At 44.9% G+C, this 71785-nt stretch overlaps 2 protein-coding genes across 2 annotated transcripts; one reads left to right on the forward strand and one right to left on the reverse strand.

Annotated features, from left to right (window-relative positions):
• Nucleotides 1–19246: 19246 nt before the first annotated feature.
• Nucleotides 19247–30335, forward strand: LOC139360723 (putative protein SSX6). Its single transcript, XM_071088594.1, has 8 exons — nucleotides 19247–19372; nucleotides 21307–21395; nucleotides 21834–21948; nucleotides 22629–22724; nucleotides 24572–24621; nucleotides 26623–26758; nucleotides 29141–29245; nucleotides 29722–30335. The coding sequence occupies exons 2-7, from the start codon at nucleotides 21327–21329 to the stop codon at nucleotides 29239–29241; spliced, it is 567 nt and encodes a 188-aa protein (XP_070944695.1). The 5' UTR covers nucleotides 19247–19372; nucleotides 21307–21326; the 3' UTR covers nucleotides 29242–29245; nucleotides 29722–30335.
• A 9103-nt stretch (nucleotides 30336–39438) lies between these two features.
• On the reverse strand, nucleotides 39439–47967 carry LOC139360736 (putative protein SSX6). The gene is made up of 7 exons (XM_071088616.1): nucleotides 47883–47967; nucleotides 47330–47444; nucleotides 46575–46670; nucleotides 44678–44727; nucleotides 42541–42676; nucleotides 40055–40159; nucleotides 39439–39578 (listed from the first exon to the last, which is right to left on the reverse strand). The coding sequence occupies exons 1-6, from the start codon at nucleotides 47949–47951 to the stop codon at nucleotides 40059–40061; spliced, it is 567 nt and encodes a 188-aa protein (XP_070944717.1). The 5' UTR covers nucleotides 47952–47967; the 3' UTR covers nucleotides 39439–39578; nucleotides 40055–40058.
• Nucleotides 47968–71785: the final 23818 nt, after the last annotated feature.

A 71785-nucleotide genomic window follows, 5' to 3' on the forward strand; every position in this document is an offset into this window, starting at 1 on the left:
CGAACGACAAATCAGCCTGAGGAGATGATATTTCCACACTGTAGACAGCTTTTCCCAAGACGTCAGAATGAGTCTTCATATCATGAGACTCTTACCCCCTTAATATCTACATTTTTCACTTGACAGAACCTGACCCCCAAATCCTTTCCTTCACCTAGTGGTCCCTTTTATAGAGTTGGCACTTGGCTTTAATTCAACCCAGTCCTAAAATGCTACTCAAAGACTACAAGAGGCCTCATTCCATTCCTCCATAGTCTTTTGACTTGTTTAGCTGTTGGCCCTTAGGCTTGCGATCTTGGTTCAAAACCATTGTACAAACTAAATTTATTGTACTATTGCTAATTATAGCTGGGTGCAGTGGCTCATTCCTGTAATCCTAGCACTTTGGGATGCCAAGGTGGGCAGATCACTTGAGGTCAGGAGTTCGAGACCAGCCTGGTCAACATGGTGAAACCCCGTCTCTATTAAAAGGACAAAATAATTAGCTGTGTGCTGTGGCCTGTGCCTGCGGTCCCAGCTACTCCAAGGCAGGAAAATTGCTTGAACCCAGGAGATGGAGGTTGCAGTGAGCCGAGATCGTGCCATTGCACGCCAGCCTGGGCGACAGAGAGACACGCTGTCTCAAAACAAAAACAAAACAAAACAAAATCCCAGGATCAACAGAAAGGAATGTCAGAGTTAAGATAAAGGACTGTGGAGACCCAAGTTCTTATTTGCAGAGGAAGCCTTCAGATACTAGGCTACAGAGAAAATAGGTTGTAACATGTTTCTTTTTTTCTTTTTTCTTTTTTTTTCATCAGAAGGAGTGTCACTCTGTTGCTCAGGCTGGAGTACAGTGGCGTGATCTCAGCTCACTGCAACCTCCGCCTCCCGGGTTCAAGTGATTCGCCTGTCTCAGCCTCCTGAGTAACTGGGATTACAGGTGCCCACCACCGCATCTGGCTAATTTTTGTATTTTTAGTAGAGACGAGGTGTCAACATATTGGTCAGGCTGGTCTCGAACTCTTGACTTCAGGTGATCCACCTGCCTTGGCCTCCCAAAGTGCTAGGATTACAGTTGTGAGCCACCGTGCCCAGCTGTAATATGTTTCTTATCAGACTTCAAGTCTGTGTTGATGTTGATGCCAGAGAGGCATGTCTGACCCCCACTTCCTGTCATGGCCTGAAACCGTCTCTTAGGTTAAATTTTAAAAGAGCCCTGGCTTAGGAGGAAGTACATTCAGATGGTTGGGGGCAGGGGGCTTGGGATTTTATTTTTGATTTACAAGTCCTATAAAACAAAAGTGCATAAATTTTAAACAACAAGTCTCGTGCTTGATGTATGGACCACATAAAAAGTTCACCAAACTGTCCAATGCCATAATCAGAGACATTTGAACGACAAATCAGGGTGAGGAGATGATATTTCCACAATGTAGACAGCTTTTGCGAAGACATCAGAATAAGTTTTCATATCATAATGAGACTCTTACCCCCTGAATGTCTACATTTTTCACTTGACAGAACCTGACCCCCAAATCCTTTGATTCACCTAGTGGTCCCTTTTATAGAGTTGGCACTCTGCTTTAATTCAACCCAGTCCTAAAATGCTACTGAAAGACTACAAGAGGCCTCATTCACTTCCCCCACAGTCTTTTGATTTGTTTAGCTGGTGGCCTCTAGGCTTGGGATCTTGGTTCAAAACCATTGTACAAACCAAATTTATTATACTATTGCTAATTATAGCTGGGTGCAGTGGCTCATGTCAGGAATCCAAGCATTTTGGGGTGCCAAGGAGGGCGGATCACTTGAGGACAGGAGTTCAAGACAAGCCTGGCCAACATGGTGAAACCCCGTCTCTACTAAAAAGACAAAAATTAGCCGGTTGTGGTGTTGGGCGCCTGTAGTCCCAGCTACTCGGGGGTCTGAGACAGGAAAATCACTTGAACCAGGGAGGTGGAGGTTGCAGTGAGCAACCTTGCTCACTGCACTGGCTGGATCACACCACTGCACTCCAGCCTGGGCAACAGAGCGAGACTCCATCTTAGAAAACAAAAACAAAAACAAAAACTTAATAAATACAGTTAAGAACCTTTCTTAAAATGCGAAATCTCTGTTTTTATAGACTGATTATTTAAAAGGTAAAGAAAAACAGATCAACATGTTAAGAAAACCCATTTCAAACCTAGAGGAGCAGACTCGCCCTGCTTCAGTGCACCCTTGACACTAATGTTCAATTTTTAGAAAAACTGATAAACAATTTCTTTTCAATCCCAACCAATCTCATCATGTATAAGACTCCCTTCCCAAGGCTCATCCTTCATAAACCCTCAGCAACTTGCCTAGACATTGCATCATTTTTTTACCTTCAGTCTTAGCCGTATAAATTTTCATTTTCATATTGGACTCCATTCCAAGTACCATCCAAGCCCGACCCTGTTTAACTTCTGAGATTAGACAAGATTTGGCGCATTCTGGGTGGTATGGCCATAGACTATTTTTTATATTAAAACAATCAATCATTTTATTTTAGGATAAAAATGTATTATCACTCAGACCACGCAAAATTTTGTCAGATAAAAATTATTTTTTGTACATTTGATATATAGAATTACATATACTAAGAACTTTTAATTTTTAGTAACCTTAATTTTTGGTAAAAACCTAGGAAGTAGTTTGGAATTGTTATATATTAACATCTCATGAATATATATTTTATAATCTTTAAAAATATTTTTATAGAACAATTTTCAATGTGGAACAGGGCATTTTATTAACAGATCCAAATACCCTTTGTCTTTTGTAAAACTTGAAGGCCAAGAACAAACTTGTATTTATGTTCAGTGATTTGTATCCCTTGTTTTCTTAGTTGGAAATCATCCCAGCATTTAGTGAGTACCTATTACTTAATCTAACATAACTTTAATATCTCATCTTCATATGGTAAGAGCAAGAGAAAAAAAAAGATTTCAAACTACATGAAAAGTTCACTTATAACATGTATCTCACATTTATCTCATTTATTCATTTTAACCATTATACCTAGATTACTTATGAAAACTGCCATATTAAACAAAGTCAGTTGGCCAGGTGCGGTGGCTCACGTCTATAATCCCAGCACTTTGGGAGGCCGAGGCGGGCAGATCACTTGAGCTCAGGAGTTCAAGACCAGCCTGGCTAACTGGGTGAAACCACATCTCTACTAAAAAATACAAAAGTTCTCTGTTTGTCTGTTACTGGTGTACAAGAATGCTTGTGATTTTTGCACATTAATTTTGTATCCTGAGACTTTGCTGAAGTTTCTTATCAGCTTAAGGAGATTTTGGGCTGAGACAATGGGATTTTCTAAATATACAATCATGTCATCTGCAAACAGGGACAATTTGACTTCTTCTTTTCCTAACTGAATACCCTTTATTTCTTTCTCTTGCCTGATTGCCCTAGCCAGAACTTCCAACACTATGTTGAATAGGAGTGGTGAGAGAGGGCATCCCTGTCTTGTGCCAGTTTTCAAAGGGAATTTTTCCAGTTTTTGCCCATTCAGTATGATATTGGCTGTGGGTTTGTCATAAATAGCTCTTATTATTTTGAGATACGTTCCATCAATACGGAATTTATTGAGCGTTTTTAGCATGCAGGGCTGTTGGCAGATACTCAAGCACTAGATTCACTCTTCCAGTGTTTCAAACTCTCTTCCAAGCTCGTCATGGAGATTCAGGGTTGTTTGGGAATGAGAAGGCTATTTGATTTTGATAAAATACAGTGAAACAGTGATCTTTGTTACATAATGTGTTCATCATCCTCTTCATAAGATACTTATCCAATACCGACATTCTGTTAATGAAACAAACTCTGGAAGTTTTTGCGGATCTGCGATTTAAAGTTTTTTTTTAAGTTTTCACTTGTAACGTTTTCTTAACTGTCCTTTGGTTCATTAACAGTGCTTAGCAAGAACAACATGCCCTTTGAAAAAGAAATATTTCAAACACACAGAAAAGTATGTGGAATACTATTGAGTCCAGTTGGATCTCAACATTATCCCACTGCTATGTTAGATCTGATTTATTTTTTCAGAATATTAGAAATTCTATAAACACACCAGGAGTGGTAACTCACGCTTGTAAACTCAACTCTTTGGGAGGTTAAGGCAGGTGGATCACCTCAGGTCAGGAAATTTGAGACCAGTCTGGCTAACATGGTGAAACCCATCTCTACCAAAAATACCAAAATTAGCTGGGTGTAGGGGCAGGTGTCTGGGTGTAGGGGCAGGTGTTCGGGAGGCAGGTGCAGGAGAATTGCTTGAACCCAGGAGGTGAAGGTTGCAGTGAGCTGAGATTATGCTATTGTACTCCAGCCTGGGCAACAAGCGCGAAACTCCATCACAAAAAGAGAGAGAGAAAAAATAAACAAATAAACAAAAAACACTATCAGCAAGTCATGTCTGAAGCTGTCTGTGCAGTACTCATCAGTCCCTGCCCTCCCTCCTTCTCCACTTACAGCCATTCTTCTCAATTTGATGGCATTTTATTTGCATTCATGTTTTTATACATTCACCATTTACTTATTATCCATAAAAATATACATTCTTCTTTTGCATGTTTTAAAATTTTATATGAATGGCCTCTGTAATTTAAAGATTGCTTGACAAGTGTCTATCCATTTGAAAAAATAAAGATTAAATCCTTACTTTGAACCACATAAAATAATAAATTCTAAAACTTCAGTGACTTAAATGTGAAAACGTGAAGTCATAAAGAACCAGATGAAAATTTAGGAAAATGTTACAGTGTAAGACATCTTGAGTTGGCATAGGCACTTCCTGACATTACACCAAGGCTGTGAACAATGAATCTGACAAATTTAAAGGTGAAAATTAAAGTATCATCTAATTCAACAGACACCATAAACAGCTGTTTAAAAAGGCAACTTTTGGGGAAAATGGTGAAGCATCTGTAATAAATTAAAAGTAACCATCTCTAACATACAACAAAACTTTTGCATATCAATAAGAGAAACTGGAACAACTCAATGAAAAAATGTGTTCAAGCATGGCACTACTTCACCGTACAGCAGAAAAGGATTACAAAATACAAAGTATGAAATGAAAATAATAAAGGAAATGGAGAATAGATTCCAGAAGTTTCAACATTCATCCAATAGAAGATCCAGACATACAGAATAGAAAGACTGGGCTGGGCTCAGTGGCTGACGCCTATAATCCCAGCACTTTGGGAGGCCAAGGCAGACACATCACCTGAGGTCCGGAGTTTGAGACCATCCTGGGCAATATGGCAAAACCCCGTCTCTACTAAAAATACAAAAATTAGCCCGGTGTGGTGGTGGGCACCTGAAATCCCAGCCATTGGTGAGCCTGAGGTAGGAGAATCACTTACACCCGGGAGGCAGAGGTTGCAGTAAGCTGAGGTTGTGCCACTGCACTCCACCATTGGTGACAGAGCAAAACTCCGTCTCAAAAAAGAAAAAAAAAAAAAAAAAAAAGAATAGAAAGACTGTAGAGAAGGCGGTACTTGAAGAAATAATGTTCTAGAATTTTCTCAACTGAACAAACACATGGATCTTCAAACTGAAAAGATTCACCTAGTTCTGAACCTGATTAACACACATGTGTGCATGCGCACACACACACACACGCCCTAGGAGTAAAATTTCTAGGATAAACATAAAATCCTGAAAGTCCCCAGAGATAAAGAGAGAAGAGAGAATGCAATGGAGAAGTTTTTCAAGGAGCTGATTAAAAATAACTTTGGACCAGGCGCAGTGGCTTACGCCTATAGTCCCAGCATTTTGGTAGGCCAAGATGGGAGGATACCTTGAGCTCAGGAGTTTGAGACCAGCCTGGCCAACAAGGCAAAATCCATCTCTACAAAAAATACAGCAAGTAGCCAGGTGTGGTGCCACGTGCCTGTAGTCCCAGCTACTTGGGAGGCTGAGGCAGGAGAATCGCTTGAGTCCAGGAGGTAGAGATTGCTGTGAGCCCAGATGGTGCCACTGCATTCCAGCCTGGGTGACAGAGCTAGACACTGTCTCAAAAAAGCAAAACAAAACAAAAACAAACAAAAAAAGTTGAACTTAGATATCTATATACAGCCAGGATAATCCAGAATGAGGGAAAAATTATTTCAGAAAATTCATGACACATGTATCCTTCAGAAATCACTATTGGTATATAGTGCTATGAGAAGAGAAAAGTAAATTTAAGAGGAAGGAGGTGATTTCAATCAGCAATGGTGAAAAGAAAAACAGTAAAATGTATTAAACAGTGTAAACTTTTGATTGTAAACTTAAAAAAATTATAGTTTTGAAATAAAATTGCAGGTATTATATAAACATAGAAGATGGGAGGAGGGACAGGAAAGAAAAGAGAAGTTCTTTTGCTGTTCAAGGAATGGATACAGATACTAATGAATGATAGAACGGTAGAACAGTTAAAGGCACTAGCATTTCGTTTTCTTTTATTTTAGACAGGGCCTCACTCTGATGCCCAGGCTAGAGTTCCATAGCACAGTCATGGCTCACTGTAGCCCCAGTTTCCTCAGCTCAAGTGCCTCAGCCTCCCATGGAGCTGGGACTACAGGTGTGCACCACCATGCCTGGGTAATTAAAAAATATATTTTTTAGTAGAGAGAGGGTCTTGCTCTGTTGCCCAGGCTGATCTTGAACTCTTGTCCTCAAGCAATCCTCCCACCTCTGCCTCTCAAAGTGGTGGGATTACAGCCATGAGCTGCTGTGTACAGTTAACACTAGCATTTTACAGTACAAACTATGGAACCAGATAGCTTGCATTCAGTTTCTGGCTTCTCAACTTATTAAGCTGTGTGACCTTGTGTAAGTCATATAATCTTTCTGTGTCTCAGGCTACTCAAGAGTAAACTGGGGATAACCACATTATCTAACTCATTTGATTGCTATGATTTGATGGGTAAATACATGTAAAGCACTTAGAATAGCACCTGTCATGTAGTTAAGTGGTATATATATTTTAGTTGTTTTTAGTAATGACCTCAAATTACTTTTAAAATGTAAAGGCATATCTGGTTCCAGAAGAGGATGGTGAACCAGGAATAGTTGCTGGTTTCCTTCCCAAACCCAACCCTACAGATGCCACAGAAGAGGTGGGAAGTGGTTGGAGTTCAGGACAGTTCCCAGTAACAAAACCCTTGATGGTTTGCTCCCCACTGAAGGATGAGATGGCTTAGAGTGGGAAAAGGTCAGAGGCCACTCATGAAGGATCAGCCCAGGTGGAGCTTTCTAAGTTGCATTCTTTTTTCTCCTTGTTTTCTGGAAGGCTTATTACCTGTTCTGTGAACATATAGAGCAGACACTTGGCAGGGCTGGCCCAGTGCTAGCCCAAAGTGGCGTGATAACATTAAGGAATAGGGGGCTTGGAAAGTTCCTAGAAAAAGCGCAGACTCATCAAAGCTGGCCAGTAACTGAGCATTCCTTTCCTACCTCTCCCTCTGCCCTCTGAGCTGGGTAATTACAACCAATATCACCCATTTTGTCTCTGAAAATAAAAAAAAAAGATCATAAGGACGACTTTACTCAGTGGCAGGACTACTGTGATAGGCACAGGGACCACTGCAATGGGGAATCGACTTCAACTCCACCAAGGACAAGTGGGGATTTGTAGTCAAGGCAGGCTACAGTGCAGTGGCTCCTTCTCTGCTCACTGCAACCTCCGGCTCCCGGGTTCAAGTGATTCTCCTGCCTGAACCTCCCAAGTAGCTGAGACTACAGGCATGTGTCACCATGCCCGACTAATTTTTTGTATTTTAAGTATGGTCAGGGTTTCACTGTGTTAGCCAGGATGGTGTTGATCTACTGATCTTGTGATCCACCCTCCTCAGCCCCGTAAAGTGCTAGGATTACAGGCATGAGCCATCGCACCCGGCCAACATGTTTCTTATCAGACTTCAAATCTATGTTGATGTTGATGCCAGAGAGGTATGTATAATAAGGCATGCTTGACCCACACTTCCTGTAATGGCCTGAAACAGTCTCTCAGGTTAAATTTTAAAAGAGCCCTGGCTTTGGAGGAAGTCCATTCAGATAGTTGGGGGCAGAGGGCTTAGGATTTTATTTTTGATTTACAAGACCTATATAATAAAACTGCAGAAATTCTAAAGAACAAGTCTTGTGCCTGATGTATGGACCACACAAAAAGTTCACCAAACTGTCCAATGCCATAACCAGAGACATTCGAATGACAAATCAGGATGAGAAGTTGATGTTTCCACACTGTAGACAGCTTTTTCCAAGACGTCAGAATAAGTCTTCATATCATAATGAGACTCTTATTCCCTGAATGTCTACATGTTTCACTTGACAGAACCTGACCCCCAAATCCTTTAATTCACTTAGTGCTCCCTTTTATAGAGTTGGCACTCTGCTTTAATTCAACCCAGTCCCAAAATACTACTCAAAGACTACAAGAGATCTCATTCAACTGCCCCATAGTCTTGTGATTTGTTTAGCTGGTGGCCCCTAGGCTTGGGATCTTGGTTCAAAATCATTGTACAAAGTAAATTTATTGTACAATTGCTAATTATAGCTGGGTGCAGTGGCTTATGCCTGTAATCCCAACACTTTGGGATGCCAAGGCAGGCAGATCACTTGAGGCCAGGAGTTTTACACAAGCCTGGCTAACATGGTGAAACCCTGTCTCTACTAAAAACACAAAAATTAGCCGGGTGTGGTGGTGGGTCCCTGTAATCCCAGCTACTCGGGAGGCTGAGGCACAAGAATCACTTGAACCTGGGAGGTGGAGGTTGTAGTGAGCAACCTTGCTTACTACGGTGGCTGGATCGCACCACTGCACTCCAGCCTGGGTGACAGAGCGAGACTCCGTCTCAGAAAACGAAAAGAAAAACAAAAACCTAATAAATGCAGTTAGGAAACTATCTTAAAACACAAAATCCCCAAATTTTTAGACTGATTATTTAAACGATAAAGAAAAACAGATCAACATGTTAAGGAAACTTATTTCAAACCAAGAGGAGCAGACTCGCCCTGCTTCAGTGCACCCTTGACACTAATGTTCGATTTTTAGAAAAACTGATAAACAATTTATTCTCAATCCCAACCAGTCTGATCATATGTAAGACTCCCTTCCCAAGGCTCATCCTTCATAAACTCTCAACAACTTGCCTAGACATTCCATCAATTTTTACCCCCAGTCTTAGTCCCATAATTTTTCATTTTTATATTGGACTCCAATCCAAGTACTAGTAAAATGTTAGAGGAAAGGGATAAACGGAGGAAAGGACTCTTAAGCAAAAAGGATCCAGGGAAATTCTCAGCCTATCAAGATTTCAAAAGACACTAAAATTAGGAGAGGCACTGTCAGGAAGGTATGCTCTATCAGGAAGGTATGCTCTAGAGAGAAAGTCAAGAATGGGGACATGTTTGCTAGTGCTGAAGAGATTAGGCACGTGACTCAAGGAGCTTTTCCACTATGCTCAGCCATAGCTGGTAATAGAAATGATATTATCTGGGAAAGATCCACAAAGGACCTGCTGGTCTAAAGGTGTGAATCACTATGACATACATTCTGAGAGGAGGGCTATGGGACCAGAGGGGAGAGCTTCAAGCTACAGAGGATTATTCTGAGTCCTTGAAACAAAATGGAATTTGTTCCGCTAGATTTCAAAATGGTTGGAAGCAGCGACTCCTTCCTTTCTTCCATTTTCTCCCATTTCAAATGGAAACATCTGTAACTATTATCCTACGCCTGTTCCGCCACTGTATTTTTGGAACAGATAACTTGTTTTCTAGTGTCACGAATTCACAGCAGGAGAATTTTGCCCCAGGATGTTTCATAACCAGAGTCTCATCCATATCTGTTTTAGATGAGGAGACTTGGTACTTCTGAGTTGATCTTATTTGGATAAGATGTCGGACTTCAGCGAATGTTGCACGGTTTGAGACATTTGAGGATATGGGGATGGGGTGCATGTATTTTGCATGTGGGAGAGATGTGAATCCTCGGGGGCCAGAGGGCAAACTGTGGTAGACTGAACAATGTCCCTCCAAAAGATAGCCACATAGTAACCCCTGGAACCTGTGAGCGTTAACTTACAACAAAAAAAAGTGATTATGTTGGCCAGGTGTAGTGGCTCACACCTGTAATCCCAGTACTTTGGGAGGCCAAAGCGGGTGGATCACGAGGTCAGGAGTTCAAGACCAGCCTGGCTAAGATGGTGAAACCCCATCTCTACTAAAAATACAAAAATTAACTGGGCATGGTGGTGGACATCTGTAATCCCAGCTACTCAGGAGGCTGAGGCAGAGAATTGCTTGAACTCGGGAGGCAGAGGTTGCAGTGAGCCGAGATCATACCACTGCACTCCAGCCTGGGTAACAGAGTGAGACTCTGTCTCAAAAAAAAAAAAAAAAAAAAAAAGTAATTATGTTAAAGATCCTGAGATGGGGGAGATTCTCCTGGATTATCTGGGTGGGCCCTAAATGTAATAATGAGTGTCCTTATCAGATTGAGGCAGGGAGATCTGACACAGACAGAAGAGAAGAAGGCAGTATGACTGCCATGGTTTGAATTTCCCCATCAAAACTTGTGTTGAAATTTAATTGCCACTGTAACAATATTAAGAGGTGAGGCTGTCAGGAAGTGATTAATGCCATTGTCATAAGAGTGGATTAGTTATCACAAGACTGGGTTTATTATAAAAGGGAGCTTAGTCACATTTTCTCTGTCTGTCTCCTGCACTTGCTTTTGCCTTTCATCCTTCCACCATTACTTACACTGGGTAATTTACAAAGGAAAGAGATTTAATTGACTCACAGTTCCACAAGGCTGGGGAGGCCTCAGGAAACAATCATGGCCAAAGGTGAAGAGAAAGCAAAGACTTTCTTCACATGGTGGCAGGAGACAGAAGTGCAAGCAGGGGAAATGCCAGATGCTTATAAAACCATCAGATCTCCTGAGAACTCACTGTCACAAGAACAGCATGGGAAAAACCGCTCCCATGGGGATTTTTAATCCGTGGAGATTACGATTCGAGATGAGATTTGGGTGGGGACACAGAGCCAAACCATATCAAGCCACAAGCCAAGAAATGCTGGCAATCACCGGAAGCTGGAAGAGGCAAGGAACAGATTCTCTCCTAGAGCCTCTAGAAGAGTACAGCCCTGCTGACAACTTGATTTCAACTCAGTGAAACTGATTTCAGATTTCTGGCCTCCAGACTTGTGAGAGAATAAATTTATGTCGTTTATGCCACAAAGTTTGTGGTAATTTGTTACAGCAGCCAGAGGGAATTTGGGGTGATTGTAAGGAGTGATGTAAATTATGTTAAAGAACCTTTGCAGTTGTAAGATGCATTTATTCATTCAACAAACAGTTGAGGCAATATAGAAGAGCAATTTAAAGCCCAGACTTTGAGGCTGGACGTGGGGTGGTTCACTCCTGTAATCCCAGTGTTTTGGGAAGCCAAGGCAGGAGGATTGCTTGAGGCCAGGAGTTACTTCCAGTTCAGTGGGGGCAACATAGCAAGACCCCATCTCTAAAAAAATTGTTTTAATTAAAAATAAATACATACATTTAAAATTGTATACATGGGGGGCGGAGCAAGATGGCCGAATAGGAGCAGCTCCAGTCTCCAACTCCCAGCGCGAGCGACACAGAAGACTGGTGATTTCTGCATTTTCAACTGAGGTACTGGGTTCATCTCAGTGGGGAGTGCCGGACGATCGGTGCTGGTCAGCTGCTGCAGCCCGACCAGCGAGAGCTGAAGCAGGGCGAGGCATTGCCTCACCTGGGAAGTGCAAGGGGGAAGGGAGTCCCTTTTCCTAGCCAGGGGAACTGAGACACACAACACCTGGAAAATCGGGTAACTCCCACCCCAATACTGCGCTTTAAGCAAACAGGCACACCAGGAGATCATATCCCACACCTGGCCGGGAGGGTCCCACACCCATGGAGCCTCCCTCATTGCTAGCGCAGCAGTCTGTGATCTACCCGCAAGGCAGCAGCGAGGCTGGGGGAGGGGCGCCCACCATTGCTGAGGCTTAAGTAGGTAAACAAAGCTGCTGGGAAGCTCGAACTGGGTGGAGCTCACAGCAGCTCAAGGAAACCTGCCTGTCTCTGTAGACTCCACCTCTGGGGACAGGGCACAGTAAACTAAACAAACGCAGCAGACACCTCTGCAGACGCAAACGACTCTGTCTGACAGCTTTGAAGAGAGCAGTGGATCTCCCAACACGGAGGTTGAGATCTGAGAAGGGACAGACTCCCTGCTCAAGTGGGTCCCTGACCCCTGAGTAGCCTAAATGGGAGACATCCCCCGCTAGGGGCAGTCTGACACCCCACACCTCACAGAGAGGAGTACACCCCTGAGAGGAAGCTTCCAAAGCAAGAATCAGACAGGTACACTCGCTGTTCAGAAATATTCTATCTTCTGCAGCCTCTGCTGCTGATACCCAGGCAAACAGGGTCTGGAGTGGACCTCAAGCAATCTCCAACAGACCTACAGCTGAGGGTCCTGACTGTTAGAAGGAAAACTATCAAACAGGAAGGACACCTACACCAAAACCCCATCAGTACATCACCATCATCAAAGACCAGAGGCAGATAAAACCACAAAGATGGGGAAAAAGCAGGGCAGAAAAGCTGGAAATTCAAAAAATAAGAGCGCATCTCCCCCGGCAAAGGAGCGCAGCTCATCGCCAGCAACGGATCAAAGCTGGACGGAGAATGACTTTGACGAGATGAGAGAAGAAGGCTTCAGTCCATCAAATTTCTCAGAGCTAAAGGAGGAATTACGTACCCAGCGCAAAGAAACTAAAAATCTTGAAAAAAAAGTGGAAGAAATGATGGCTAGAGTAATTAATGCAGAGAAGGTCCTAAACGAAATGAAAGAGATGAAAACCATGACACGAGAAATACATTACAAATGCACAAGCTTCAGTAACCGACTCGATCAACTGGAAGAAAGAGTATCAGCGATTGAGGATCAAATGAATGAAATGAAGCGAGAAGAGAAACCAAAAGAAAAAAGAAGAAAAAGAAATGAACAAAGCCTGCAAGAAGTATGGGATTATGTAAAAAGACCAAATCTACGTCTGATTGGGGTGCCTGAAAGTGAGGGGGAAAATGGAACCAAGTTGGAAAACACTCTTCAGGATATCATCCAGGAGAACTTCCCCAACCTAGTAGGGCAGGCCAACATTCAAATCCAGGAAATACAGAGAACGCCACAAAGATACTCCTCGAGAAGAGCAACTCCAAGACACATAATTGCCAGATTCACCAAAGTTGAAATGAAGGAAAAAATCTTAAGGGCAGCCAGAGAGAAAGGTCGGGTTACCCACAAAGGGAAGCCCATCAGACTAACAGCAGATCTCTCGGCAGAAACTCTACAAGCCAGAAGAGAGTGGGGGCCAATATTCAACATTCTTAAAGAAAAGAATTTTAAACCCAGAATTTCATATCCAGCCAAACTAAGTTTCATAAGTGAAGGAGAAATAAAATCCTTTACAGATAAGCAAATGCTTAGAGATTTTGTCACCACTAGGCCTGCCTTACAAGAGACGCTGAAGGAAGCACTAAACATGGAAAGGAACAACCGGTACCAGCCATTGCAAAAACATGCCAAAATGTAAAGACCATTGAGGCTAGGAAGAAACTGCATCAACTAACGAGCAAAATAACCAGTTAATATCATAATGGCAGGATCAAGTTCACACATAACAATCTTAACCTTAAATGTAAATGGACTAAATGCTCCAATTAAAAGACACAGACTGGCAAACTGGATAAAGAGTCAAGACCCATCAGTCTGCTGTATTCAGGAGACCCATCTCACACGCAGAGACATACATAGGCTCAAAATAAAGGGATGGAGGAAGATTTACCAAGCAAATGGAGAACAAAAAAAAGCAGGGGTTGCAATCCTAGTCTCTGATAAAACAGACTTTAAACCATCAAAGATCAAAAGAGACAAAGAAGGCCATTACATAATGGTAAAGGGATCAATTCAACAGGAAGAGCTAACTATCCTAAATATATATGCACCCAATACAGGAGCACCCAGATTCATAAAGCAAGTCCTTAGAGACTTACAAAGAGACTTAGACTCCCATACAATAATAATGGGAGACTTCAACACTCCACTGTCAACATTAGACAGATCAACGAGACAGAAAGTTAACAAGGATATCCAGGAATTGAACTCATCTCTGCAGCAAGCAGACCTAATAGACATCTATAGAACTCTCCACCCCAAATCAACAGAATATACATTCTTCTCAGCACCACATCGTACTTACTCCAAAATTGACCACGTAATTGGAAGTAAAGCACTCCTCAGCAAATGTACAAGAACAGAAATTATAACAAACTGTCTCTCAGACCACAGTGCAATCAAACTAGAACTCAGGACTAAGAAACTCAATCAAAACCGCTCAACTACATGGAAACTGAACAACCTGCTCCTGAATGACTACTGGGTACATAACGAAATGAAGGCAGAAATAAAGATGTTCTTTGAAACCAATGAGAACAAAGATACAACATACCAGAATCTCTGGGACACATTTAAAGCAGTGTGTAGAGGGAAATTTATAGCACTAAATGCCCACAAGAGAAAGCAGGAAAGATCTAAAATTGACACTCTGACATCGCAATTAAAAGAACTAGAGAAGCAAGAGCAAACACATTCGAAAGCTAGCAGAAGGCAAGAAATAACTAAGATCAGAGCAGAACTGAAGGAGATAGAGACACAAAAAACCCTCCAAAAAATCAATCAATCCAGGAGTTGGTTTTTTGAAAAGATCAACAAAATTGACAGACCACTAGCCAGACTAATAAAGAAGAAAAGAGAGAAGAATCAAATCGATGCAATTAAAAATGATAAAGGGGATATCACCACCGACCCCACAGAAATACAAACTACCATCAGAGAATACTATAAACACCTCTACGCAAATAAACTGGAAAATCTAGAAGAAATGGATAATTTCCTGGACACTTACACTCTTCCAAGACTAAACCAGGAAGAAGTTGAATCCCTGAATAGACCAATAGCAGGCTCTGAAATTGAGGCAACAATTAATAGCCTACCAACCAAAAAAAGTCCAGGACCAGATGGATTCACAGCTGAATTCTACCAGAGGTACAAGGAGGAGTTGGTACCATTCCTTCTGAAACTATTCCAATCAATAGAAAAAGAGGGAATCCTCCCTAACTCATTTTATGAGGCCAATATCATCCTGATACCAAAGCCTGGCAGAGACACAACAAAAAAAGAGAATTTTAGACCAATATCCCTGATGAACATCGATGCAAAAATCCTCAATAAAATACTGGCAAACCGGATTCAGCAACACATCAAAAAGCTTATCCACCATGATCAAGTGGGCTTCATCCCTGGGATGCAAGGCTGGTTCAACATTCGCAAATCAATAAACATAATCCAGCATATAAACAGAACCAAAGACAAGAACCACATGATTATCTCAATTGATGCAGAAAAGGCTTTTGACAAAATTCAACAGCCCTTCATGCTAAAAACACTCAATAAATTCGGTATTGATGGAACGTACCTCAAAATAATAACAGCTATTTATGACAAACCCACAGCCAATATCATATTGAATGGGCAAAAACTGGAAAAATTCCCTTTGAAAATTGGCACAAGACAGGGATGCCCTCTCTCACCACTCCTATTCAACATAGTGTTGGAAGTTCTGGCTAGGGCAATCAGGCAACAGAAAGAAATCAAGGGTATTCAGTTAGGAAAAGAAGAAGTCAAATTGTCCCTGTTTGCAGATGACATGATTGTATATTTAGAAAACCCCATTGTCTCAGCCCAAAATCTCCTTAAGCTGATAAGCAACTTCAGCAAAGTCTCAGGATACAAAATTAATGTGCAAAAATCACAAGCATTCTTATACACCAGTAACAGACAAACAGAGAGCCAAATCAGGAATGAACTTCCATTCACAATTGCTTCAAAGAGAATAAAATACCTAGGAATCCAACTTACAAGGGATGTAAAGGACCTCTTCAAGGAGAACTACAAACCACTGCTCAGTGAAATAAAAGAGGACACAAACAAATGGAAGAACATACCATGCTCATGGATAGGAAGAATCAATATCGTGAAAATGGCCATACTGCCCAAGGTAATTTATAGATTCAATGCCATCCCCATCAAGCTACCAATGAGTTTCTTCACAGAATTGGAAAAAACTGCTTTAAAGTTCATATGGAACCAAAAAAGAGCCCGCATCTCCAAGACAATCCTAAGTCAAAAGAACAAAGCTGGAGGCATCACGCTACCTGACTTCAAACTATACTACAAGGCTACAGTAACCAAAACAGCATGGTACTGGTACCAAAACAGAGATATAGACCAATGGAACAGAACAGAGTCCTCAGAAATAATACCACACATCTACAGCCATTTGATCTTTGACAAACCTGAGAGAAACAAGAAATGGGGAAAGGATTCCCTATTTAATAAATGGTGCTGGGAAAATTGGCTAGCCATAAGTAGAAAGCTGAAACTGGATCCTTTCCTTACTCCTTATACGAAAATTAATTCAAGATGGATTAGAGACTTAAATGTTAGACCTAATACCATAAAAATCCTAGAGGAAAACCTAGGTAGTACCATTCAGGACATAGGCATGGGCAAAGATTTCATGTCTAAAACACCAAAAGCAATGGCAGCAAAAGCCAAAATTGACAAATGGGATCTCATTAAACTAAAGAGCTTCTGCACAGCAAAAGACACTACCATCAGAGTGAACAGGCAACCTACAGAATGGGAGAAAATTTTTGCAATCTACTCATCTGACAAAGGGCTAATATCCAGAACCTACAAAGAACTCAAACAAATTTACAAGAAAAAAACAAACAACCCCATCAAAAAGTGGGCAAAGGATATGAACAGACATTTCTCAAAAGAAGACATTCATACAGCCAACAGACACATGAAAAAATGCTCATCATCACTGGCCATCAGAGAAATGCAAATCAAAACCACAATGAGATACCATCTCACACCAGTTAGAAAGGCAATCATTAAAAAGTCAGGAAACAACAGGTGCTGGAGAGGATGTGGAGGAATAGGAACACTTTTACACTGTTGGTGGGATTGTAAACTAGTTCAACCATTATGGAAAACAGTATGGCGATTCCTCAAGGATCTAGAACTAGATGTACCATATGACCCAGCCATCCCATTACTGGGTATATACCCAAAGGATTATAAATTATGGTGCTATAAAGACACATGCACACGTATGTTTATTGCAGCACTATTCACAATAGCAAAGACTTGGAATCAACCCAAATGTCCATCAGTGACAGATTGGATTAAGAAAATGGCACATATACACCATGGAATACTATGCAGCCATAAAAAAGGATGAGTTTGTGTCCTTTGTAGGGACTTGCATGCAGCTGGAATCCATCATTCTTAGCAAACTATCACAAGAACAGAAAACCAAACACCGCATGTTCTCACTCATAGGTGGGAACTGAACAATGAGATCACTCGGACTCAGGAAGGGGAACATCACACACCGGGGCCTATCATGGGGAGGGGGGAGGGGGGAGGGATTGCATTGGGAGTTATACCTGATGTAAATGACGAGTTGATGGGTGCAGCACAGCAACATGGCACAAGTATACATATGTAACAAACCTGCACGTTATGCACATGTACCCTACAACTTAAAGTATAATAATAATAAATAAATTTAAAAAAAAATAAAATAAAATAAAATTGTATACATTTTAATGTATACATTAAAAATACATACATCCAAAGCACAGACTTTGGACTCAATTCACCTTGGGGGTGAATCCCAGCTCTGTCACCCACTGACTATGTGACCTTGAGCAGACTGCTTAATTCTCTGAGCCTCAGTCTCAACATCTGCACACTGGGGATGATAATAGTATTTAACTCAAGAGAAGGTTGTGAAAATTAATGGGAAGATGCACATAAAGGGCTTTGTGCTGGGCTCAAGGGCCATTGCCCTGTCCCTGCCTTAATAGAGCTCGCTGTCATTTTGGGAGGATCTTAGAGAGATCAGGGCTGTAGATGGAAAGCCCAGAGAGGAACGGGGACATGTTGGAGGTACCAGAGATGGGGGTAGGGGAAACTTCTTAGAGAAATTGACTTATGAACTCCCTGAAGAACACAGTGGGCCCTAATTACATACTCTTTTTACTACTATTATTGCAAATATTATTAATATCAATAGGTAAAACATATTTCTCATTCTTTGGTCTTCTAGAAAAAAATATATAGAAGTGTTTTTTTAGTTTAAATTTATTTTTAAAAACTTTTTTTTATAGAGGTGGGGGTCTCACTACGTAGCCCAGATTGTTCTGGAACTCCTGGCCTCAAGTGATCCTACTACCTCCTGCCTCAGCCCCTCAAAGTGTTGGGATTACAGGCGTGAGCCACTGGGACTGGTTCATTGAAATTTTTCTTTTTTCTTTCTTTCTCTCTCTCTCTCTCTCTCTCTCTCTCTCTCTCTCTCTCTCTGTCTTCTTTTTTTTTAGACAAGATCTTGCTCTGTGGCCCAGGTAGGCAACAGTGGCCGGACCATGGCTCACTGCAACCTCGTACTCCTGGGCTTAAGCAATCCTCCTACCTCAGCCTCCTGAGTAACTGGGACTACAGGCACACGACCTCGCTAATTTTATTTATTATTTTTTATTGTAGAGATAAAAGACAGGGTATCTCTCTGTTGCCCAGGCTGGGGTGCACCGCGTGATCGTGCCTCACTGCAACCTCTGCCTCCCGGGTTCAAGAATCCACTAGCTGTGGCCTCCCAAAGTGCTGGGATTACAAGAGTGAGCCACCGTGCCCGGCCCAAATTTCTTACGTTAGTAAAGAGTTCCTAGGAAAAATCCCATACATGAAAAAGTTAGAAACTGACAGGAAGGATTTGAGATGGCGACCTGCTTCGTATACACTGCTTATTAAAACTGGATAACAAATGCACCACGGGGGGTGGTGGGGGGGATAGGAAAAATGGCAAGACAAAACCAGCCCATGCGTACTCTGATTTTGAAAGAATTTAAAGAGAAAATCAGAGCATGGTACTCTGAACTTGGAGTAGCCAATCCCAGGGGACGCTTTAGGCGGGAAAATCAGAGTCTCTGCCCTCGCTTTGAGAAGGTTCTGTCCCTGGAGCCTGGACTGAGAGACCCCACGTCAGCTTGGCTTGTCCCGCCTACTGTTCTGACTTCTAATTGGCCAGATGGAGTTCACTGACTGCCCTGATTGGTCCATCATCCTGGGGCAGTGACATCACAGAATATTTTCTCCTCCTCCAGCCACACTTTGTCGCCAACTGCTGCCGACCTCGCCACCACTGCTTTGTCTCTGAGGTAGGTTCTCTTGAAGGGACACCCTAGATGGGCCAATGGGGGCAGATAGAAAAGGAGGAAGCCTCCGTAGGGGCCTCAAGTGCTTGGGCTTCCCAAAATCTTGAGGACTGAAAGACAACTAATGCCTTTCAGGGCGATCATCATGGAGGAGCCTCCCGCCTCGGCCTCGCGCCTACAGGCCTGTGCCATCCCACCCCTGGAAATATTTTTTCATTTTTGTATTTTAGTAGAGACGGGGATTCGTTATGTCGGCCAGGCTGGCCTGGACTGCCTGGGCTCAAGTAATCCTCCCACCTCGGCCTCGGGACTACAGGCACGCACCACCCCGCCCTCACTAGTATTTTTTACTTTTTAATTTTTTTTTTAGTAGAGACAGTTTCGCCATGTTGGCCAGGCTGGCCTCAACCGCCTGGGCTCAAGCAATCCTCGTGTCTCTGCCTCGGGACTACAGGCACGCACCACCCCGCCCCCACTAATATTTTTTATTTTTCATTTTTTAGTTCAGGCGGCTTTGCTGTGTTGGCCAGGCTGGCCTAGACCGCCTGGGCTTAAGCAATCCTTCTGCCTTGGCCGCGGGACTACAGAAGGGCACCAGCCTGCCCACGCTTTTTTTTTTTTTTTTTTTTTTTCAGTAGAAACCGGGTTTCACTATGTTGGCCAGGCTGGCCTCAACCTCCTGGGCTCAAGCGATCCTCCCACTTTGGCCTCAGGACTCCAGGTGTGTGCCATTCCACCCCTGCTAGTTTGTTGTTGTTGTTGTTGTTGTTTTTAGTAGAGACAGGGCTTCACTATGTTGGCCGGGCTGGTCTTGACCTCCTGGGCTCAAGCGATCCTCCCACCTCGGCCTTGGAACTACAGGCAGGAGCCACCTCACCCATGCTATTATTTTGTTGTTATTGTTGTTAGTAGAAATGGGGTTTTGCTATGTTGGCCAGGCTGGCCTCGACCTCCTGGGCTCCAGAGATCCTCTTGCCTCAGCCTCGGGACTACAGGCATGCACCACCCTGCCCCCACTAATATTTTTATGTAATTTTTTTTTTTTTTAAAGTAGAGGGTTTCGCTAGGTTGGCTAGGCTGGTATCAACCTCGTGGACTCAAGCCATCCGCCCCCCTTGGCCTGCCAAAGGGCTGAGATGTTACAGGCCTGCGCCACCACCCCCAGCTAATTTTCTGTGTGTTTTTCTTTTTTGTTTGTTTGTTTTTGTAGAGATGGGGGTTTTGCTGTGTTTCCCAGGCTGGTCTTGACCTCCTGGGCTCAAGTGATCTGCACACCTCGGCCTCCCAAAATGCTGGGATTACAGGCGTGAGCCACCGAGCCTGGCCGATTGCTGCAAATTGAAATGCCCCCCATTCTCTCTAAGTGATGGAGGGCTCTTGTAGTCTCCGAGATTCTAGCTCTCTTCCTTCTAATAATTTACCAATAACCCAGTAATAGCCTCTAAATCCTTTCATATTAGCGATGCTCATTTCTCTTCAACAGAACAGAACCCCCCATCCCTCTGCCTGATCAGATCCATCACCAGAGAGACCATGTTACCTCCGGGACTCACTTCCTTCCCTTTATTTATTGAGTGGGGGTGTCAGAACGCACCCACTGGATAAAATTACACAGTCACGTCCCTGCCTCCCCGACAAGGGTCTGTACATCTTTCAGGGTAAGCCTGGCCCCAGGGAAACTACTAACAACATTAGCCAATCCCCTCCCAAAGACTCAAGGCTGCTATGCCCATAGAACCTGTCATCCCCAATCAATACTTCTCCCAGAGACCCCTGGCTCCCTGTTTTCATCTGACTTCTCCCCATGTCTTTACTCACGGACAGATAAGCCCCGGATGCAGAAATGCAACACCTGATTCCAGGTGACTGAGTGTGGCCGGCCTTCACTGATTTCTCCCTCCACAGGACTGGAAAGACTCAGGCTGTTTCTCTTGCAGGTCAGACTGCTCCCGGTGCCATGAATCGAGACAACGCCTTTGCAAAGAGACCCAGGGATGATGCTAAAACATCAGAGAAGAGAAGCAAGGTGAGGTGACCTGGAGGGGACAGAACAGTGGTCCAGGGGACAGAGTAGGGTGACCAGGTTTCTGAAGAGGGGAGGACAGAGGTACTGGGGACAAGGAGCAGGGTCTCGGGGGAGATCTGGACCCTTGGGAGCCTCCCACCCTCGCTCTGTCATCACCTAGCATCCCTGGAGACAAGTCTGTGGCCGTGCACTACATTTGGTGACTCTCACTCCATTCTGCAAGGTGGGAAGAGAGCCAGTCAGCAGTATTAAAGCCCTACTGTGTGGCAGGGGAGAAGCTGGGGAAGGTCCCCATGTTGTCTCAGTTAGCCATGGCATCAACCAGGACGGATTATCATCCCCACTTCCCAGATCCAGCACACAGGAAGCGGCTCCAGTTGAATGGCAGACATGCCTAGCTGAGTCACAGCCAGAATTTCTTTCTTTCTTTTTTCCTAGGCCTTCGATGATATTGCCAAATACTTCTCTAAGAAAGAGTGGGAAAAGATGAAATACTCGGAGAAAATCAGCTGTGTGCATATGAAGAGAAAGTATGAGGCCATGACTAAACTAGGTAACAGAAAGTTCTAGGAACAGACAAGTCTGGGGACACATGAGCATCCCTTTTCCTGCCTAGGCTACTTCTTAGGCTGCAGAAAGTACCCCACATTTTCCTTTTGTGCAGGGAAAAATCACAAGGCAGCTTCTGGGTGTTCTGCTCTTCCGTATCCTATCAGGGCTGAGGGCAGGGGCTGGCCACAGTGGAGCTCGTACCTAGATCCTGCACGTTTCTCTCCCGTAGGCGTCTGTGAGCCCAACTGTCTCTGTGGCATCACAGCACATCTCCCACCCTACCTTCCTCCTTTCGGCTTCTCTCTCTCTCTCTCTCTCTCTCTCTCTCTCTCTCTCTCTCTCTCTCTCTCTTTATCTGTCTCTCTCTGAATCAGTCACCTGGGCTAGAGTGCAGTAGCGCAATCATAGCTCAATGCAGCCTCGAACTCCTGGGCTCAAGCAATCCTCCTGCCCAGCTTATGGAGTAACTGAGGCTACAGGCACATGCCACCATGCCCAACTAATTTTATTTTATATTTTGTAGATATGGGAGTCTCTCTATGTTACCCAGGCTCTTCTTGAACTCCTGGCCTCAAGCAATCCTCCCGCCTCAGCCTCCCAAAGCACTGGTACGACAGACATGAGCCACCGTGCCGGATCTAAGTTTGTCCCTTAAGGAATAAACATTTTGCTTCTTTCTAGGTTTCAATGTCACCCTCCCACCTTTCATGCGTAATAAACAGGCCACAGACTTCCAGGGGAATGATTCTGATAATGACCGTAACTGCGGGAATCAGGGTGAGTAGATGGGAAGGGGCTAGAAAGGGTCTCCTCAAGCCCAGTTGCTCTTCAGCTCAGCTACGTGGGAAAGATCCTCAGACATTTGTTCCCTCATACACAGCAGGGCTGAGTGAAAACAAAATTGCATACAGAAAGTTAACTACAGAGGACATTCATAAAATTCTAAAACATGCAAAACAATAATATGTATTTTTATGGATAATAAGTAAATGGTAAATGTATACAAGCATGAATGTGAATAAAAAGCCATCAAATTGAGGGGACTGGCTGTAAATGGAGAAGGAGGGGGCAGGGATTGGTGAGTGCTGCACAGACAGCTTCAGCCGTGACTTGTTGATAGTGTGTTTTGTTTTGTTTTTGTTTTTGTTTTGAACTGGAGATTTGCTCTTGTTGCCCAGGCTGGAGTGCAGCGGCACAGTCTCAGCCCACTACAACCTCTGCCTCCTGGGTTCAAGCGATTCTCCTGCCTCAGCCTCCTGAGTAGATGGGATTACAGGCGCCCGCCACCATGCCCAACTAATTTTTGTATTTTTAGTAGAGACAGGGTTTCACCATGTTGGCCAGGCTGGTCTCAAACTCCTGACCTCAGGTGATCCACCCGCCTCAGCCTCCCAAAGTGCTGGGATCACAGGTGTGAGCTACTGCACCCAGCCCGTTTACAGTGTTTCTAATATTCTGAATAAATAAATCAGTCCTAACATAGTCATGGGGTAATGTTGAGATGCGACTGAACTCAATATTATTCCCCATACTTTTCTGTGTGTTTGAAATATTTCTTTTTTAAAGGACTTGTTGTTCTTGCTAAACACTGTTAATGAATCAAAGGACAGTTAAGAAAATATTAAAAGTGAAAAACAAAAAGAAAATGTTAAAAGTGTAGATCCGCCAAAAACTTCCAGAGTTTGTTTCATTAACAGCATATAGATACTGGATAAATATCTTAAGAGAGAGGGTGATGAACACATGACATAATAAAGATCGCTGTTTCTCTGTATTTTATTAAAACCAAATAGTCTTCTCATTCCCAAACAACCCCAATTCTCCGTGATGAGCTTGGAAGTGAGTTTGAAAGAGTGATCCCTCATCCAACACAGAGAGCTTTCCCACTTGTCAGTGAGCGGAGACAACAGTATGTGAAAAAAAAGACAGGTTCTTGCGTAGAGAGCTTTGTGCATTTCAGGAATATAAAGGGGACATATGTGTTTACTTGCTCTTCTGCTCTGACAATGCAATCATAAGACAAGGTCAGAATGTCCAAACTGTCTCCAATAGACCTATTACTTCCCAACAAACAGGCCAGATTCTACAGTCTCCCACAATCACTACAAGAGGTCTGAAAATCCAGTGCTTGAGTATCTGCCAAGCTTTTGACTTTAAAGGAGTGTCTTTATACTGAAAATATTTCAGAGCCACTGGACTAAATCATCCACGGTTCATCACACATTTAACAGCTTAATTGACGTACTTATGGTATGTACACTTCACCCATTTGAAGTGTACAGTGATTTTTAGTTGTTGCACATCTTGAGTGGATACAGTTCAGTTTCCCAACAAATCATTTTAATTATCTGGGAGAAAGTGAAAGATATGTAATGGAATAAGATGAGACTGTGATGGGGTTTAACCCCCATTTGATAAACTATGAGATGGAAAATTCTGAACTGATGCCACAGATAAGTGAACCAACCATTACTAAACGTAATTCAGAAGCAAATCTCAAATAACTCCTCAACAATGAGTGGACTCATAACCCTCCGCTGCAGAATGCCCTGATGCAACAGAAGTCTCTCTAGAGTTTGGAAATCTTTCCCAACAAATTAAAATTCTGATGTATTCTCTTTCAGTTGAACGTCCTCAGACGACTTTCGGCAGGTTCCAGAGAATCTTCCCAAAGGTGAGTATCTCTCAAATCTAAAGGACCAGAGAACCTTTGTCTCTCCACGGATGTGAATACAGGTAAGAGTGGGGGAATATCAAAAATGCCCTCATTGCCTCCTTCTCCCCATGTCTATCACAACACCTGATGTTAGCATCGACGGCTTGATAATACTAAGAGTTGTCATCCTTAAATCTTCTTTTGTTTTCATAGTGATGCCAGATACTATTTTAAGCAGTTCACATGGATTAATTTATTTAATCCTTAAAAAGATCTCTATGACACTGTTTCTATTATTATCTCCAAATAATAATGAGTCACACACTTCAGTTGTCATCCATATAAAAGCCATGTGACTTGGCGCAAATCTTCTAAGTTCTCTGAGCTCCAGATTCCTGGTCCATGCAATGGAAGTAAAGAATCACAGTCCATGTTTTAGATCATGGTTATCAGCAGCATAATAATAAAATGAGGCTATCCGGTACAGAGATGTTAAAGAATTTTCCTGAGGCGCAGTGGCAGGGGTAGTCTAATCCAGAACTCCAAGCCATTTAAAGCTCATTCACGTTTGCATTTGTTTATGAAGTTCAGATGTTGCTCACTAGGGCTTTACCCCATAGGGCCTGCTGGTGCTTCTGTTGAGACACCCACTCTCGCAACAGGAAGGACCAGCTGGCCTCTGCTCTGTTACCGGGCCGTTTGCATGGCTTAGGAATCGCTTTGACTGTTGACCCCTCCCTACTGTGAGCTCCTTGAGGGCCTTGTCTGCACCTGGGGCATCTGGGAAGCCCCAGTCCCAGCCCAGGGGATCCCTCGGAGGCCCCTGAATGAGTGACCCCACAAGTGCAGATTCAACTCTGGTTTAGAGGGTAAAGGGATCTGGGAGTTGGGTTGCCAGTGTGGAGACCGAATTCAAAGAAGTATCCAGAAAGATATTGTTATTATTATTACATTTAAACAGTGTTTACAAGCTCAGAGAGGACTTTCCCTTAGCCTATTTTACATGTATTGTTCATGTAAAATATTGTTCATGTAAAATCGTGTATTGTTCATGGCATTGTAATGCCAGTCGTGAGCCTTACTTTGGGAGGCCGAGGCAGGCAGATCACAAGGTCAAGAAATTGAGACCATCCTGGCCGACATGGTGAAACCTTATCTCTACTAAAAACACAAAACTTAGCGGGGCGTGGTAATGCCTGCCTATAGTCCCAGCTACTCGGGAGGCTGAGGCAGGGGAATCACTTGAACCGGGGGAGGGGGAGATTGCAGTGAGCAGAAATCACGCCACTGCACTCTAGCCAGGCGACGGAGCAAGTCTCCGTTTCAAAAACCAGAACAAAAACAAAATCAAAACAAAACAAAAACACAAAAATAAAAGAGTAGCTTAATATTGTTGGTCAGTGACACATCCCAATGCAAGCAGAATTGGTATGGGTACCACCTCACTGAATTCCACATTCAATGTTGGTGCCTCGGTAGGGTGGTATGCCATATCTGGTACTGCTTTCTTTGATGTCTGGATTAATTTCAGCAAACCATTTCTTTCCCTCTCTCTTCCCAGTATTCATCGCCCCACATCATCTTTCCCAGCAGCGTTTTGTCCCCTCTCTATGTCTTTACATTTACTCTCCCAGCAGCAGTCTACAAGCTTATATTGGGATCCCTTGTATTTTATAGAAGCTCTTCCTTTTGTAGACCTTGTGAATTCTTAGAATGCTATTCTACAAAACTTCTGTACACCACACTCTCAATTACATGGAGATTTCTGCTGTTTGCACAAATGTCAGTCTTGAAAGAGTGTGAAGATAAGCATTCTAGCCCTGGAATTCCACCCCATTCATTTAGGCCATTCCTTTCCCTTCTAACCTCCCAGGTTTCTCCTTATTTAGGTAAGTGTGACTCTCCCAGCGTTGTTGAGAACATTGATTAAGGTAATGCGTGTGAAGACGCTTTGTAAGCTCTAAAGTACTATAGAAATGTCACTGATACTGTTTCATCTGTGACCTTCACATTATAAAGATCATGCTCAAGAAGCCAGCAGAGGAAGGCAACAATTCGAAGGGAGTGCCAGAAGCATCTGGCCCACAGAACGATGGGAAACAGCCGTGCCCCCCGGGAAAACCAAGTACCTCTGAGAAGATTAACAAGACCTCTGGTAAGAGGAAACAATTCGGGAACAACCCCTCTGGCTTCCCTGGCTATGTTCAGGTGTGGGGACTGGGTGTGTGGCATGGATCCCAGACAAGCCTGGGTCCAGGCTGGGCTGATGAGCTCGCCCAGCTCCAGATGAGATGTTAGACATGACTTCCAGAGACACAGACTGGAGTTGACGTCCGTATAAAAAACCACGTGACTTGGGGCAAGTCTTCCAAATTTTCTCAGCTCCAGATTCCTAGTCCATAAGATGGAAATAAAGAATCATAGTTAATAGATTGTTTGGAGGTATTAAATTAAATATAGAAAGCCTGATGACATGAAAGGTGCTCAAGCAATTCTGTCTGTGATAACCTGGGATCATAGCTTATTCAGCTCAATGCCTGATACCCAGTACAGGTGTACTTCAGAGATGTTGCAGGTTCGGTTCCAGACCACTACACTAAAGTGAGTCACACACGTTGTTTTTTGTTTGTTTGGCAGTGCATAAAAACATTATGTTTACACCACAGTGTAGTCTACTAAGTGTGCAATAGCGTTATGTCTAAAAATGTACATACCTTAATTTTAAAATAATTCATTGTTAAAGATGCTAACAATCTTCTGAGCCTTCAGTGAGTCACACTCTTTTTGCTGGTGGAGGGTCTTGCCTCGGTGTTGATGGCTGCTGGCTGATCAAGGTGGTGGTTGCTGAAGGGTGGAGTGGCTGTGGCAGTTTCTTAAAAGAAGACGACAATGAAATTTGCCACATCGATTAGCTCTCCCTTTCGTGAAGCACATCTCTGTAGTATGTGATGCTATTGGATAGCATTTTACCCACAGTAGAACTTCTTTCAAAGTTGGAGTCAATCCTCTCTAGCTATGAAAGTTTTAGATGGCGTCACCTTCCAATAGAAGGCTATTTTATCTATATTGAAAATCTGTTGTTTAGTGTAGCCACCTTCAACAGTGATCTTAGCTAGATCTTCTGGATAAGTTGCTGCAGCCTCTCCATCAGGGTTTGCTGCTACACCTTGCACTTTTATGTTATGGAGACGGCTTCTTTCCTTAAACCTCACAAACCAACCTCTGCTAGTTTCACACGTTTCCTCTGTAGCTTCTTCACCTCTCTCAGCTTTCATGGACTGGAAGAGAGTTTGGGTCTTGCTCTGAATTAGACTCTGGCTTAAGGGAGTGTTGTGGCTGGTTTCATCTTCTATCCTGACCACTCAAACTTTCTCTATTTCAGCAGTAACGCAGTTTTGCTTTCTTATTCTTGTGTTCACTGGAGTATTAGTATTATTATTTTCTTCAAGAACTTTTCCTTTGCAGTGTATACTATTATTTCCTTCAAGAACTTTTCCTTTGCATTCACGGCTTGGCTGTTTGGTGCAAGAGGCGGAGCTTTCAGCCTGTCTTGGCTTTCAGCATGCCTTCCTCACTCAGCTTAGTCATTTCTAGCTTCTGATTTAAAGTGAGAGACATGCGACTCTTCCTTTCATTTGAACACTTAGCGGCCATTGTAGGGTTGTTCACTGTCCTAATTTCAGTATTGCTATGTCTCAGGAAATAGGGAGGCCCAAGAAAAGGAAGAGAGGCAGGGAAGAGCTCATCCGTGGAGCAGTCAGACCACACACAACATTGATCGGTTACGTTCGTCATCTTCTGTGGGCACAGTTCCTAGTACCCCCAAAGCATTTACACACAACAGGATGACTATAGTCAATAATAACTTAATCGTACGTTTAAAAATAACTAAAAGAGTGTAATTGGATTGTTTGTAACACAGGAATAAATGGTTGAGGGGATGAGTACCCTATTTTCCATCATGTGATTATTACGCATTGCATGCACATATCAAAACATCTCACGTACCGCGTAAGTATATACACCTACTGTGTACCCAAAAAATAAAGAACAAAAATTATTTTAAAAGACTAAAAGACAATTGCAATGATAACATCAAAGCTCACTGATCACAAATCACCTTAACAGATATAATAGTAATGGAAAAGTGTAAAATTGGTGAAAATTTCTAAAAAAAGAAAATGCTGTATCTGCGAAGCACTATGAAAATGAGGTGCCATTAAACAAGGTATGCCTGTCTGCCCTTAACAAATACGTGCAGAATGAAAGGAGGTATGGGTCAGCGTTCCCGTAAGTGAAGATGTTGGGAATCTAAACCTCACAACGGAAGGAGCCAGAAGCTAAAACTTTAATTGGCATTTGGCCTGTATTGGTGTGGGTCTAAGGTCTCAGCCTCTCTAGCCAGAGAATGTGAAAAACTGGGTAAAGAAGGCCCATGGGCACTTGGGAGCAGGGAGGCATCTCCTGTTTTTGAGAAAACAGAGCCAACACTCTTCAACCTACCCAACCCTCATCTTCCAACTCTTCTCCATCATAGGACCCAAAAGGGGGAAACATGCCTGGACCCACAGACTGCGTGAGAGAAAGCAGCTGGTGATTTATGAAGAGATCAGCGACCCTGAGGAAGACGACGAGTAACTCCGTAAGTGAACCTTCGGCTCATCCCCCACATCCCTGCAGATGTGCTATTCTGTTACGGTACCGGTATCCCATCTTGTCACTTGTTCCCCAAATCATTCCCTTCTCATAATTTTCTAGGGTACAGCATTGAGGCTGAATGATGAGATTTCCCATGCTTCCATGCAGGGAGCTTTCTACTCCCTGCCCTGTATATCCAGGGATCCTCCCTACCCAGGATGCTGTGGGCTCCCAAACCCCAGGTCAGCCCTGAGATGTGGGCCACACCTTCCTCTAGCCTAGGAATGGATAAACCAGGTGAGGAAGTCACTGTGGCATGAGCGGATGGTTCTCTTCGAGGAACCGTGGAAGGTGTGTGCAGGTCCCGAGGTAGGGCAGAATCAGAGTGTGAAGGGTCTAAAGGTCAGGAGGAGTTGAGACTGAGTTGTCACACGGTGGGAACTCACTGCCACTTACTTTCCTTCTCTCTTCTTGCCTCAGCCTCAGGGATGTGACACATGCCCATGATGAGAAGCAGAACGTGGTGACCTTTCACGAACATGGGCATGGCTGCGGACCCCTCGTCATCAGGTGCATAGCAAGCGAAAGCGAGTGTTCACAACAGTGCAAAGTTGAGCGTCATTTTTCTTAGTGTGCCAAGAGTTCGATGTTAGCGTTTCCGTTGTATTGTCTTACAGTGTGCCATTCTGTTAGATATTATCCTTTTCATTGATGAGCAAGACATGCTTAACGCGTATTTCGGTTTGTATATCCATGCATCTACTTAAAAAACAAGTATAGTCAGATATTCTCTGCATAGAACAGCACTACCCTCCTCTCTCCCCAGATGTGACTACTGAGGGCAGTTCTGAGTGCTTAATTTCAGTTTCCTCTGCATTTACACATACACCACACACACCTGCACGCACGCGCGCGCACACACACACACACACACAGTCACACCAAGTACCACTATAAGCATCTCCCATCTGCTTTTCCCCAGTGCCATGCGTCCTGGTCAAGCCCCCCTCACTCCGTTTCCTGTTCAGCATGTACTCCCCTCATCCAATTCCCGTGTATCAGTTACTGACAGTTAATAAACCTTTGCAAACGTTCCCCAATTGTTTGCTCCTCTCATTATTGTGCACACAGGTCTGTGCACATGTGTGAATATTTCTTTAGGAAAGATTCTTAGAAGTGGAATTGCTGTAGCAAAGGAGTCATTTATTCAACAAAACACCAATGAGTGCATCCTCGTGCTGAGCGCTGTTCTAGGTGCTGGAGAGACATCAGGGAAGAAGGCAGGCAGATGTTCCTGACCACCATTCTAGAGGAGGATGTTTCCAGTTGGTTGGTTGGTTGGTTGGTTGGTTGGTTGGTTGGTTGGTTTCTAGAGACGGGGTCTTGCTCTGTCCAGGCTGGAGTGCAGTGGCGTGATCATAGCTCAATGCAGCCTTGAACTCCTGGGCTCAAGCGATCCTCCCACCTTCGTCTCCTAAAGTACTAGGATTACAGGCTTGAGCCGCCATGCCTGGCCTCCAGTTTTTATTTTGATAGAGACCATACACTTCAGTCCTGGAGCAGGATTCTGCAGCAGGTGGTTGGGCATCTTGGCCTTCGCTCTCTGAACAATTTTCAAGTTAAAGATCTGGGACCATCCATTTGGGAGTATGTGGGAGGAGACACAGATGAAATTGTCATCTGGGGAACGTGGAGGAATGAGGAAGATGCGTGCACTGTAGACCCTGTGATGGAAGGGAATAGAAGAGTCCACTTAGTCTCCATGCAGGGGAGCAACGGTGGGAAAGTCCCCTGGACAGAAGCATGAGACTGCCCATCAAGGGTCTCACCAACCAAGGGCCTGGGGGCTGGGGTGGGGACGATGATTTGGGAATGCGTCAGTTCTTTCTCACAGGTACCACTGCACGGTGCAGAGGGGAAACAGTTGTGGGGAAGGGAAGGGCAGAGGGGAGTCTATTTTAGAACAAATCGCTGTGTGTGATTGGAGACATTAAGGCTGCATTCACACACAACGGACTTGAAACACCAGCCCCAGGTGGAGGCAGGATCAGAGCTGTTTTGACTGTCCACAACCCATCACCTTGGCCTCCTGGTTCTCCCCAGCCTTGGAAGGAGGACACTATCATCATTATGCCTATATGATAGATGAGAGACGGAGTCCCAGACAGATGGTAGGCATCTTGTCACAGGTCCTACAGCTGGCAGGTGCAGGAGGGGCTGAGTTTGGAGCTCACCGACGTCAGAAACATTAAGGAGGACAGGTGTGTGTGATGGAAGGAGGGAGAATTGAACAAGCCCTTAGAGAGGGAGAGTGCAGGGAGGGAGAGGCAATCGTGGTCATAGTGGGGACAGTGGGAGACAGAGATATGCAGTGTGGGCAGAAGAGGGTCAGGCAAAGAAGCAGGGGATGCCCAAGGCCAAGTGTGAGCTGTCACAACCACCAGAGGGAGAGGGTGCCAGGAAGGAGGTTGTGGGGCTCCAGGAGCAGCAGAGGTTCCCCAGATCTGTGATCACGCCCTGCCTGGCACTGCAGGAAGAGGTGGCTGCCACCCAGGTCAGTGTGGACATACCTTTACCTGTGTCTCAGAGGAAACAAATTCTATTTTATCCCAATATAGTTCTGTGTTACACAAATGTAACATTCGGCTACTAAATATCGAGAGCCTTATCCTCCATGCAAATAGAGGAGAGGATACCCTGAAAGAGATACTGAAGGATTTGATTTTTCTTTCTCCCTGGGAAGATGGGATCCATAAGTTGGGTCCCCCAGCCCACAAGACAGGTGCAAGGAAGGGTGGCTGGAAGATTGTGAGTCATGACAGGGAACATTTTTCCTCAGGTTCCTTGGGTATATAAAGCTCCCGACTATCTGTCTATCATGGACAGATAAAGAGTGAATGTGGTCCCCTCTCCACAAATGTGTTTCTCTCCTTCATTATTACTGTGAAGGGCTGAAGGTCCATCAAGTTCTGATACATTACTTTGGTTTGTCTGTCTGTCTGTTTTTGAGATGGAGTCTCATTCTGTCACCCAGGCTGGAATGCAGTGGCGAGATCTCGGCTCACTGCAACCTCTGCCTACCAGGTTCAAGCGATTCTGCTGCCTCAGCCTCCCGAGTAGCTGGGATTACAGGCGCCTGCCACCATGCCCAGCTAATTTTTGTATTTTTAGTAGAGACGGGGTTTCACTGTGTTAGCCAGGATGGTCTCGATATCCTGACCTCGTGATCCACTGGCCTTGGCCTCCCAAAGTGCTGGGATTACAAGCGTTAGCCACCTCGCCAGCCTTCACTGTCTTTAATGAATGATTAGCAGTTTCATCTTACAGGCGAAAGTGGCTACTGCCAGCTAATCTGAGTGTGGTGTTGCAGGGGAACCTGGCTGATTCAGATGTTTCAACTGAAATTTTAAGTTAACCTACCTGATGATTATGCTAAGACCCCTTCCCGTTCTGTGTGGTGTTTTTTTGTTTGTTTGTTTTTGTTGTTGTTGTTGTTGTTTTGTTTTTTTGATTCTGGATTTGGAGTTTTTAAGGGGCTTTGTTACAAAGAGCATCTCCTCGCCAGGCACAGTGACTGACACTGTAATCCCAGCACTTTGGGAGACAGAGGCAAGCAGATCACTTGAGGTCAGGAGTTTGAGACCAGTCTGGCCAACATGGTGAAACCCCTATCTCTAGTAAAAATACAAAAATTAGCCGGCCATCGTGGCGGGTGCCTGTGAATCCCAGTTACTGTGTGGTCTGAGGCAAGAGAATCACTTGAACCTGGGAGACAGAGAGTTCAGGGAGCCAAGATCATGCCACTGCACTCAGCCTGGGTGACAGAGTAAGTCTGTCTCAAAAGACAAACAGCATCTCTTGCCTGCAGTGATTTGAGCTGTGGTCTTGTCTCCTTGGGTTTCTCCATCAGTCTGATCCCATCTACTCTATCTCCCAGGAATGTCTCAATATATCTGGTGGACCACTGACACGTTTTCTTATTTTCCTCTACTGTTAAGAATTGACCCTTGAAAACATTTTCTTCCCAGTTGGATGGAATGTTGAGTGGGGCACGGGATCTACCTGCTGTCTTGCTCCAAATCATCTGGTTTTAGATATTTTATGTACTTTTGTCACTACATATGTGTAATTTTTCTCAATTTGGTTTTCTAAATGGTTATTATTGGCATGTAAAACCCTATCTATTATTGAATGTATATAATATTTTGTTACCTGTCTGGGTGCAGCTTCCCCTGAATTTTGGCGCAAGACCCAGTCTGTTTTATTCTCCAAAAGAAAGCTGACAGGCTGGGTGTGGTGGCTCACAGCTCTAATTCCAGCACTTTGGGAGGCCAAGGGGTGTGAATCACCTGAGGTCAGGAGTTCGAGATCAGCCTGGCCAAGATGATGAAACCCCATCTCTAGTAATAACACACACACACACACACACACACACACACACACACACACAAAATTAGCCGGGCATTGGTAGTGCATGCCTGTAGTCCCAGCTACTAGGGCAGCTGAGGCGGCAGGATCATTTGAACTCAGGAGGCAGAGATTGCAGTGATCCGAGGTGGCACCACTGCATTCCAGCCTGGTGGATAGAGACTCTATCTCTAAATAAAAAGAAAAAGAAAAAAAGAAAATTCACTTCACAGGTAATAGAGAGTAATAAAAGAATAATTTATGGACGATTTCATAGGGGATACTGATGGAAAGAAAGGACGTATACATTTTCCAGAGCTGAGCAGTTCACTGCAAAAATCACCAGAACTGCCTTTTTCTCCAAAAATATTAGCCATAAGCTATTCTACTACTGGTTCTTTTAGTCCTTCCCTCTATTCCAAATCCTCAAATTGTCCTTTTCCTTATTGGAATAATTTTCCTCTGCCCAGATCTGGGTCCTCCACAACACTTAACACTGTCTTCGAGTGTGTGAATTCCCGTTACTTTAGCTCAGGTTCCCAAGGAAACAGGCTTTGGGCCATACAGGACACCTCTAGACAGACTATACTGAGAAACCATGCTTGGAACGGTGCATGGGGAGAGGAGAGGGAATTTACGTACCTGGGTCTCACTCCTGGTTCTTTTTCTTATTGGTCAAAATTTACCCCACCGGCACAAACTCTTCCACACTTCCAGATTGCATCACCTGCCCCTTTGGCAGCTGTCTGGGAAGCCAGATCCCACACTTTGAAGTGTTTCATACAATCCAAAAGTGGTAGCAGAGGCCAGGCTTGGTGGCTCACACCTCTAATCCTAGCACTTTGGGAGGCCAAGGCGGGAGGATCATGAGGTCAGGAGTTCAATACTAGCCTGGCGAGCATGGTGAAACCCTGTCTCTACTAAAAATAAAAAATTGGCCCAGCATGGTGGCACGAGCCTGCAATCTCAGCTACTTGGGAGGCTGAGGCAGGAGAATTGCTTGACTCTGGGAGGCAGAGCTTTCAGCGAGCTGAGATCACACCACTGCATTTCAGCCTGGGCGACAGAGCAAGACTCTGTCTCAAAAACAAAACAAAACAAAACAAAACAATCAAAAAGGTGGTAGCAGAAACCAGAAAGTCCAGGTATGTAGGTAATTGGCCTGGTTGTACAGCAGCAGCCAAGTGTGAAAACTAAATACTCCCAGGCAAGTCCAAAGTTCACCAAGTAATTGGAGTACCCATCTCTGTCAGTTAATTGCCTTTATCTGAAGGAAAAATAAAACTCATATCTCTATGACAAGCAGGTGCTTACAGCTTGGAGCAAGGCACCTAGGCTAAAGTCGGCTGGTGACAGGGAGACCGGGACATCATCTTCCTTGATTTCCTTGATGTTCTTATTTCAAAGAGACGGCTCCAAGGCCCTGAAGAAAGACATTTCTAGGGACCAGGCATGGTGGCTCACATCTGTAATCCCAACACTTTGGGAGGCTGAGGCTGGAGGATCACTTGAGGCCTGGAGTTCAAGTTCAAGACATTCCTGGGTTATAGGGTGGATAGAGGCTTACAGATCAAAGCAAGAATTTACAAATACAAATTTTCTCAAGAAAATGCTCTAAGGAAAGTGAAATGGGGAAAGGTCTCTTCTTGCCCTTTTGGCAACAGGAAAATCTCAATTTTATGTTTAGTTACCCTTACAATTTCCCCCATTGTTATTCTTTTATAGTAACACTGCAATTTTCTAATTATCTTCACTGCTGTTTTTATCTTTCTCTGCATAATTTACAGCCACCTAGATATTCAACAAGTCCATAGTAATATGCAAAGCAAATCAATGATCAGGATTATAATAGAATGATTTTTTTTTTTTTTTCGTGACAGAGTTTCCTTCTCGTTGCCCAGGCTGGAGTGCAATGGCACGATGTCGGCTCACTGCAACCTCTGTCTCCTGAGTTCAAGCAATTCTCCTGCTTCAGCCTCCCGAGTAGCTGGGATTACAGGCATGTGCCACCAGGCCCAGCTAATTTTGTATTTTTTGTAGAGATGGGGTTTCACCATGTTAGCCAGGCTGAACTTGAACTCCTCACCCCAGGTGATCCACCCACCTCGGCCTCCCAAACTGTTAGAATTACAGACGCAAGTCACCAGGGTCGGCCTAGAATGAGTTTTAAAATTCAGTATAATACTCACCTTGTCCGGGGGCGGGGCGACCTTTCAACACATCATACTGGTTAATTGTGTCAAAGTCAAAATAAATTATAGAGACAAATCCCTAAATCAAATGCTGTATTCGGGAATCACAAAATTGCAATTCAGGGCATACACACGGACTAGGGTGGTCTTCAGTATGTACAACAAACAAAGAGAAGTTGGAAGTTTTATTAGAAAGAAAAATGTTACATATTGTTTTTGGAATGAGGCTCATTGGCCCTGGAGAAGCTGGTTCATTCGCACAATCAGCTTTCACATTCCCTCTTTTGATCAACATCTTTCTTTGAAAACCTCACTGATCAGCCATCTTAAAGTGAGGCTTCATTGTCACTCCATGCCAGGATGGACCTGGGCCGGTTATCTTTGTCCCATGTCAAGGGAAAGGTAAGAGATTCTGTATCAGGGACATGGGCCACATTTGAGACACAAAGAGGTCAGAAGGGGAAAAAAATCAGGCATGTTTGTCTGGAGTTCAGCATCAAGTTCCATCTTGTTAGTTCCATCTGTATTAGCAATCATCTTGAAGCACTAGGCCAACATTACCCTGTTGGGAGAACTGGCTTAACAAATATTAGGCAACAAGAAGGGAGCTCAAAGATCATAATACAAAAATAATTAGCAATTGTTTTGTTTTATTTCATTTTATTTTACTTTATTTTTATGTTTATTAATGTATTGCAATGGATTCTTGCTATGTTGTCCAGGATGAAGTGCAGCGGCAGGATCCCAGCTCACTGCAACCAACATCTCCCAGATTCAAGCGGTTCTCCTACCTCAGTTTCCAGGGTAGCTGGCAATACAGGTGCTCACCACTACACTCGGCTAATTTTTGTATTTTCAGTAGAGACGTGGTTTCACCATGTTGGCCAGGCTGGTCTCAAACTCATGACTTTAAGTGACCTAGGCATCCCAATGTGCTCCGATTACAGGCATGAGCCATCCCGCCCAGCACTTTGGGAGGCCGAGGCCAGTGGATCACGAGGTCAGGATATCGAGACCATCCTGGCTAACACAGTGAAACCCCGTCTCTACTAAAAATACAAAAATTAGCTGGGCATGGTGGCAGGCGCCTGTAATCCCAGCTACTCGGGAGGCTGAGGCAGCAGAATCGCTTGAACCTGGTAGGCAGAGGTTGCAGTGAGCCGAGATCTCGCCACTGCATTCCAGCCTGGGTGACAGAATGAGACTCCATCTCAAAAACAGACAGACAGACAAACCAAAGTAATGTATCAGAACTTGATGGACCTTCAGCCCTTCACAGTAATAATGAAGGAGAGAAACACATTTGTGGAGAGGGGACCACATTCACTCTTTATCTGTCCATGATAGACAGATAGTCGGGAGCTTTATATACCCAAGGAACCTGAGGAAAAATGTTCCCTGTCATGACTCACAATCTTCCAGCCACCCTTCCTTGCACCTGTCTTGTGGGCTGGGGGACCCAACTTATGGATCCCATCTTCCCAGGGAGAAAGAAAAATCAAATCCTTCAGTATCTCTTTCAGGGTATCCTCTCCTCTATTTGCATGGAGGATAAGGCTCTCGATATTTAGTAGCCGAATGTTACATTTGTGTAACACAGAACTATATTGGGATAAAATAGAATTTGTTTCCTCTGAGACACAGGTAAAGGTATGTCCACACTGACCTGGGTGGCAGCCACCTCTTCCTGCAGTGCCAGGCAGGGCGTGATCACAGATCTGGGGAACCTCTGCTGCTCCTGGAGCCCCACAACCTCCTTCCTGGCACCCTCTCCCTCTGGTGGTTGTGACAGCTCACACTTGGCCTTGGGCATCCCCTGCTTCTTTGCCTGACCCTCTTCTGCCCACACTGCATATCTCTGTCTCCCACTGTCCCCACTATGACCACGATTGCCTCTCCCTCCCTGCACTCTCCCTCTCTAAGGGCTTGTTCAATTCTCCCTCCTTCCATCACACACACCTGTCCTCCTTAATGTTTCTGACGTCGGTGAGCTCCAAACTCAGCCCCTCCTGCACCTGCCAGCTGTAGGACCTGTGACAAGATGCCTACCATCTGTCTGGGACTCCGTCTCTCATCTATCATATAGGCATAATGATGATAGTGTCCTCCTTCCAAGGCTGGGGAGAACCAGGAGGCCAAGGTGATGGGTTGTGGACAGTCAAAACAGCTCTGATCCTGCCTCCACCTGGGGCTGGTGTTTCAAGTCCGTTGTGTGTGAATGCAGCCTTAATGTCTCCAATCACACACAGCGATTTGTTCTAAAATAGACTCCCCTCTGCCCTTCCCTTCCCCACAACTGTTTCCCCTCTGCACCGTGCAGTGGTACCTGTGAGAAAGAACTGACGCATTCCCAAATCATCGTCCCCACCCCAGCCCCCAGGCCCTTGGTTGGTGAGACCCTTGATGGGCAGTCTCATGCTTCTGTCCAGGGGACTTTCCCACCGTTGCTCCCCTGCATGGAGACTAAGTGGACTCTTCTATTCCCTTCCATCACAGGGTCTACAGTGCACGCATCTTCCTCATTCCTCCACGTTCCCCAGATGACAATTTCATCTGTGTCTCCTCCCACATACTCCCAAATGGATGGTCCCAGATCTTTAACTTGAAAATTGTTCAGAGAGCGAAGGCCAAGATGCCCAACCACCTGCTGCAGAATCCTGCTCCAGGACTGAAGTGTATGGTCTCTATCAAAATAAAAACTGGAGGCCAGGCATGGCGGCTCAAGCCTGTAATCCTAGTACTTTAGGAGACGAAGGTGGGAGGATCGCTTGAGCCCAGGAGTTCAAGGCTGCATTGAGCTATGATCACGCCACTGCACTCCAGCCTGGACAGAGCAAGACCCCGTCTCTAGAAACCAACCAACCAACCAACCAACCAACCAACCAACCAACCAACTGGAAACATCCTCCTCTAGAATGGTGGTCAGGAACATCTGCCTGCCTTCTTCCCTGATGTCTCTCCAGCACCTAGAACAGCGCTCAGCACGAGGATGCACTCATTGGTGTTTTGTTGAATAAATGACTCCTTTGCTACAGCAATTCCACTTCTAAGAATCTTTCCTAAAGAAATATTCACACATGTGCACAGACCTGTGTGCACAATAATGAGAGGAGCAAACAATTGGGGAACGTTTGCAAAGGTTTATTAACTGTCAGTAACTGATACACGGGAATTGGATGAGGGGAGTACATGCTGAACAGGAAACGGAGTGAGGGGGGCTTGACCAGGACGCATGGCACTGGGGAAAAGCAGATGGGAGATGCTTATAGTGGTACTTGGTGTGACTGTGTGTGTGTGTGTGTGTGTGCGCGTGCGTGCAGGTGTGTGTGGTGTATGTGTAAATGCAGAGGAAACTGAAATTAAGCACTCAGAACTGCCCTCAGTAGTCACATCTGGGGAGAGAGGAGGGTAATGCTGTTCTATGCAGAGAATATCTGACTATACTTGTTTTTTAAGTAGATGCATGGATATACAAACCGAAATACGCGTTAAGCATGTCTTGCTCATCAATGAAAAGGATAATATCTAACAGAATGGCACACTGTAAGACAATACAACGGAAACGCTAACATCGAACTCTTGGCACACTAAGAAAAATGACGCTCAACTTTGCACTGTTGTGAACACTCGCTTTCGCTTGCTATGCACCTGATGACGAGGGGTCCGCAGCCATGCCCATGTTCGTGAAAGGTCACCACGTTCTGCTTCTCATCATGGGCATGTGTCACATCCCTGAGGCTGAGGCAAGAAGAGAGAAGGAAAGTAAGTGGCAGTGAGTTCCCACCGTGTGACAACTCAGTCTCAACTCCTCCTGACCTTTAGACCCTTCACACTCTGATTCTGCCCTACCTCGGGACCTGCACACACCTTCCACGGTTCCTCGAAGAGAACCATCCGCTCATGCCACAGTGACTTCCTCACCTGGTTTATCCATTCCTAGGCTAGAGGAAGGTGTGGCCCACATCTCAGGGCTGACCTGGGGTTTGGGAGCCCACAGCATCCTGGGTAGGGAGGATCCCTGGATATACAGGGCAGGGAGTAGAAAGCTCCCTGCATGGAAGCATGGGAAATCTCATCATTCAGCCTCAATGCTGTACCCTAGAAAATTATGAGAAGGGAATGATTTGGGGAACAAGTGACAAGATGGGATACCGGTACCGTAACAGAATAGCACATCTGCAGGGATGTGGGGGATGAGCCGAAGGTTCACTTACGGAGTTACTCGTCGTCTTCCTCAGGGTCGCTGATCTCTTCATAAATCACCAGCTGCTTTCTCTCACGCAGTCTGTGGGTCCAGGCATGTTTCCCCCTTTTGGGTCCTATGATGGAGAAGAGTTGGAAGATGAGGGTTGGGTAGGTTGAAGAGTGTTGGCTCTGTTTTCTCAAAAACAGGAGATGCCTCCCTGCTCCCAAGTGCCCATGGGCCTTCTTTACCCAGTTTTTCACATTCTCTGGCTAGAGAGGCTGAGACCTTAGACCCACACCAATACAGGCCAAATGCCAATTAAAGTTTTAGCTTCTGGCTCCTTCCGTTGTGAGGTTTAGATTCCCAACATCTTCACTTACGGGAACGCTGACCCATACCTCCTTTCATTCTGCACGTATTTGTTAAGGGCAGACAGGCATACCTTGTTTAATGGCACCTCATTTTCATAGTGCTTCGCAGATACAGCATTTTCTTTTTTTAGAAATTTTCACCAATTTTACACTTTTCCATTACTATTATATCTGTTAAGGTGATTTGTGATCAGTGAGCTTTGATGTTATCATTGCAATTGTCTTTTAGTCTTTTAAAATAATTTTTGTTCTTTATTTTTTGGGTACACAGTAGGTGTATATACTTACGCGGTACGTGAGATGTTTTGATATGCGCATGCAATGCGTAAAATCACATGATGGAAAATAGGGTACTCATCCCCTCAACCATTTATTCCTGTGTTACAAACAATCCAATTACACTCTTTTAGTTATTTTTAAACGTACGATTAAGTTATTATTGACTATAGTCATCCTGTTGTGTGTAAATGCTTTGGGGGTACTAGGAACTGCGCCCACAGAAGATGACGAACGTAACCGATCAATGTTGTGTGTGGTCTGACTGCTCCACGGATGAGCTCTTCCCTGCCTCTCTTCCTTTTCTTGGGCCTCCCTATTTCCTGAGACATAGCAATACTGAAATTAGGACAGTGAACAACCCTACAATGGCCGCTAAGTGTTCAAATGAAAGGAAGAGTCGCATGTCTCTCACTTTAAATCAGAAGCTAGAAATGACTAAGCTGAGTGGGGAAGGCATGCTGAAAGCCAAGACAGGCTGAAAGCTCCGCCTCTTGCACCAAACAGCCAAGCCGTGAATGCAAAGGAAAAGTTCTTGAAGGAAATAATAGTATACACTGCAAAGGAAAAGTTCTTGAAGAAAATAATAATACTAATACTCCAGTGAACACAAGAATAAGAAAGCAAAACTGCGTTACTGCTGAAATAGAGAAAGTTTGAGTGGTCAGGATAGAAGATGAAACCAGCCACAACACTCCCTTAAGCCAGAGTCTAATTCAGAGCAAGACCCAAACTCTCTTCCAGTCCATGAAAGCTGAGAGAGGTGAAGAAGCTACAGAGGAAACGTGTGAAACTAGCAGAGGTTGGTTTGTGAGGTTTAAGGAAAGAAGCCGTCTCCATAACATAAAAGTGCAAGGTGTAGCAGCAAACCCTGATGGAGAGGCTGCAGCAACTTACCCAGAAGATCTAGCTAAGATCACTGTTGAAGGTGGCTACACTAAACAACAGATTTTCAATATAGATAAAATAGCCTTCTATTGGAAGGTGACGCCATCTAAAACTTTCATAGCTAGAGAGGATTGACTCCAACTTTGAAAGAAGTTCTACTGTGGGTAAAATGCTATCCAATAGCATCACATACTACAGAGATGTGCTTCACGAAAGGGAGAGCTAATCGATGTGGCAAATTTCATTGTCGTCTTCTTTTAAGAAACTGCCACAGCCACTCCACCCTTCAGCAACCACCACCTTGATCAGCCAGCAGCCATCAACACCGAGGCAAGACCCTCCACCAGCAAAAAGAGTGTGACTCACTGAAGGCTCAGAAGATTGTTAGCATCTTTAACAATGAATTATTTTAAAATTAAGGTATGTACATTTTTAGACATAACGCTATTGCACACTTAGTAGACTACACTGTGGTGTAAACATAATGTTTTTATGCACTGCCAAACAAACAAAAAACAACGTGTGTGACTCACTTTAGTGTAGTGGTCTGGAACCGAACCTGCAACATCTCTGAAGTACACCTGTACTGGGTATCAGGCATTGAGCTGAATAAGCTATGATCCCAGGTTATCACAGACAGAATTGCTTGAGCACCTTTCATGTCATCAGGCTTTCTATATTTAATTTAATACCTCCAAACAATCTATTAACTATGATTCTTTATTTCCATCTTATGGACTAGGAATCTGGAGCTGAGAAAATTTGGAAGACTTGCCCCAAGTCACGTGGTTTTTTATACGGACGTCAACTCCAGTCTGTGTCTCTGGAAGTCATGTCTAACATCTCATCTGGAGCTGGGCGAGCTCATCAGCCCAGCCTGGACCCAGGCTTGTCTGGGATCCATGCCACACACCCAGTCCCCACACCTGAACATAGCCAGGGAAGCCAGAGGGGTTGTTCCCGAATTGTTTCCTCTTACCAGAGGTCTTGTTAATCTTCTCAGAGGTACTTGGTTTTCCCGGGGGGCACGGCTGTTTCCCATCGTTCTGTGGGCCAGATGCTTCTGGCACTCCCTTCGAATTGTTGCCTTCCTCTGCTGGCTTCTTGAGCATGATCTTTATAATGTGAAGGTCACAGATGAAACAGTATCAGTGACATTTCTATAGTACTTTAGAGCTTACAAAGCGTCTTCACACGCATTACCTTAATCAATGTTCTCAACAACGCTGGGAGAGTCACACTTACCTAAATAAGGAGAAACCTGGGAGGTTAGAAGGGAAAGGAATGGCCTAAATGAATGGGGTGGAATTCCAGGGCTAGAATGCTTATCTTCACACTCTTTCAAGACTGACATTTGTGCAAACAGCAGAAATCTCCATGTAATTGAGAGTGTGGTGTACAGAAGTTTTGTAGAATAGCATTCTAAGAATTCACAAGGTCTACAAAAGGAAGAGCTTCTATAAAATACAAGGGATCCCAATATAAGCTTGTAGACTGCTGCTGGGAGAGTAAATGTAAAGACATAGAGAGGGGACAAAACGCTGCTGGGAAAGATGATGTGGGGCGATGAATACTGGGAAGAGAGAGGGAAAGAAATGGTTTGCTGAAATTAATCCAGACATCAAAGAAAGCAGTACCAGATATGGCATACCACCCTACCGAGGCACCAACATTGAATGTGGAATTCAGTGAGGTGGTACCCATACCAATTCTGCTTGCATTGGGATGTGTCACTGACCAACAATATTAAGCTACTCTTTTATTTTTGTGTTTTTGTTTTGTTTTGATTTTGTTTTTGTTCTGGTTTTTGAAACGGAGACTTGCTCCGTCGCCTGGCTAGAGTGCAGTGGCGTGATTTCTGCTCACTGCAATCTCCCCCTCCCCCGGTTCAAGTGATTCCCCTGCCTCAGCCTCCCGAGTAGCTGGGACTATAGGCAGGCATTACCACGCCCCGCTAAGTTTTGTGTTTTTAGTAGAGATAAGGTTTCACCATGTCGGCCAGGATGGTCTCAATTTCTTGACCTTGTGATCTGCCTGCCTCGGCCTCCCAAAGTAAGGCTCACGACTGGCATTACAATGCCATGAACAATACACGATTTTACATGAACAATATTTTACATGAACAATACATGTAAAATAGGCTAAGGGAAAGTCCTCTCTGAGCTTGTAAACACTGTTTAAATGTAATAATAATAACAATATCTTTCTGGATACTTCTTTGAATTCGGTCTCCACACTGGCAACCCAACTCCCAGATCCCTTTACCCTCTAAACCAGAGTTGAATCTGCACTTGTGGGGTCACTCATTCAGGGGCCTCCGAGGGATCCCCTGGGCTGGGACTGGGGCTTCCCAGATGCCCCAGGTGCAGACAAGGCCCTCAAGGAACTCACAGTAGGGAGGGGTCAACAGTCAAAGCGATTCCTAAGCCATGCAAACGGCCCGGTAACAGAGCAGAGGCCAGCTGGTCCTTCCTGTTGCGAGAGTGGGTGTCTCAACAGAAGCACCAGCAGGCCCTATGGGGTAAAGCCCTAGTGAGCAACATCTGAACTTCATAAACAAATGCAAACGTGAATGAGCTTTAAATGGCTTGGAGTTCTGGATTAGACTACCCCTGCCACTGTGCCTCAGGAAAATTCTTTAACATCTCTGTACCGGATAGCCTCATTTTATTATTATGCTGCTGATAACCATGATCTAAAACATGGACTGTGATTCTTTACTTCCATTGCATGGACCAGGAATCTGGAGCTCAGAGAACTTAGAAGATTTGCGCCAAGTCACATGGCTTTTATATGGATGACAACTGAAGTGTGTGACTCATTATTATTTGGAGATAATAACAGAAACAACGTCATAGAGGTCTTCTTATGGATTAAATTAATTCATCCATGTGAACTGCTTAAAGTAGTATCTGGCATCACTATGAAAACAAAAGAAGTATTAAGGATGACAACTCTTAGTATTATCAAGCCGTCGATGCTAACATCAGGTGTTGTGATAGACATGGGGAGAAGGAGGCAATGAGGGCATTTTTGATATTCCCCCACTCTTACCTGTATTCACATCCGTGGAGAGACAAAGGTTCTCTGGTCCTTTAGATTTGAGAGATACTCACCTTTGGGAAGATTCTCTGGAACCTGCCGAAAGTCGTCTGAGGACGTTCAACTGAAAGAGAATACATCAGAATTTTAATTTGTTGGGAAAGATTTCCAAACTCTAGAGAGACTTCTGTTGCATCAGGGCATTCTGCAGCGGAGGGTTATGAGTCCACTCATTGTTGAGGAGTTATTTGAGATTTGCTTCTGAATTACGTTTAGTAATGGTTGGTTCACTTATCTGTGGCATCAGTTCAGAATTTTCCATCTCATAGTTTATCAAATGGGGGTTAAACCCCATCACAGTCTCATCTTATTCCATTACATATCTTTCACTTTCTCCCAGATAATTAAAATGATTTGTTGGGAAACTGAACTGTATCCACTCAAGATGTGCAACAACTAAAAATCACTGTACACTTCAAATGGGTGAAGTGTACATACCATAAGTACGTCAATTAAGCTGTTAAATGTGTGATGAACTGTGGATGATTTAGTCCAGTGGCTCTGAAATATTTTCAGTATAAAGACACTCCTTTAAAGTCAAAAGCTTGGCAGATACTCAAGCACTGGATTTTCAGACCTCTTGTAGTGATTGTGGGAGACTGTAGAATCTGGCCTGTTTGTTGGGAAGTAATAGGTCTATTGGAGACAGTTTGGACATTCTGACCTTGTCTTATGATTGCATTGTCAGAGCAGAAGAGCAAGTAAACACATATGTCCCCTTTATATTCCTGAAATGCACAAAGCTCTCTACGCAAGAACCTGTCTTTTTTTTCACATACTGTTGTCTCCGCTCACTGACAAGTGGGAAAGCTCTCTGTGTTGGATGAGGGATCACTCTTTCAAACTCACTTCCAAGCTCATCACGGAGAATTGGGGTTGTTTGGGAATGAGAAGACTATTTGGTTTTAATAAAATACAGAGAAACAGCGATCTTTATTATGTCATGTGTTCATCACCCTCTCTCTTAAGATATTTATCCAGTATCTATATGCTGTTAATGAAACAAACTCTGGAAGTTTTTGGCGGATCTACACTTTTAACATTTTCTTTTTGTTTTTCACTTTTAATATTTTCTTAACTGTCCTTTGATTCATTAACAGTGTTTAGCAAGAACAACAAGTCCTTTAAAAAAGAAATATTTCAAACACACAGAAAAGTATGGGGAATAATATTGAGTTCAGTCGCATCTCAACATTACCCCATGACTATGTTAGGACTGATTTATTTATTCAGAATATTAGAAACACTGTAAACGGGCTGGGTGCAGTAGCTCACACCTGTGATCCCAGCACTTTGGGAGGCTGAGGCGGGTGGATCACCTGAGGTCAGGAGTTTGAGACCAGCCTGGCCAACATGGTGAAACCCTGTCTCTACTAAAAATACAAAAATTAGTTGGGCATGGTGGCGGGCGCCTGTAATCCCATCTACTCAGGAGGCTGAGGCAGGAGAATCGCTTGAACCCAGGAGGCAGAGGTTGTAGTGGGCTGAGACTGTGCCGCTGCACTCCAGCCTGGGCAACAAGAGCAAATCTCCAGTTCAAAACAAAAACAAAAACAAAACAAAACACACTATCAACAAGTCACGGCTGAAGCTGTCTGTGCAGCACTCACCAATCCCTGCCCCCTCCTTCTCCATTTACAGCCAGTCCCCTCAATTTGATGGCTTTTTATTCACATTCATGCTTGTATACATTTACCATTTACTTATTATCCATAAAAATACATATTATTGTTTTGCATGTTTTAGAATTTTATGAATGTCCTCTGTAGTTAACTTTCTGTATGCAATTTTGTTTTCACTCAGCCCTGCTGTGTATGAGGGAACAAATGTCTGAGGATCTTTCCCACGTAGCTGAGCTGAAGAGCAACTGGGCTTGAGGAGACCCTTTCTAGCCCCTTCCCATCTACTCACCCTGATTCCCGCAGTTACGGTCATTATCAGAATCATTCCCCTGGAAGTCTGTGGCCTGTTTATTACGCATGAAAGGTGGGAGGGTGACATTGAAACCTAGAAAGAAGCAAAATGTTTATTCCTTAAGGGACAAACTTAGATCCGGCACGGTGGCTCATGTCTGTCGTACCAGTGCTTTGGGAGGCTGAGGCGGGAGGATTGCTTGAGGCCAGGAGTTCAAGAAGAGCCTGGGTAACATAGAGAGACTCCCATATCTACAAAATATAAAATAAAATTAGTTGGGCATGGTGGCATGTGCCTGTAGCCTCAGCTACTCCATAAGCTGGGCAGGAGGATTGCTTGAGCCCAGGAGTTCGAGGCTGCATTGAGCTATGATTGCGCTACTGCACTCTAGCCCAGGTGACTGATTCAGAGAGAGACAGAGAGAGAGAGAGAGAGAGAGAGAGAGAGAGAGAGAAGCCGAAAGGAGGAAGGTAGGGTGGGAGATGTGCTGTGATGCCACAGAGACAGTTGGGCTCATCAGACGCCTACGGGAGAGAAACGTGCAGGATCTAGGTACGAGCTCCACTGTGGCCAGCCCCTGCCCTCAGCCCTGATAGGATACGGAAGAGCAGAACACCCAGAAGCTGCCTTGTGATTTTTCCCTGCACAAAAGGAAAATGTGGGGTACTTTCTGCAGCCTAAGAAGTAGCCTAGGCAGGAAAAGGGATGCTCATGTGTCCCCAGACTTGTCTGTTCCTAGAACTTTCTGTTACCTAGTTTAGTCATGGCCTCATACTTTCTCTTCATATGCACACAGCTGATTTTCTCCGAGTATTTCATCTTTTCCCACTCTTTCTTAGAGAAGTATTTGGCAATATCATCGAAGGCCTAGGAAAAAAGAAAGAAAGAAATTCTGGCTGTGACTCAGCTAGGCATGTCTGCCATTCAACTGGAGCCGCTTCCTGTGTGCTGGATCTGGGAAGTGGGGATGATAATCCGTCCTGGTTGATGCCATGGCTAACTGAGACAACATGGGGACCTTCCCCAGCTTCTCCCCTGCCACACAGTAGGGCTTTAATACTGCTGACTGGCTCTCTTCCCACCTTGCAGAATGGAGTGAGAGTCACCAAATGTAGTGCACGGCCACAGACTTGTCTCCAGGGATGCTAGGTGATGACAGAGCGAGGGTGGGAGGCTCCCAAGGGTCCAGATCTCCCCCGAGACCCTGCTCCTTGTCCCCAGTACCTCTGTCCTCCCCTCTTCAGAAACCTGGTCACCCTACTCTGTCCCCTGGACCACTGTTCTGTCCCCTCCAGGTCACCTCACCTTGCTTCTCTTCTCTGATGTTTTAGCATCATCCCTGGGTCTCTTTGCAAAGGCGCTGTCTCGATTCATGGCACCGGGAGCAGTCTGACCTGCAAAAGAAACAGCCTGAGTCTTTCCAGTCCTGTGGAGGGAGAAATCAGTGAAGGCCGGCCACACTCAGTCACCTGGAATCAGGTGTTGCATTTCTGCATCCGGGGCTTACCTGTCCGTGAGTAAAGACATGGGGAGAAGTCAGATGAAAACAGGGAGCCAGGGGTCTCTGGGAGAAGTATTGATTGGGGATGACAGGTTCTATGGGCATAGCAGCCTTGAGTCTTTGGGAGGGGATTGGCTAATGTTGTTAGTAGTTTCCCTGGGGCCAGGCTTACCCTGAAAGATGTACAGACCCTTGTCGGGGAGGCAGGGACGTGACTGTGTAATTTTATCCAGTGGGTGCGTTCTGACACCCCCACTCAATAAATAAAGGGAAGGAAGTGAGTCCCGGAGGTAACATGGTCTCTCTGGTGATGGATCTGATCAGGCAGAGGGATGGGGGGTTCTGTTCTGTTGAAGAGAAATGAGCATCGCTAATATGAAAGGATTTAGAGGCTATTACTGGGTTATTGGTAAATTATTAGAAGGAAGAGAGCTAGAATCTCGGAGACTACAAGAGCCCTCCATCACTTAGAGAGAATGGGGGGCATTTCAATTTGCAGCAATCGGCCAGGCTCGGTGGCTCACGCCTGTAATCCCAGCATTTTGGGAGGCCGAGGTGTGCAGATCACTTGAGCCCAGGAGGTCAAGACCAGCCTGGGAAACACAGCAAAACCCCCATCTCTACAAAAACAAACAAACAAAAAAGAAAAACACACAGAAAATTAGCTGGGGGTGGTGGCGCAGGCCTGTAACATCTCAGCCCTTTGGCAGGCCAAGGGGGGCGGATGGCTTGAGTCCACGAGGTTGATACCAGCCTAGCCAACCTAGCGAAACCCTCTACTTAAAAAAAAAAAAAAATTACATAAAAATATTAGTGGGGGCAGGGTGGTGCATGCCTGTAGTCCCGAGGCTGAGGCAAGAGGATCTCTGGAGCCCAGGAGGTCGAGGCCAGCCTGGCCAACATAGCAAAACCCCATTTCTACTAACAACAATAACAACGAAATAATAGCATGGGTGAGGTGGCTCCTGCCTGTAGTTCCAAGGCCGAGGTGGGAGGATCGCTTGAGCCCAGGAGGTCAAGACCAGCCCGGCCAACATAGTGAAGCCCTGTCTCTACTAAAAACAACAACAACAACAACAACAAACTAGCAGGGGTGGAATGGCACACACCTGGAGTCCTGAGGCCAAAGTGGGAGGATCGCTTGAGCCCAGGAGGTTGAGGCCAGCCTGGCCAACATAGTGAAACCCGGTTTCTACTGAAAAAAAAAAAAAAAAAAAAAGCGTGGGCAGGCTGGTGCCCTTCTGTAGTCCCGCGGCCAAGGCAGAAGGATTGCTTAAGCCCAGGCGGTCTAGGCCAGCCTGGCCAACACAGCAAAGCCGCCTGAACTAAAAAATGAAAAATAAAAAATATTAGTGGGGGCGGGGTGGTGCGTGCCTGTAGTCCCGAGGCAGAGACACGAGGATTGCTTGAGCCCAGGCGGTTGAGGCCAGCCTGGCCAACATGGCGAAACTGTCTCTACTAAAAAAAAAATTAAAAAGTAAAAAATACTAGTGAGGGCGGGGTGGTGCGTGCCTGTAGTCCCGAGGCCGAGGTGGGAGGATTACTTGAGCCCAGGCAGTCCAGGCCAGCCTGGCCGACATAACGAATCCCCGTCTCTACTAAAATACAAAAATGAAAAAATATTTCCAGGGGTGGGATGGCACAGGCCTGTAGGCGCGAGGCCGAGGCGGGAGGCTCCTCCATGATGATCGCCCTGAAAGGCATTAGTTGTCTTTCAGTCCTCAAGATTTTGGGAAGCCCAAGCACTTGAGGCCCCTACGGAGGCTTCCTCCTTTTCTATCTGCCCCCATTGGCCCATCTAGGGTGTCCCTTCAAGAGAACCTACCTCAGAGACAAAGCAGTGGTGGCGAGGTCGGCAGCAGTTGGCGACAAAGTGTGGCTGGAGGAGGAGAAAATATTCTGTGATGTCACTGCCCCAGGATGATGGACCAATCAGGGCAGTCAGTGAACTCCATCTGGCCAATTAGAAGTCAGAACAGTAGGCGGGACAAGCCAAGCTGACGTGGGGTCTCTCAGTCCAGGCTCCAGGGACAGAACCTTCTCAAAGCGAGGGCAGAGACTCTGATTTTCCCGCCTAAAGCGTCCCCTGGGATTGGCTACTCCAAGTTCAGAGTACCATGCTCTGATTTTCTCTTTAAATTCTTTCAAAATCAGAGTACGCATGGGCTGGTTTTGTCTTGCCATTTTTCCTATCCCCCCCACCACCCCCCGTGGTGCATTTGTTATCCAGTTTTAATAAGCAGTGTATACGAAGCAGGTCGCCATCTCAAATCCTTCCTGTCAGTTTCTAACTTTTTCATGTATGGGATTTTTCCTAGGAACTCTTTACTAACGTAAGAAATTTGGGCCGGGCACGGTGGCTCACTCTTGTAATCCCAGCACTTTGGGAGGCCACAGCTAGTGGATTCTTGAACCCGGGAGGCAGAGGTTGCAGTGAGGCACGATCACGCGGTGCACCCCAGCCTGGGCAACAGAGAGATACCCTGTCTTTTATCTCTACAATAAAAAATAATAAATAAAATTAGCGAGGTCGTGTGCCTGTAGTCCCAGTTACTCAGGAGGCTGAGGTAGGAGGATTGCTTAAGCCCAGGAGTACGAGGTTGCAGTGAGCCATGGTCCGGCCACTGTTGCCTACCTGGGCCACAGAGCAAGATCTTGTCTAAAAAAAAAGAAGACAGAGAGAGAGAGAGAGAGAGAGAGAGAGAGAGAGAGAAAGAAAGAAAAAAGAAAAATTTCAATGAACCAGTCCCAGTGGCTCACGCCTGTAATCCCAACACTTTGAGGGGCTGAGGCAGGAGGTAGTAGGATCACTTGAGGCCAGGAGTTCCAGAACAATCTGGGCTACGTAGTGAGACCCCCACCTCTATAAAAAAAAGTTTTTAAAAATAAATTTAAACTAAAAAAACACTTCTATATATTTTTTTCTAGAAGACCAAAGAATGAGAAATATGTTTTACCTATTGATATTAATAATATTTGCAATAATAGTAGTAAAAAGAGTATGTAATTAGGGCCCACTGTGTTCTTCAGGGAGTTCATAAGTCAATTTCTCTAAGAAGTTTCCCCTACCCCCATCTCTGGTACCTCCAACATGTCCCCGTTCCTCTCTGGGCTTTCCATCTACAGCCCTGATCTCTCTAAGATCCTCCCACAATGACAGCGAGCTCTATTAAGGCAGGGACAGGGCAATGGCCCTTGAGCCCAGCACAAAGCCCTTTATGTGCATCTTCCCATTAATTTTCACAACCTTCTCTTGAGTTAAATACTATTATCATCCCCAGTGTGCAGATGTTGAGACTGAGGCTCAGAGAATTAAGCAGTCTGCTCAAGGTCACATAGTCAGTGGGTGACAGAGCTGGGATTCACCCCCAAGGTGAATTGAGTCCAAAGTCTGTGCTTTGGATGTATGTATTTTTAATGTATACATTAAAATGTATACAATTTTAAATGTATGTATTTATTTTTAATTAAAACAATTTTTTTAGAGATGGGGTCTTGCTGTGTTGCCCCCACTGAACTGGAAGTAACTCCTGGCCTCAAGCAATCCTCCTGCCTTGGCTTCCCAAAACACTGGGATTACAGGAGTGAACCACCCCACGTCCAGCCTCAAAGTCTGGGCTTTAAATTGCTCTTCTATATTGCCTCAACTATTCGTTGAATGAATAAATGCATCTTACAACTGCAAAGGTTCTTTAACATAATTTACATCACTCCTTACAATCACCCCAAATTCCCTCTGGCTGCTGTAACAAATTACCACAAACTTTGTGGCATAAACGACATAAATTTATTCTCTCACAAGTCTGGAGGCCAGAAATCTGAAATCAGTTTCACTGGGTTGAAATCAAGTTGTCAGCAGGGCTGTACTCTTCTAGAGGCTCTAGGAGAGAATCTGTTCCTTGCCTCTTCCAGCTTCCGGTGATTGCCAGCATTTCTTGGCTTGTGGCTTGATATGGTTTGGCTCTGTGTCCCCACCCAAATCTCATCTCGAATTGCAATCCCCACGGATTAAAAATCCCCATGGGAGCGGTTTTCCCCATGCTGTTCTTGTGACAGTGAGTTCTCAGGAGATCTGATGGTTTTATAAGCATCTGGCATTTCCCCTGCTTGCACTTCTGTCTCCAGCCACCATGTGAAGAAAGTCTTTGCTTCCTCTTCACCTTTGGCCATGATTGTTTCCTGAGGCCAAAGAAAGAAGGAAAAATTTCAATGAGGCCATGCAGAACTGTGAGTCAACTAAATCTCTTTCCTTTATAAATTGCCCAGTCTCGGGCAGTTCTTTATAGCAGTGTGAGAACAGACTAATACATGGCTGCATCACTCTAATCTCTATTTCCATGGTCATTGCCTTCATTTGTTTTCTGTTACTATAATGGAATACCACAAACTGGGTAATTTATAAAGGAGAGACGTTTATTTGGTATACAGTTCTAGAGGCTAGGAGTCCAAGAGCATGGCGCTGGCATCTGGTGAGGGTTGTGCCACGGTGGAAGGATGAAAGGTAAAAGCAAGTGCAGGAGACAGACAGAGAAAATGTGGCTAAACTCCCTTTTATAACAAACCCAGTCTCGTGATAACTAATCCACTCTTATGACAATGGCATTAATCACTTCCCGACAGCCCCACCTCTTAATAGTGTTACAATGGCAATTACATTTCAGCACAAGTTTTGGTGGGGACATTCAAACCATGGCAGTCATACTGCCTTCTTCTCTTCTGTCTGTGTCAGATCTCCCTGCCTCAATCTGATAAGGACACTCATTATTACATTTAGGGCCCACCCAGATAATCCAGGAGAATCTCCCCCATCTCAGGATCTTTAACATAATCACTTTTTTTTTTTTTTTTTTGAGACGGAGTCTCACTGTGTCACCCAGGCTGGAGTGCAGTGGTGTGATCTCGGCTCACTGCAACCTCTGCCTCCCGAGTTCAAGCAATTCTCTGCCTCAGCCTCCTGAGTAGCTGGGATTACAGATGCCCACCACCATGCCCAGCTAATTTTTGTATTTTTAGTAGAGATGGAGTTTCACCATCTCGGCCAGGCTGGTCTTGAACTCCTGACCGCGTGACCCACCCACCTCGGCCTCCCAAAGTGCTGGGATTACAGGTGTGAGCCACCACACCTGACCAACATAATCACTTTTTTTGTTGTAAGTTAACACTCACGGGTTCCAGGGGTTACCATGTGGCTATCTTTTGGAGGGACATTGTTCAGTCTACCACAGTTTGCCCTCTGGCCCCCGAGGATTCACATCTCTCCCACATGCAAAATACATGCACCCCGTCCCCAAATCCTCAAATGTCTCAAACCATGCAACATTCGTTGAAGTCCGACATCTTATCCAAATAAGATCAGCTCAGAAGTACCAAGTCTCCTCATCTAAAACAGATATGGATGAGACTCTGGTTATGAAACATCCTGGGGCAAAATTCTCCTGCTGTGAATTCGTGACACTAGAAAACAAGTTACCTGTTCCAAAAATACAGTGGCAGGACAGGTGTAGGATAATAGTTACAGATGTTTCCATTTCAAATGGGAGAAAATGGAAGAAAGGAAGGAGTCGCTGCTTCCAACCATTTTGAAATCTAGCAGGACAAATTCCATTTGGCTTCAAGGACTCAGAAAATTCCTCTGTAGCTTGAAGCTCTCTCCTCTGGTCTCATAGCCCTCCTCTCAGAATGTATGTCATAGTGATTCACACCTTTAGACCAGCAGGTCCTTTGTGGATCTTTCCCAGCTATGGCTGAGCATAGTGGAAGAGCTCCTTGAGTCACGTGCCCAATCTCTTCAGCACTAGCAAACATGGCCCCATTCTTGACTTTCTCTCTAGAGCATACCTTCCTGACAGTGCCTCTCCTAATTTTAGAGTCTTTTGCAATCTTGATAGGCTGAGAATTTCCCAAATCATCAAGTCCTGGATCCTTTTTGCTTAACAGTCCTTTCCTCCGTTTATCTCTTTACTCTCACATTTTATTAAAAGCAGCAAGATGAAATCAGGCCATACCCTTAACACTTTGCTTGCAATACCTCTTTAGGTAAATATCCAAGTACATTGCTTACAATCTGTCTTTTTTTGTTTGTTTGTTTGGGTTTTAGATAAATAACACACATTGCTTGCAATTTCTACTTTCCACATAACTGGAGGACATAAATCAATTAAGTTTTCTACCAGTATGTAACTAGAATTGCCTTTCCTCTAGTTTCCAATAACATACTCCTCATTTCCTTCTGAGCCTTTACTAATGGCACCTTTTTTGGGAGGGGGATGGAGTTTCACTCTTGTTGCCCAGGCTGGAGTTCAATGGCGTGATCTCGGCTCACCGCAACCTCTGCCTCCCAGGTTCAAGAGATTCTCCTGCCTCAGCCTCCTAAGTAGCTGGGATTACAGGCATGCACCACCACACCCGGCTAATTTTTTGTATTTTTAGTAGAGGCGGGGTTTCTCCATGTTAGTCAGGCTGGTCCTGAGCTCCCGATCTCAGGTGATCCGCCCGCCTCGGCCTCCCAAAGTGCTGGGATTATAGGCGTGAGCCACCGCATCCAGCCACTAACGGCACCTTTAATATTTATATTTCTACCAGCATTCTGCTTACGATGATCTATGTATTCTCAAAGATGATATTGGCTTTCTCTCCCATGTTCCTCACTTCTTTCTGAGTCCTCATCAGAACTGCCTTCAATGTTTACATTTCTCCTAACAGTCTGTTCATGTAAATGGAGGCTTTTTCTATCAAGTTCTTCAACATTCTTCTGGTCCCTACCTACCTATTATTCAATTTTAAAGTCACTTTCACATTTTTAGGTATTTGCTACAGTAGCACTTCCCCTCTAGGTGCCAAAATTGGTATGAACTTCTGGTGGCTGCTGTAACAAATTGCTGCAAACTTGGTGGCAGAAAACAACACACATTTATTTTCTCAGAGTTCTCGAGGTCAGAGGTCTGAAAACAGTGTTACTAGGCCAAAACCAAGATGTCAGAAGGGCCATGCTCCCTTCTCAGGCTCTAGGAAGAATCCTTTCTTCTTCTTCTTCTTTTTTTTTTTTTTTTTTTTTTTTTTTTGAGATGGGGGTCTCACTCTGTCACCCAGGTTGGAGTGCAATGGCACAATCTCGGTTCACTGCAACCTCTGCCTCCCAGGCTGAAGTGATTTTCCCACCTCAGCCTCCTGAGTACCTGGGACCGCAGACTTGCACAAATACACAAGGCTAATTTTTTTTGTATTTTTGGTATGTTTCCCAGGCTGGTCTCAAACTCTTGAGCTCAGGCAATATTAATCCTTATTAATCCTTATTAATATAAGGATACATGTGATTACATTTAGAGCCCACTGTCATGGTTAATATTATTTAATATTATTTGCTCAAACTCTTGAGCTCAGGCAATATACCTGCCTCGGCCTCACAAAGTGCTGGGATTACAAGTGTGAGCCACCATATGCCTGGTGAGAATCCTTTCTTGCCTTTTCCAGCTTTTGATGGCTGTTGGCATTCCTTGGCTTCTGGCGGCATTACCATATCAGTCCGTTTTGCATTGTTATAAAGGAATACTGAGACTGGTTAATTTATAAAGAAAAGAAGTTTATTGATGCTCACGGTTCTGCAGACTGTGCAAGCATAGCACCAGCATCTGCTTCTAGTGAGGGCTTCAGGAAGCTTCCAATCATGGTAAAAGGTGAAGGGGAGGAGGCATGTCACATGGCAAAGAGAGGGAGCAAGAGAGATGCCATGCTGTTTTAAACAACCAGCTCTCATGTGAACTAACAGAGTGAGAACTCACTCATTACCGTGGGGAGGGCATGAAGCCAGTCATGAGGGATCTGCCCCCATGACCCAATCACCTCCCACCAAGTCCCACCTCCAGCATCAAGAATCACATTTCAGCCTGAGATTTGGAGGGGATAAACATCCAAACTATATCAATGACTCCAGTCTTGATGGCCAAATTTCACTCTCCTCCATCTTCACATTGTCTTCTCCTCTGTATAGTTCTTCAAATCTCCCTCTGCCTCTTTTTTTTTATAAGGATACATGCGATTACATTTAGAGCCCACTGTCATGGTTAATATTAAGTGTCACCTTGACTGGATTGAGGGTTGCATAGATGGCTGGTGAAGCATTGTTCCTGGGTGTGTCTGTGAGGGTGTTGCCAGAGGAGATTGACATTTGAGTCAGTGTTTGACTGTTTGTTAGAGGAAGATCCACCCTCAGTGTGGATGGGCACCATGCAATTGGCTGCCAGCATGGTTAGAACAAAACAGGTGGAAGAACAGCAGCTTTCTTGCTGAGTCTGTTTGCTCTCTCTCTTCCTCTCTGCTTCCTCTCCTCCTGCCTCTGGACACCAGACTTCAGGTTTGTTGACCTTTGGACTCTGGGACTTGCACCAGCAGCCTCTCAGGGGCTCTTGGAACTTTGGTCTCAGACTAGGGCTTGTACTGTCAGCTTCTCTAGTTTTGAGGCTTTCGGATTTGGACTGAGCCACGCAACTAGCTTCTCTCTTTCCCCAGTTTGCAGACGGCCTATCGTGGGACTTCACCTTGTAATCATGTGAGCCAATTCTCCCTAATTAACTTCCTTTTATATATACACATATCCTATTGGCACTGTCCTCTGAAGAACCCTGGCCAATACATCCACCCAGATAGTCTAGATAATCTAGGATAATCTCTGCATCTCAATATCCTTAACTTAATCACATCTGCTAAGAATAATTTTCCAAATAAGGTAATATTTATAGGTTCTGGGGATTAAACCCTAATATCTTTGGGAATCATTATTTAGCCTATTACAAGGAGCAAGTCAGAAACTTTGTTCCAAAGTTCTAGGGTGATTGGATTTGTAAAGGAGTGACTGGAGCTCTTTGAGATCACATGGGGTGGTAAGCAGTCCAGCCTATTGAGAAATGATATGGTTTGGCTGTGTCCTCACCCAAATCTCATCTTGAATTGTAGCTCCCATAATCCCCATGTGTCATGGGAGGGACCCGGTGGGAGGTAATTGAATCAAGGGGGGCGGGTTTTTCCTGTGCTGTTCTCATGATAGTGAATAAGTCTCACAAGTTCTGATGGTTTTATACAGGGGAGTTCCCCTGCACGTGCTCTCTTGCCTGCCACCATATAAGATGTGACTTTGCTTCTCCTTCCCCTTCCACCATGATTGTGAGGCCTCCCCAGCCCTGAGGAACTGTGAGTCAATTAAACCACTTTCCTTTATAAATTATCCAATCTCAGGTATGTCCTTATAGCAGTGTGAGAACAGACTAATACCGGAGGGATATGAGCTCTGTAGTCACACAGACTTGAGTTCACTTCCCAGCCCCAACACTTGATGACCTTGGACAGGTCACCTGACCTCCCAGGTCCTCCAGTCCCTCCTCTGAAATGAGGTAATGATTGCACTTCCCACACAGGGCTATTCTAAGGTGTGCTTGCAAAGAACTTAGCATAGGGCTGGGCACATTGTGAGTGATCAAAAAACAATTAGCTGTTGTTATTAAACCACAAACATGATGAGAATAATGCTATGCATTTACTCTGTGTCTGCTCTGTTCCAGGTTCACAGGGAGTCGTAAAACATACTCCCCAGAAACATGCAATGTAGATGGCCTTATTGCCCCATGCCACAGATGTAGACTCAGAGGCTAAGATTTGTCCAAACTTAGACAGTCAACAAATAATAGAGGAAGGACAAAGACCCTGTCTGGCTGATCCTTCCCCACAGCTCTGCTCTCCACCATAGGAGATTCTAAATGCCAGTGCCTACAGAGAGCATGTGTAAATGACAGGGACACATCTGCAGGCAGGAAAGTCTGCGGCCAGCTGTGTGGAGGGACTTGCTGACTGTCAGAGCTGCAGACTGTGGTGTGAGAAACCAGAATGTTGGAGGTCTGTGTGTGCAGCACTTTTCCACAGAGAACATCAGAGACCCTCTGCACTGGTGGTGGCAACAAACCTCTGTGTGAGGGCAGGGCCTACCCTGGGATGCTGTGGACCTTCTGACCCAAGGATGGGTGGATGGAAAGGCTAGCATTAGCTGGGCATGGTGGCTCATACTTGTAATCCCCCAGCACTTTGAGAGGCCGAGGTGGGCAGATCACTTGAGCCCAGGAGTTCGAGACCAGCTTGGCCAACATGGCGAGACCCCATCTTTAAAAAACAAAAGAAAGGCCAGCATAATGTGGTTCCTGGGGTTCCTCATGATTACCCAAGAATATTGTTTATTGAGTCCCAAATTATTTCACTCCATAGTGTATTTTCAGTTATTTTTTTTTAAGAAGTAAACTTCGGCCAGGCACAGTGGCTCAAGCCTGTAATCCCAGCACTTTGGGAGGTCGAGGCAGGCGGATCACCTGAAGTCAGGAGTTCAAGACCAGCCTGGCCAACATGGTGAAACACTGTCTCTACTAAAAATACAAAAATTAGCCAGGTGTGGTGGCACACGCCTGTAGTCCCAGCTACTCGGGAGGCTGAGGCAGGAGAATCGCTTGAACGCGGAAAGCAAAGGCTGCAGTGAGCCGAGATTGCACCACTACACGCCAGCCTAGGCAACAGAGCAAGATCCTGTCTCAAAAACAAAAAAAAAGTAAACTTTACATTGATGAAATATTGCACAAATCACAACTATATCACCTAAAAAGAGTGGGAAAACCCAAGAAGTGGGAGATGGTGTTATCTTCCTCAAGGTAAACCATTGCTGTTGAATATGACATCAGCAAAATATCTCTGTCATGCCGGGCACAGTGGTTCACACCAGTAATCCCAGCACTTTGGGAGACTGAGGCAGGCAGATCCCCTGAGGCCAGGAGTTTGAGACCAGCCTGGCCAACATGTTGAAACCCCGTCTCTACTAAAAATACAAAAATTAGCCGGGTGTGGTGGAGGGCGCCTGTAATCTCAGCTGCTCGGGAGGCTGAGGTAGGAGAATTGCTTGAACCTGGGAGGCGGAGGTTGCAGTGAGCCAAGATCACGCCACTGCACTCCAGCTTGGGTGACAGAGCAAGCCTCCATCTCACAGAAAAAAATAAAATAAAAGTAAAAGAAAAATATATCTGTCAGTTTTAAGGTTCAATAACTTAGACTTTCATCCTTTTTTTACATACATTTTTATTTTTTGTAGAGACAGGGTCTTGCTATGTTGCCCATGCAGGTCTCAACTGCTGGCCTCAAGGAATCTTCCCTTCTCAGCCTCTGAAAGTGTTGGGAATACAGGTGTGAGCCACCACGCCTGGCCAACTTATACTTTCTTGTATGTATTTCTGCTCGGGACCAAGGTTCCTGAACTGGAAAGGGCCCATCTGCTCAGCGCTCTCCATCACTCCTAACCCCTGCAATGCTGCAGGTTTTCATAAAGATGTTTCTCTACTGACACCTACAAGCTTTTCACTTTTGGGAAACAAAGATTGTAAAGGTGTTTTTTTTTTTTTTCCATAATTAACTAAATTTAATTTAGAGGAAAATTTTTTAAACTCATGTATTTTAGTTAAAAAAACACCATCTGGACCGGACATGGTGGCTGTAATCCCAGCACTTTGGGAGGCTGAAGCAGGCGGATCACCTGAGGTCAGGAGTTCAAGACTAGCCTGGCCAACATGGTAAAACCCCGTCTCTACTAAAAATACAAAATTTAGCCAGGCATGGTGGCACACATGTGTAATCCCAGCTACTCGGGAGGCTGAGGCAGGAGAATTGCTTGAACCTGGGAGGCGGAATTCAGTGAGCCGAGTGCAGTGAGTCAAGATCACGCCACTGGACTCCAGCCTGGGTGACAGAGTGAGACACTGTCAAAAAAAAAAGAAGAAGAAGAAGAAAGAAAGAAAGAAAGAAAGAAAGAAAGAAAGAAAGAAAGAAAGAAAGAAAGAAAGAAAGAAAGAAAGAAAGAAAGAGATAAAAGGCAGAGAGAGAGTGGGCCACTTGGTGAGACAGGGATGGAGAGTCGCCTGCCTGAGGCACACCCACCCAACTCACAGGTGAAACTGGAGTGGAATCAATGAGGATCTAAGTCAGGGATCTGGCTACTCTTGCCTCTCTCTAGATGACCCCTTGCCCTGCCATCAGTCCCACTGAGACCCCTCACTGTCCTTCCTCCAGGACAAATTCACATGCCTAGTGGAATCCATGGAGAGCCCTCACAAGGCAAAAAGTCAGGAACTGCAGGCTAATGCTTCCCTCCCACTGGACAGGCCTCGGGAAGACTGGGAAGGGGCTAAGGGAAGCAGAGAAACTGCCTTCTCTGCCCAAGAGCAACAGACATATCTGCAGGGCAGGAATGAGGGACCCACATCTGATACACTTGGGACCGGGCTTCAGAAAGTGACCCCTCCCTATGCTGTTTGTGTCTCAGCAGGTGGTTTTGTCCAACCCTCTTCCCCCAGGAGGTACCAGCTGCATTAGCAGGTTCAAAGGCCTCAGGGGACGACCCTGTGTCCCAGATTTCTGAGCAGATGGCCTAAGCTACTTAGCTTTGCTGCTTTATAATAATTATTGAGTCAGATAGTGTTAAGCACTCTAGCTTTGTTTTTCTTTTTTTTTTTTTTTTTTTTTGAGACGGAGTCTCGCTCTGTCGCCCAGACTGGAGTGCAGTGGCGTGATCTCGGCTCACTGCAAGCTCCGCCTCCCGGGTTCACGCCATTCTCCTGCCTCAGCCTCCGGAGTAGCTGGGACTACAGGCGCCCGCCACCACGCCCGGCTAATTTCTTTTTGTATTTTTAGTAGAGACGGGGTTTCACCGTGTTAGCCAGGATGGTCTCGATCTCCTGACCTCGTGATCCGCCCGCCTCGGCCTCCCAAAGTGCTGGGATTACAGGCTTGAGCCACCGCGCCCGGCCTGTTTTTCTTTTTTTAAGAGTTGTTTTGTCTATTCTAGATCCTTTCTATTTCCATATGAATTTCAGCATCAGCTTGCCATTTTTTTTTTAACCAAAACTCTTGCTAGAGTTCTGTTTGATATTGTGTTAAACCTATAGATTAAATCTGGGGAGAATTGACATCTAAACAATATTGACTCTTCCAGTCTATGAACAAGGTATATCTCTTCATTTATTTACATCTTAGTTTCTCCCAGCAATTCTGTAATTTTCAGTGTACAGATCTTTCACATCCTTTGTCAAATTTACCCTTAAATATTTAACATTTTTTATGATTTAGTAAATGTTATTTTTTTTTTTCCGAGATAGGGTCTAGCTCTGTGGCCCAGGCTGGAGTGCAGTGGCGTGATCTCGGCTCACTGCAACCTCCGCCCCCAGGTTCAAGTGATTCTAGTGCCTCAGCCTCTCAAGTAGCTGGGACTACAGGTGAGTGCCACCACGTCTGACTTATTTTTGTATTTTTAGTAGAGACAGCGTTTTACCATGTTGCCCAGGCTGGTCTCAAATTCCTGACCTCAAGTTATCCACCTGTCTTGGCCTCCCAAAGTATTGGGATTATAGGCGTGAGCCACTGTGCTGAGCTGACTACGTTTATTTGTTTGTTTGTTTGTTTGTTTTGTTTTGTTTTTTGAGGCAGGGTCTCTTTCTGTCACCCAAGCTGGAGGGCAGTGGCACGATCTCGGCTCACTGCAACTTCCACCTCCTGGGTTCAAGCAATTCTTGTGCCTCAGCCTCCTGAGTAACTGGGACTACATGTGTGTGCTGTCACACCTGGCTAATTTTTTGTATTTTAGTAGAGATGGGGGGGGTTCCCCCATGTTGCCCAGGCTGGTCTCGAACTCCTGACCTCAGGCGATCCATCCATCTTGGCCTCCCATCTTGGCCTCCCAAAGTTCTAGGATTGTAGGAGTGAGTCACTGCACCTGGCCTCTGCCATTATTTTTTAATTTTAACAATGAGCTTAGCATTAATCACAGATTTGTCATTTTAATGTGCCCCTCATTTAATACCTTTTTTCCTAAAAATAGAAGCCATTCCACAAAACCTTTTACTTAGTATTCACTACCACTATCAATAAATTATTAGAGCAGTGGTTCTCAACCAGAGGTAATTTTGCTTTCCAAGGGACATTTGGAAATGTCTAGGAAATTTTCATTTGTCACAGCTGGTACTGGGGGTACACTGGCATCTAGTGGCTAGAGGTCAGGGTTGCTGCTAAACATCCAACCATGCACAAGACAACCCCCACAACAAAGAATTATCCAGCATAAAATGTCAATAGCATTGAGATTGAGAAACTCTGCGTTAGAAGTAGATACACAGATGTGCTCCTCACAATTAATATACTTGATAGACAACATGACATGGACAGATATGGCAGGGTTTGTGTCATTTCACATAAGTTTCAGCCTTTCCTCAGATCCTATAAAATCTCTATCCTTTCCTTGTTTGGTGAGACATTCTAAAGTCCTTCTGGTGTGCAGCCTCCCTCATTGCAAAGGGTTAATAAACTTGACATTGTCAGATTACAGGTTTGTTCCGGCTGCTCTTAGGTTGATAAATCAGGCTCTCTAGCTGATTTATCAAGCTAGGCTAAATTCATGGTGTAGAATCAGATTCTCCATTTTAAGGGGCGTTTCTGTGAAACTGGGCTAGTCCAGAGACTCTGGAGGAATGGGAGTGGAGGAGAATAGCTTCTCAGCTGAGCTTCTCAAGGATAGGCAGGGTGAGCTGAGTGAAGGACCGGATTTACGAGCATCCTTGGCTGAAACACTCTCTACTTGCAGTGATCTTGCTGCTCCTTTCTTTGCCTCAGCAACTTCCTCAGCATCTGGGGGATTAATGTCCAGATGATGGCCCAGCCCTGTGGCCTGAACCTTCTGGCAAAACTGATGTGTTAGTGGGGCTGTGTAATTTGGGTTCCCACGACAGCAGCCCAACCCAGCCAGACCACCAAGCATAGCACCCTTGAAAGGTGGTGGCACTGGTGCCCAGGCTCAGCATCTTTTCCAGGTGGATGTTGAGATCTGCACTGCCTGCTGGTAGCGAAATTCAGATGCCACTATCTATCAAATCTTGAATAATTCATCAAGTGCTCTTCCTCCTTTGGCCCAGAAGTTCCCACAGCCCCATTGGTCCTTGGCCTCTGGGGCTAATTCCTTTCAGTCTGCAGAGCTGCAAAGCAAAGTAGCTTAGGCCATCTGCTCAGAAATCTGGGACACAGGGTCGTCCCCTGAGGCCTTTGAACCTGCTAATGCAGCTGGTACCTCCTGGTACCTGGGGGAAGAGGGTTGGACAAAACCACCTGCTGAGACACAAACAGCATAGGGAGGGGTCACTTTCTGAAGCCCGGTCCCAAGTGTATCAGATGTGGGTCCCTCATTCCTGCCCTGCAGATATGTCTGTTGCTCTTGGGCAGAGAAGGCAGTTTCTCTGCTTCCCTTAGCCCCTTCCCAGTCTTCCCGAGGCCTGTCCAGTGGGAGGGAAGCATTAGCCTGCAGTTCCTGACTTTTTGCCTTGTGAGGGCTCTCCATGGATTCCACTAGGCATGTGAATTTGTCCTGGAGGAAGGACAGTGAGGGGTCTCAGTGGGACTGATGGCAGGGCAAGGGGTCATCTAGAGAGAGGCAAGAGTAGCCAGATCCCTGACTTAGATCCTCATTGATTCCACTCCAGTTTCACCTGTGAGTTGGGTGGGTGTGCCTCAGGCAGGCGACTCTCCATCCCTGTCTCACCAAGTGGCCCACTCTCTCTCTGCCTTTTATCTGCTTCTTTCTTTCTTTCTTTCTTTCTTTCTTTCTTTCTTTCTTTCTTTCTTTCTTTCTTTCTTTCTTTCTTTTTCTCTTTCTTCTTTTTTTTGTTTTTTTGACAGTCTCGCTCTGTCACCCAAGCCGGAGTCCAGTGGTGTGATCTTGACTCATTGCGCTCGGCTCACTGAATTCCGCCTCCCAGGTTCAAGCAATTCTCCTGCCTCAGCCTCCCGAGTAGCTGGGATTACACATGTGTGCCACCACGCCTGGCTAAATTTTGTATTTTTAGTAGAGACGGGGTTTTACCATATTGGCCAACCTAGTCTTGAACTCCTGACCTCAGGTGATCCGCCTGCTTCAGCCTCCCAAAGTGCTGGGATTACAGCCACCATGTCCGGCCCAAGATGGTGTTTTTCTAACTAAAATACATGAGTTAAAAAGAAATTCCTCTAAATCAAATTGAGTTAATTCTGGAAAAAAAAAAAAACAAAAAACCTTTACAATCTTTGTTTCCCAAAAGTGAGAAGCTTGTAGGTGTCAATAGAGAAAACCTACAGCATTGCAGGGATTAGGGGTGATGGAGAGCGCTGAGCAGATGGGCCCTTTCCAGTTCAGGAACCTTGGTCCCGAGCAGAAAGGTGATGATGAGAGTTCCTCATCTTTCCCTGGCTGCCTCCCTGGTAGTTGGTGCCATGTCTCCAGAAGTGGTTTGTAGTGAATTGTTTCTTTGGAGGCTGGAAGTGGACGATGCACAGGTGACCTCTGTGACAAGTGCTTAAAGGCAGATGTACTGACCATGCTTGTTGTTGTATTAGGATTTGGACATTGGCCAGAGATGCAGCAGCCAACATCTTTAGTCAAGAGGTGAGGAGCAGAAAGAGACAAAAGGAAGAGAGTGTAGGAGGGAGAGGAAAGTCTGACAGTCTGTTAGAGAAGGTTTAGAGAGATGCGGATGGAGAGAATGCATCAAAAAGAGATCAGCAGGCCGGACGTGGTGGGTCACGCCTATAATCCCAACACTTCGGGAGGCCAAGGTGGACGGATCACCTAAGGTCAGGAGTTCCTGACCACCCTGGCCAACATGGTGAAATGCCATCTCTACTAAAAATACAAAAATTGGCCAGGCATGGTGGCGGGCACCTATAATCCCAGCTACTCGGGAAGCTGAGGCAGGAGAATGACTTGAACCCGGGAGGCAGAGATTGCAGTGAGCCAAGATCACAGCACTGCACTCCAGCCTAAGCGATAAAGTGAGACTCTGTCTCGAAAGAAAGGAAGAAAGGAAGAAAGGAAGAAGGAAGGAAGGAAGAAAGGAAAGAAGGAAGAAGGGAGGAAAGAAAGACAGACAACACCTTGTAACCTTTTATTTCCTACTGTTTTATTTCCTAGTAATTGCTCTAGAAAGACAGACAATATACTGGGCACATTGGTATTGTTCCATGGTGAGCAGGTTTATATAAACTTACCCTCAAAGGCCGAGGGCACTGAGAGGCCAAAGAAAGAGGTTGACAAACCGAGTTTCTCAGAAATAAACAATTAATGGGGACCTTTGAACAGAAGCTATGTGTCCAGTGGCTGCAAGAGGGTGGAACCCACACCCGTCCTCCAGAAAGTTTACTTTCTGTAGCAAATTTTTATGCTAAAACATGAGCACCTGGCCATGCCTCACACTTTCTTGTGGAAATTCCTGACCACTGGAGAGGTTAGATAAGCATCTTTATGAGACATTATCTATGCTACGGCCAATGTTTAAAGACCTTGTTGCCGAATACCTTGGTATGCGGGAGTCAAACATCTGTCATCATGATGTTTTCCCTTCAAGATGAAATCACTCTGGCCACACAGCAGGCTGTGTACCTACACTCCATTCCTCAGTACTGGTCCTTAAAATCTCACACCCCCACCTGTTCCTTGATAGTCCCTGGGTCTAGAGGGAGGGTGCAGTCCCTGGGTCTAGGGGGAGGATGCTTGATATCGTATGGCTATAGCAGCAGCTCATTGGCTTTATTGGAGGAAGATGCTGCAGCAACAATAAAGGCAAAACCAGGACAGTAACCAACATAGGAGCACAACACCTAAACGAAGAAGCAGCTTCTGCCACCAGGTGCCCCAGGACCAAAGCCAGCTATGAAGCCAATAACAACTAGGGCATTCAACGCAGGGGTTGTCTGAGAAGCTGGTCATTTGTGTTATATATTCTCTCCAATCTTGTCCTTGGAAAAGAGATACCCACCACAGCAAGCCAGAAGCATGGGAGCGTGGCATGAAGCCACATACCCAACCAATGTTTTTCCTTTTTTTGAGATTGAGTCTTGCTCTGTTGCCCAGGCTGGAGTGCAGTGGCGTGATCTCAGCTCACTGCAACCTCCACCTCCCAGGCTCAAGCGATTCTCCTGCCTCAGCCTCCCGAGTAGCTGGGATTACAGGCACCCACCACCACACCCGACTAATTTTTGTATTTTTAGTAGAGATGGGGTTTCACCATGTTGGCCAGGCTGGTCTCGAACTCCTGAGCTCCAGTGATCCACCCACCTCAGCCTCCCAAAGTGCTGGGATTACAGGCATGAGCCACTGTGCCCGGCCCCAACAGATGTTTTTCTGTAAGCCAACAGCATACTCTTTGGCCCATTGTAGGAAAAGGTTTGCTTCATCGGTGGAAGCTAGTGATAGTACTGGCAGAACATGACAACTAAGGATGAAAGGAAACAAATTTAGTGGATATTTGCAAGGAAAGTTGTTTTCCATCTGTTAGAATACACCAGTCCTTTCATTTAGAGTAGTTAGTATAGAGTCAGCTCTTGGCTTTTGTAAAGGGAAAGGGGCCGTATACCATCCATGTTGCCCAGGGATGAAGTGTCAGCGGCTGTGGTCAAAGTAATTTGGTTGAGAGTACACCATATTAGAGAGCTCACCACCGTGCCATGGGGTATATGTGTTGCCCCCTGACCATTTATAACGAGTGATCGGGGACCAGTATTCAATCAAATCAATGGGAACCACTCTAACTGTTGAGGATATTCCCCCCTCTCTGGCAGGAAATAGCCTATCCAGCCTGGGTGTATTTGCCATTCTAAGCCCCAGTGCAGTCTCCCCTCCCCTGGTAGAATGTCTGCCTCTATCTTCATGCAGAAAATATGGTGGGTGTCAACCAGGTCTGAAAGTAAAGCAGTCTTCTCAGTTACCTGTATGTGAACAATAGTAGGCTTGGGGAATAGTGGTCCCAACATGTCATATGGGGCAGGCACCTCATCCCTTTGGCTGAAGTTAAAGAAATAAGGGCTTCAGATCACATATTCATCCACCTTTGCAAGGTAGGTTTCTCCAGGAAAGTTTGAATTTGTGCTTCTTTTTTTAAAAAAAAAAACTTTTATTTTAGGTTCAGGGGTACATGTGCAGGTTTCTTATATAGGTAAATTGCATGTCACAGGGGTTTGGCGTACGGATTCTTTCATCACCCAGGCAATAAGCTTAGTATCCTATAGGTAGTGTTTTGATCCTCCCTCCCTCCACCCTCAAGTAGGCCCTGGTGTCTGTTGTTCCCTTCTTTGTGTCCATGTGTACTCAATGTTTTGCTCCCATTTACAAGTGAGGACGTGCGGTATTTGGTTTTCTGTTCCTGTGTTAGTTCGCTTATGATACTGCTTCCCCTAACCATTTATAGTGGGTGATCATGGGTCCAGTATTCAATAGGAGCAATGGGAACCACTCTAACTGTTGAGGATATTTCCCCCTCTCTGGCAGGAAATAGCCTATCCAGCCTGGGGGTATTTGCCATTCTAAGCCCCAGTGCAGTGTCCTCTCCCTTGAGAGTGTATCTGTCAGTGTTGTCATGCACAAAATATGCTGGTTGTCAATCAGGTCTGGGAGCAAAGCAGCAGTCTTCTCAGTTACCCATATGCAAACAGTGGTAGGCTTGGGGCACGGTGGTCCCAACCAGTCATATAGAGCAAGCATCCTGCTTTGGCTGAAGTTAAATAAATAAGCCCTGCAGATAGTACATTCATCCACCCTAGCAAGGTAGGTGATAGGTGATATGGTTTGGATCTGTATCTCTACCGAATCTCATGTCAAATTGTAATCCCCAGTGTTGGAGGTGGGGCCTGGTGGGAGGTGATTGGATCAAGGGGGTGGATTGCTCATGAATGGTTTAGCACCACCCCCTTCATACTATCCTCACAATAGTGCGTGAGTTCTTGTGAGATCTGTTTGTTTAAAAGTGTGTAGCACTTCCTCCCTCACTCTCTCTTGCTCCTGCTCCTGCCGTGTGAGCTGCTTATTTCCCCTTTGCCTTCCACGATGATCAGAAGCTTCCAGAGTCCTCTCCAAATCAGAAGCTGCTATGCTTCCTGTATAGCCTGCAGAACGGTGAGCCAATTAATCCTCTTTTCCAGTTACCCAGTCTCAGGTATTTCTTTAGAGCAATGTGAGAACAGATTAATACTGTAGGTTTCCCTAGGAAACTTTTTTATTTTTTTGAGACAGAGTCTCACTCTGTTGCCCAGGCTGGAGTACAGTGGTATGCTCTTGGCTCACTGCAACTTCTACCTCTCAGGTTCAAGTAATTCTCCTGCCTCAGCCTCCAGAGTAGCTGGGATTACAGGTGCATGCTACCATGCCTGACTAAGTTTTGTAGTTTTTAAAATAGAGACGGGGTTCTGCCATGTTGGCCAGGCTAGTCTCGAACTCCTGACCTCAAGTGATCCTCCCACCTTGGCCTCCCAAAGTGCTGGGATTACAAGCATGAGCCACCATGCCCAGCCTCCCCAGGAAACTGAATTTGTACTTTCAGAAGACCAGTTTTCCTTTTAGTTAACCCTGCTGTTTGGAGGTTACATGGGAGATGAAAGTGCCATGATCTGTTGTGTTCCCTGGCCCAGTCCTGCACATCATGTCCAGCAAAATGGATCTTTTGGTTACTGTCAATGTGTCAAGGATATCCATACATAGTACTGAGAGCCTCTAAACCTTTAATAGTACTGGCTTGATTAGCTCACTTACAAAGACAAACTTACAGCAGTTCAGTAGCAGTATCTACACAGGCCAATACATACTTTTTGTCTTGACTTACAAAAAGAAGCCCTATATAATTCATTTGCTGATCTATTATAGGGTGGACAGCCCTATGAGTGTGCCCTGCATGAGATGGTATATAGTGGGGATGCAATCAAGAATGTGGTATACATTTGTATTAGTCCGCTTCTACACTGCTATAAAGAACTGCCTGAGACTGCGTAATGTATAAAGGAAAGAAGTTTAATTGACTCACAGCTCCACGTGGCTGGGGAGGCCTCAACAAACTTACAGTCATGGCAGAAGGTGAAGGGGAAGCAAGGGCCTTCTTCACATGGCGGCAGAAGAGAAAGAGAGCAAAGACGGAACTGCCAAACACCTTTAAACCATCAGATCTCTTGAGAACTCACTCACTATCATGAGAACAGCATGGGGGAACCACCCTCATGATCCAGCCACCTCCCCTGACATGTGTGAATTGCAAATCAACGTGAGATTTGGGTGGGGACACAGAGCCAAACTGTATCAACATTTTTAACAGCTATTGGGAGGTCATTATATTTTAAGGGCAATCCTGCCTTCTTGGCTATCTCCTAGCCTACTCTTGCACTTCTATGACTACTTTTGTTATGTACCCAGGTCTCTATTCATTGGCCTGGGACAGAGCACAACGCTTCTAATTGTTCTTAGGGTGTCAGCTTCTATATTTCCTGGAACTGAGTCTTACTGTGTACCACTACATGAAATGCCAACTATTTCATCAGCTGCAGGGTGTTGCAGCTTCTCTATATGTCTTGCCACATGTTCATGCCTTATATGGGTTTGTGCATAAACATCCATTTTTCTTGTTGCCACTGGGTTAGCCACACAATTAGGCCTTTGAATGTAGCCCAGCTATCAGCACAAAGAGCCAGGGGCCAGGGCTTATGTGTGATTATTAACCAAGCAGCTTGCAACTCAGCCCACTGTCTACTGTGATGGGTACTTATATCAAGCCAGATTGTTTCAGTTTGTGGTCATATAGCAACAGTGGTCCAAGTACAGGGGTTTCCCTTGCTGGAGCCATCTGTATACCAAGCATGGTCAGGGATGCATAACACTCCTTTGCTTATTGTGTCAGGCACTGGAGTAGGAAGGGGCAAAGGGATGTCTTTTGGTTGCTCACATATAACAAGGCCTAACACAGCATGCAATTCTGGGCTTAAGGGATTGGTTACCAGGACACTTCATTGTTGCAAATAGGCATGCCATTTATTCAAGGTAGGTGTTTGGGATTTAAACGGAGGTGGGTGATTTAAATAATCCTTCTATCCATCCCTTGATTGGTAGACCAGTTCTCACAGTCATGGGAAGGGTCTTTGCTAATGATTCCACCTGCCGTAAAGCATACACTGCTAGCACTTGTTCAATGGGAGAGTATTGATAGGGACAGGAGGGAGAGAAATTCCAGGCAGAAAAAGTGGAGTCCCTGACGAGGGCCCCACCTTCAAGCCTGGAACCACAGCCCAAAGTGAGAACTTTACATCCCCGTTTTCCTGCTCAAATGTTGCCTTTTTCAACACCACCCCTGGCCCACCATGCTCTCCATCCTGTACCCATAAAAACCCCAGGCTCCACTGGCAGAGAGCAGAGAAGGGGAGAAGAAAAGCAGCAGTTGAACACTGGAGAGATGCAGTTTGACTTCAGAGGGATGGCTTGACGGCAGGACTTTGGAGAAGAGTCTGGCTGAATATGGCCAGACTTCAGGGGAAGAATACTCTCCTGCTCCTTCCTCTTTCCGTCTCCTTTTCCTGCTGAGAGCCACTTCCATCGGCAATAAAATCCTCTGCATTTGTTACCCTTCAATTCATTCATGCAATCTGCTTTTTCCTGGATGCTGGACAAGAGCTCGGAATACAAAAAGGCTGTCACACAGACCCTCTGCTCTCACGAAAAGGCAGAGGGTCCGCTGAGCTGTTAAACACTTACTTAAGCCATCCTCCGACAGCAAAGCTAAAAGACCTCACTGCAACACACGCCCTCTGGGGCTTTGGGGGCCACGGGATTTTTATCCCCCTTAGATGCTGCCTTGGGGCACGCACAGAGTTTGCTCCTGCCAGTGCCCAAAAGCACTTTCCCTGGCTCTTACACCTGCTCACCTGCATGCTTCCCATCCCACAGGGGGTTGAGAGCTGTGGGCTGAGTAAGCGAGGCACCCCTGTCATGAGGCCTGTGAAGGGATCAGGGAAAATTTCCTGTTTCAGTATCTGGCTTTGCTCCTTTCCATAATTGTGACCAAAATCTTAAAGGGATTGATTTACCATGCCGTGGTTGCCATAAGACCCAACTCCTGCCCACAGGAGTAGCAGTAACATCCAAAGTCATTGCTACTCCCTCTAAAGGGGTGCCTGAGGCTTGTGCCTGCTATACTAGCACTTTAGCCTGTTCAAAGCTCCCTGCTGTGATGTGTCCCAGTTTCAATGTGTTCTTTCTCTAATAAGTCCATATAGTGGCCTCAAACACTGGGCTAAGTGTGGGATAAATGCTAATATCCTAAAAGACCCACAAATGTTTGGATTTCTTTTCTGTTTTCAGAGTTGAATGTTACTGGACTTTGTCCATTAATGTACCCAATATAAAAGGAATCTTACCCCACCATGTAACTCCTAAAACTTCACTGCAGGCCCTGGGCCCTGGATCTTCTGAAGGATTGATTTCCCATCCTTGATCCAGAAGATGATTAACAATGCCCTGAGACTTTCATAATACACATAAACATCTCAGAGGTTAACATCATATTATACATATAAGAAGATCAAAAAAGAGAAGTCAGGAGTGAGAGCAAAGACACATCTCTAGCTATCATTGGGTAACAAATTGTAAGAATGTGAAATAGCCCAAGGGCAACACTTGAAAGGTCCACTGGAAACCTTGCCAGGTAGAAGCAAGTTGGTTTTGTGATTATTTGGACAGTAGAATGCAGAAAAAGGTATTAGCCAAACCTAAGACAGCATGATATGTACCCAGGACAGACACGATGTGGTTGACTACCTGAGTAATTTAAGAAACTGCAGCTTGCATGGCCAGGGTTACCTTGTTCAATTTCTG

Source organism: Macaca nemestrina, chromosome X, assembly GCF_043159975.1.
Source record: "Macaca nemestrina isolate mMacNem1 chromosome X, mMacNem.hap1, whole genome shotgun sequence".
NCBI lineage: Eukaryota > Metazoa > Chordata > Mammalia > Primates > Cercopithecidae > Macaca > Macaca nemestrina.

Excerpts from the sequence above, each read along its gene's own strand:
- LOC139360723 (XM_071088594.1), top strand. The coding sequence starts at position 21,327 with ATGAATCGAGACAACGCCTTTGCAAAGAGACCCAGGGATGATGCTAAA. Across the intron at positions 21,949-22,628 it reads TGAGGCCATGACTAAACTAG|GTTTCAATGTCACCCTCCCA; the intron begins GTAACAGAAAGT and ends GCTTCTTTCTAG. Across the intron at positions 22,725-24,571 it reads CCGTAACTGCGGGAATCAGG|TTGAACGTCCTCAGACGACT; the intron begins GTGAGTAGATGG and ends ATTCTCTTTCAG.
- LOC139360736 (XM_071088616.1), bottom strand. The coding sequence starts at position 47,951 with ATGAATCGAGACAGCGCCTTTGCAAAGAGACCCAGGGATGATGCTAAA. Across the intron at positions 46,671-47,329 it reads TGAGGCCATGACTAAACTAG|GTTTCAATGTCACCCTCCCA; the intron begins GTAACAGAAAGT and ends GCTTCTTTCTAG. Across the intron at positions 44,728-46,574 it reads CCGTAACTGCGGGAATCAGG|TTGAACGTCCTCAGACGACT; the intron begins GTGAGTAGATGG and ends ATTCTCTTTCAG.